At 39.8% G+C, this 72,089-nt stretch overlaps 1 protein-coding gene across 5 annotated transcripts; it reads right to left on the bottom strand.

Annotated features, from left to right (window-relative positions):
* Nucleotides 1-29,020: 29,020 nt before the first annotated feature.
* On the bottom strand, nt 29,021-49,014 carry ARL14EP (ARF like GTPase 14 effector protein). 5 transcript variants are annotated; one of them, XM_024764624.1, is made up of 6 exons: nt 48,904-48,974; nt 41,599-41,664; nt 38,676-38,780; nt 36,191-36,666; nt 34,271-34,398; nt 29,021-32,883 (listed from the first exon to the last, which is right to left on the bottom strand). In XM_024764624.1, the coding sequence occupies exons 4-6, from the start codon at nt 36,614-36,616 to the stop codon at nt 32,655-32,657; spliced, it is 783 nt and encodes a 260-aa protein (XP_024620392.1). In that variant the 5' UTR covers nt 36,617-36,666; nt 38,676-38,780; nt 41,599-41,664; nt 48,904-48,974; the 3' UTR covers nt 29,021-32,654. The 5 variants fall into 5 exon arrangements, with proteins under 5 accessions (XP_024620392.1, XP_024620389.1, XP_024620391.1 ...); XM_024764621.1 differs by having other exon boundaries at nt 41,633-41,664; nt 48,904-48,972; XM_024764623.1 differs by lacking the exon at nt 38,676-38,780 and having other exon boundaries at nt 41,633-41,664; nt 48,904-49,011.
* Between the last annotated feature and the right edge of the window lie 23,075 nt (nt 49,015-72,089).

Raw genomic sequence — 72,089 nt, 5'->3', positions numbered from 1 at the left:
AATATTTCACTTGTCCACCTCCATTTTTATTCTACTGTTTTAAAATCATTTGATTCTATTATATCAGAGAATTCCCACACTTATTTAGAATCAAGACTGCTGTCAAAGGAATTTCCTGGCAGTCCAGTGGGTAGGGCTCCACGCTCTCATTGCCGAGGGCCCAGGTTCAATCCCTGGTCAGGGAGCTAAGATCCCACAAGCCGTGCAGCAAGGCCAAAACAGAAAAAATGAAAAAGACTGCTGTCAATTCATTTGCTGTTGGGGACCCAAAGGGACAAGGTGAGGGCGCGGGGGCATATGGTTATCCTCCTTGACATGAATATCCAGTAATGGGAGGCAGGCCATTCTGTCTCATCTGCAGCCCAGCCAGAACTTATAATAATCTCACTGATCTCAATGCCTGGCCCAGAGGAGATAGTAGTGTTTGGTTCCTGTTAGGGGTGAGAGATTTTTAGCTCATCTTTGGCTACTGACAAGCCCAAGAAATCAGGAACCCTGAGCTAGATTTTTAACAAAAGTCAAAAGACATATAGTGATGGTGTGTCTTTGGGTCATAATTACATATAGAACCAGACACCAGAATAATTTTCAAGAAAAAGTAACCTTTGGTAAATTCTGTGAAGACCCCTGGGAGGCAGAGTGGTGTGGGTCAAGAACACCACCCTGCAAATGCAGAAGCCAGGGCTTTCCTTTGGTTTCTTCCACTAAGTTAACTTATTAACCAGCAGTGTGACCTTGGGCAAATTACTTAACCTCTCTGGGCCTCATATTACTCCATCTCAAATTAGATCTTGAATTGCCTCAACTTTCATACCTAGATTTTTACAAAACCTCAAAATGATTGCAGGAAATAAAGCACTTATTTTGTAATTACTGCTTATGGCCTATCAATGAGTTGGGCAGCAGCAGAGATCATTTACGTTTCTCCTTGAGATAGCATAGCAGATGCCCCACAGGCTCCTTTCTGACCTTCCAAATCAGCAAGTTCTTTTCAGCCTCAGGGCATTTGCACTTGCTACTACAAAATGTGTCCTTTGACCTGCAGCTGTTTCTCATTTCTCGCATCTCAGATAAAATCTCCCCAAAGAGGCCTTACCTGGCCACCCATCAGTCAGTCTCTATCCCATCATCATCATCCTATTTTAATTGCTTCAGAACACTTGAAACGATCAAACTTATAAATGTATTCATGTGCCTATTGTCTGTTTCCCTCCACAGAATTTAAGATCCAGAAAAGACAGATGAAGTGGCCTCATTCAAACTATACCTGGAACATGGAAGTGACCCAAGGCTGGAAATTAGAAAGGAGGCCCTGTGGTTGGAGCTTTTGGGGTGAGGAGAAAAGTGGTAAGCGTTGATGTCAGGGAGGTAGACAGGTGCTAGATCACATAGGTCTTATTGGCTATGGTGATAAATAAGAGCAAAGCTGTTTATAGGAAAACCATTGCATCTTCTCAACTATATATACTTCTAAAAAGTAAATCATTTGCAAACATCTACACTTTACCTATTAATAACCATTGACTTGAGACACACTTCACAATTGATCACTGCATCCTAGTATGTCACAGCTTTATAGCTTTATATGAAAACCTCAAAGGCAGGAGATCTCAACCTGGGCTCCAGGGAGGGGCTTCAGAGAGTTTGTGAGTCCTTGAACCAAAATGAAAATTTTTGCTTGTAAGGGCAAGCATACATGTGTGCTCCTTCTGTTCATACATGTGTGAAGAGAAGGTCCATTGGCTTCAGCATATTCTCAATGGGACTTTTATAACCCCAAATTTAAGAATCATTGATACCCACTCTTAGTTTTCTCTGAACACCTTGACTCTTACAGAACCTTGTCCTACCCTGGTGCATATGCTTGTTGTCTATTTAAATCACAACTTAAATTTGTGAAATATACTTTCTTCAATATGTGGAACCTAGAAAAATGGTACAGATGAACCGGTTTGCAGGGCAGAAATTGAGACACAGGTGTAGAGAACAAATGTATGGACACCAAGGGGGGAAATTGGCGGGGGGTGGTGGTGGTGGTGGTAGGATGAATTGGGAGATTGGGATTGACATGTATACACTAATATGGATAACTAATTAGAATCTGCTGTTTAAAAAAATAAATTAAATTAAATTAAATTAAAAAGCAGGTAGGGAAGTAAATATGGGAAACATTTGCTTTTTAAAGAGGTCGATTAGCAAATGACAACACATGATAAATTAGTGTCCATGTATTAAGTAACCTGAGTTACTTAACAAGGGCTGATTTCCCTCCCAGTGACAGTGGTTGAAATCTCCATATAAGATGATCCTTAAATATTTGACTGTTGCCTTAAAATAGCTACCCTGATTTTTAAAAAAGAACATAATTTAAAAACCCTTAGCTTATTTTTAATTTATAGCCTTAAAAAAAAAATAAGTGGCTGGCCCAATCATTTCTATGCCTGGGCAAAAGCAATACATCTATATAAAAGTACAGTGATATATTTCTGTTGCTGGTTTAAAATGCTGCTCCGCGCCCTGTATGTTCTGATTCATTGGAGAGTAGCAATCATGTCGACAGGCGCTGTTCTTCAGTTCCCATCAGCGACAACTAAAGGCCAATTCAAGGTTGTGCTGGGGTCATGAATCTAACACAGTCGCTGATAGAACAATTTCCCTTCTACACAGCATTGTCAGTGGGACACACAGGGAATAGCCAGGGAGGCTGTCTGTGTGTATCTCTATCTTCTTGCTTTTCCTTTTGTTTCTGAGCCAGTGTTTGCAGTGTGTACCAATCCAGTGCCATTGGGGAATAGAGGGCCAGTCCGTGGAAAATTGATAAGGGAGAAAATTTCTAAAGCCTCAAGAATTTGGAAAAAAAAAATCCGTCCCTCTGTGCAAACAAGTCATCTAACATCTAACATGGGGGTCGAGAGCAGAGAGAACAGAAGGAGCGGCAGAAATAAAGGTCTTCTGGTTGGAAACAAGAGAGGTCTCAGGGCTTTACAAAGAAAATGTTTACATTTCAGAGACTCTGAGGGTTCATTAAATAACCAAGTTCTCTGTTCTTTCATTTCCCAAATACCGTCTGAGTGAGGATGCTATCTCTGCATCTGCTTTATCTGTGCTCCTTACTCATTCTAGGCTGCAGCCCAAGGTTGACCAGAAAGCCAAGCCTTACCCCTATCAGTCCATAGAATGAAGGCAGGTTTAATTTAAGACAAAGTCTAAAGATACAGCATCTTGGATGAGGCTTTCAGAGGTTGTGTCATAACTTTTACAGGCTAAGCTTTAAGTTTTCTTGAGATTAAAGACATCTGGAAAGTGGTGTGACGGATGAGGATGAAAAACTAGGCTGGTTGTGGGTCAAATTTTCTCAAGTGCGTGGTCCCACATCATAGCATTCAAAGAGCATGGAGTCTGTCAGGCACTAACAGAATTTTTGTAGTGGTTTTAAATACAGGCTTGGGATACAGAGAGGGCACAGAGGGGTTAAGATCTCACTCAAGAACACACTGTTGAGTGTGGAGCTGGGATTTGAATCAAGACCTGTTGAAGTTCAGAGCTTACCCTCTTAGTCTCTGACCCCAGCTGTGCACATCCCCACTATGTGTCCCCAGACAGCAACTCCCTTGACAGTAGTTCTGGTTCTAAGAGTAGGAATTCTTTGATCTAATGGAACTAAATGTTTTTAAAACATCAGAAAACAAATTTAAGATGAGTGAGTAAAATGTGTTTGGTAGATATAAACTGGCAAAAATGGAGCTAGTTCCAGCTACCACAACATAACTAACCAAGCCTCTCTTCCTACAACGAAGATAGTTACCTAAAAGGAATAATTATAAGCACTAATTAAACACAGTTAATAAATCCATATTAGAGACAAAACCACCACAACAGGTCTGAAGTTCACTTTAGGGACAGTTGCTTTATTTACCTTTCTTTTTTTTCACAAGAGGAAAAAAAGCCTTATTTTTTAAATATTTTTTCCTGATTATAATAAAATGAATACACTGTTATTATAGCACATTCTGGATGTACTGAAAGATAAAATTAACCAGCCATAGTCCTACAGCACTATTAATATTTTAGTGTATTTCTGCTTCACCTCTTTTTTTTTCTTTCTTTTTTTTTTTTTTTTGCTGTACACGGGCCTCTCACTGTTGTGGCCTCTCCCGTTGCGGAGCACAGGCTCCGGACGCACAGGCTCAGCAGCCATGGCTCGGGCCCAGCCGCTCCGCGGCATGTGGGATCCTCCCGGACTGGGGCATGAACCCGCGTCCCCTGCATCGGCAGGCGGACTCTCAACCACTGCACCACCAGGGAAGCCCTGCTTCACCTCTTTTGTATGTGTAATTTTGGTCAGTTTTTAAAGAGTCATACACATAATTTTGAAACCTAATTTTTAAAAGTTATCATTTCTATGTAAACATTTTCCCATCCCTTTATAAATATTTAATAAATATCATTTTCATGGCCACTTAATGTCCCAACAAGTGGCTGTTCCAGAGTTTACTTAATGATTCCTTTATTACCAGACATTAGATGGTTTCCAATTTTTTGCTATTACAAATAATGTCATGATAAATATTTGAGGACATTTTCCACATTTCAGATTATTTCCTGAGGCCAGATTTATGGAAATAGGATTGCAGGGTCAAAAGGTATGAAAACATTCAGCACTCTTGAGAAATATCATCATGTATGTTTTATAAAAGTGTCGACGCTGTATTTTTACTGCTGCTAGCAACTAATCCAGAGAAACTGCAAAGTGACTTAAAAGCTGTTTATGGAGTTTGATCAGAGTTTCTCAACCTCAGCACAATTGACCTTTTGGGCTGGATAATTCTTTATGGGGGAGGCTTGTTATCCTGTGCACCGGGCTGTTTAGCAGCATCTCTGATATCTACCCACTAGATGCCAGTGGCAACCCCCAGTTGTGAGAGTGAAAAGTGTTTGCGGACATTGTAAAATTTCCCCTGGGACAGAGGGGCAAAATCACCCTCTGGTTGAGACCTACTGTGTTAGACACACTTCAGCTTGTACTTGAGCTCCACCTCACGCTAATACACCAGCATGGGCAGATCTCCTTAGCTCGTCATCTATTATTCATTGTAAACCTGGGATGATCACACTCAGCACGAGGGTTGGTTGATGCATGTATGGCATTTCACATAATGCTTTGTACATGGTAAGAGCTAGTAGCCATTTGCAATGAAGATCACGGTGTTAATGCTTCTAGTGCCCCATGAAAGGACCTGGCCTTTATATGTGAATGTAAAAGAGGTGGCTGTCTCTCTTGATAAATCGTTGACATTCATTCATGCGTTCATTCATCATTTATTCATTCAGCAGCTATTTATTGAGCCCTTACTACCTACCAGGCATTGTTCTAGGCACTGAGGACTCAACAGTGAATAGAAAACTGTGCTCTTGGAGCTTACATTCAAGTGGGGAGACGTATTAAATAAGAAAGAACAAGTGATTTATATGATATGTTAGGAAGGGGATAAGAATTGTTTGGGAAGTGGGGGAAGTTAAAATTTTAGGTAAGGTTTCTCAGGAATTCTCTATTGAGAAGGCAACATTTGAGTTAAGACTAGATTTCACCACGTGTACACTGTAGTTAGCGCGATCTGGACAGAGTGAACAGCAAGTGTGAAGGCACTGAAGCAGGAACATGCCTGGCGTGTTCAAGGATGAACACGTAGGCTAGTGTGCCTGGAGGAGGTTGGAGAAGGAATGAAGATGGTGGGTGAGTGGTTGGGTGGTGGCTTGATGATGAGAGCCTTGTAGAGATTTTGCTTTTACTCTTAGGGAGATCGGAAGCCATCAGATATAGTTGCTTTGTACTCTTTAAAATAATTTCTGCGAAGAAACAATGGAAGACAAAAAAAAGAAATCATGGAAGAAGGAATAGGTAATGTAAGCATGTCTATCCAGGGGATGGAGAAAGGGAAAAACTGGCTTCTTCTTGTTGACAGGGCTTATACAGCCAAGCTCCAAATCTTGCCAATTTGGGAATTACATCTTATTTCCACTGAAAGACCTAACTTGGCTGAAGGCAGAGGTTCAGGCTTAATAAAGAGAGCTGACTGCAGGAATCTGGCATCATCCTCCAAGGAGATGGGCTCATTTTATCCTCTTGTTTGTGTGTGTGACATGCACTGTCATGGATGCAATGCTCTGCTTAGAACATGGAGCTCAACTCTCTCTGCTCTCTCCATACCAGCAACGAGGATTTTAAAGCATTCATGGAAGGTATGTCCATTCCTCGTTCTCCTTGAAATGATTGGAAAATGAAGTACTAGAGTGAGAAAAGGAGACAATAACTAAAAGAACAAAGTGGTGTGAGGGGGGTTGAAGGCACTCAACCGTAGCTTGTTCTTATGGCTGCAGTGACGGGACAAATCATTGAAACAAATTTCCCTGTCTCGTGGGGGATTTGGAATTCTTGTCTCTTGGATTCTTGGTAAGACTGTACCAGTGGCATGCATTTTTCAATAGTCTTCTCTTCCAGTATTGTGACTCAGATTTAAGGTGTTCCTTTTAAGCATGTCAACAAGTATAAACACATGCTTGAATGGGTTTTTTTTCTCCCTTAGTCCAAGTTGATGTTAATAAGAATTCATTTCAGATAAAAATCTCAACATGCACTTGAACTCAAAGGTGAGAGTGCATTCCATTCTGTTCTCATTTCATGGAGCAACTGTCCTGACAGCTCTGCCTTAGCAACTTGACTCACCTGTAAAAGCTGGTTGTTAGGATTACCTACAGAGTGGGGAGTATCTCTGGCCACCCCCTGCCCCTGAAGGCAGGAAGCGTTGGCTGCTTGGTGTTTTGTAAAGTTTTCAGCATTTGAGGCAATTCTGTGGATTTCAAACTTTTAAAACATCTCTCTCTGTTTTGTAAAAATAAAACTGTTTAATCCAGTTCTGCCTCCTGCTATTCATGTCAGACTTAGCAGGATTTGCTAAAGGACCCAAGACAACTGTCAACTCCTTAAAAGGCAGTTTTCCTGTATAAACGTCACACAGGCAGATTGCTTAGGACTGCACTTATTCATTTCCCAACATTCATTATCATACTTCATCTTGGATTAATTTCTTGACAATGCCAGCTCATCACTTTGTGATCTCCATCCCCAAATGGGAACTCAGTCAATGCCTCTGGCCTAGTGGGCATCCTTCATCCACTTGGGGTGATGAAGATGTGTGGTCCCTTGACTAAGTCTCTTATTCCTTACTGTCCCTTCCGCGGAGGCATCTGAGCTGTTTGGAGCACTCGGCCAGCCTGTCTGATGACTTTTAAATCTTCCCTTGTCACCTAATGAACCTGCCTTTTCAAAATCTATAACCTTGAATGTGAAGAAAAACTGGCTGTTTGTGTAGCCATAAATGCCTCCTCACCATTGAACACTTCCCACCCTTGTGTTAGGATGGTATAAATTCCCACTGTTTGCTTCAGCTGTTATCACTTCACAAGCTGCTCTGTGAAGTGACACAGCAAATCTCCTCCCTGAGTTCTCCGACCACCGTGGATGATTTCAGTGGCTTCAGGAAGCATCCACAAGAGTAGTGGGATCATTCTTGGGTTTCACGGTGTAGGGCCTGGTTTGCAATCATCTGCAATGACAGACCAGACCTTAGCACCAGGAATAGGGTCATGGCAAGTGGCATGAAAGCACCCCTCCAACAGGAATAAACACATATGCCTTTGGCCAGATCCTGCTTCATGAGATATGTCTACCTTCTTGGGTGGAGAATATTAGACTCGAACTAACTGAAAACCCCAGATCAATCTATACTAATTTGATGAATCCTGAAAAGAGTGCAATTCAAATATCTTCTCCCACTGACACCATGACCCAAACCAATATCACTACCAAACCTACCCGTCTGCCAAACGTACACTCTTGGGAAGGGAGAGATGGTACAGAAATACTGAACCGTGAATAAGGACCAATGGATAAAAATAAAGGCCAAAGGATAAAAAAGAACATCAGATAATTCTGCACAGTGAACGTGAACTAAAGCAAGATGATATCAATCCTCCTTTTTCAATCAAAGGCTAAGCGTTCTCATGAATAACATGAAATGATATGGGGAATAATTCACTTTACTAGAAGTATGGTATTTCAACTTAAGAGTAACTTACGTATAATCAGCAAGTACCTGAGAGACAGAGGGTTTCAAAGCAGTCTTTTCAACTGTAATAAACCAAGCATTATAACGAGAGTAGTGTCTAAACAGCTTTCTCCTTCTGTGGGCCACATGAGAGAAGATGAATAGCCCAGCTCAGCTACAGAGAGGCAGGGAGGTGAAAGTGTCCTTCCTCTGGGAAGGTGCTAGGGACCAAGAAGGCTTGTAAACTTTGACAGATGTATTCTTTTCTGCTCCTCACAATTGAGAATCTGAAACATTCCAGCTGCCTCCAAAATTGGCGGCAAAAAGATTAACCAGCTGTAGAATAACAGAAAGGGGGTATCTGAAGGGCCAAACTCTTTCATGCCCTAGGGATTCTGTGGCCCCTTGTAAGAGGCTGTGTCCATCCCACACTCTCCTAGCCAGAGGGCAGGCTGATGCTATAGACAATGCTGGTGTTTAGAGATATGTCCATGGATGCTTCATGGCTTGTTTTCTGAACAGGTCCAATTTAGAGACAGATCAAGATCCAGCTCAAATAGAGGATTTTTAGGCACGGGGTGAAATTCAAATTTTCTGATTAGAGAAATGAGAGTTAAGGCGAGAGAGCGCTAATGAAAGATTCCAGGCAAAGACATTGGGGCCAGCTGCCAGCTCACAGGCTGAGCTTGGCAGACAGACAGTGGAGCTTTGACAGGGAGTTTCTCTGTGCATTTTAGACGAAGGCAGAATAGATCTAAATGCAGCCAACCTATTGATTTATTCTCTTTGTACTGGACATGGCTTTTTATTAAAGAAAGCAGATATTCAATACTGTTAACTAGTAATGGGAATTGACTTTTCACTAATTGCACAGACCTTGGCATTAATACACTTTAATGGAACCTGGTCCCTCAGATCAATCCTGAAGTTTTTCTCTAACTCTTTCTGGTCAAAGGACATGAACAGCATTGTTACTGAGGGAGACCTTTTTTAATCTTTTTTTTTTTTTAAATTCATGGAATGAATAGGCTGAAGAACTTTCTTTGATTCCAGAGGACGAGAGAGAGGAATAGTTTTGTGACCTGTAAAATACATAGAAACTCTGTGTTTAAATTCATGGAATGAATAGGCTGAAGAACTTTCTTTGATTCCAGAGGACGAGAGAGAGGAATAGTTTTGTGATCTGTAAAATACATAGAAACTCTATTCTGAACTGACTGCAGAGTTTGGTGTTGGCTGTTTAGAATTCAGTTATGAATGCTGGGAAACAGTTTGGCTTCCTCACGCACCTGGCTGGGTCCTGCCCTCTCTGAGGCAGAAGACTCATCACTTATTTATTGTTCATTTGTTAGATTTATTAAAAGTAAATAAGATCCCTGACAGCTGCTGGGCTCACATAACCTGGAACTAGGGCTCTGAGAATACATGCTGCTCTCATGAACATCTAGTAGAATCTGACCTCACCCAAAGGCAAAACAGCATGGAATACCAGATCCTGCCAGGAGGGAGGACATTCCTGAAGTTCCCAGGATGGCAAATGTCCCATCTCCTGTTCTCTAGGACTCATTACTAGATTCTTCCTCTGGCCATGCAAGGCAATGATGACCTTTGAAGACAAAGGGTCATCAATGACATCCAGTCATGAGATTGTGAGATTCTCAGAGAGGATGTTTGTATCTTATTCATCTTTGAATCTGACAATGCCTGGAGTCAGAGGGGCAAACCCCATTTAATTCATGACTTTACCTCTTTCTACATGAGTGGCATTAAGTAGGCCAAGCTCTTTGAGCTGTCTATTCCTGTCTGGAAAAAAAAAAGAGGACAATAGAAACACATACTTTGCACGGTTGTTGTGAGATTAAATGAGATATTGTATGTAAAGTCTTAGGCTCATTGAGGGCACATAGTAAATGTCAATGAATGGTCGTTTTGATTATCATCACCTTTGAATCCTTCGCACTTAGACATTGGGTATTTGGTAAATGTAACTCTCAGAGAGGATGTTTGTATCTTATTCATCTTTGAATCTGACAATGCCTGGAGTCAGAGGGGCAAACCCCATTTAATTCATGACTTTACCTCTTTCTACATGAGTGGCATTAAGTAGGCCAAGCTCTTTGAGCTGTCTATTCCTGTCTGGAAAAAAAAAAGAGGATAATAGAAACACATACTTTGCACGGTTGTTGTGAGATTAAATGAGATATTGTATGTAAAGTCTTAGGCTCATTGAGGGCACATAGTAAATGTCAAGAATGGTCGTTTTGATTATCATCACCTTTGAATCCTTTGCACTTAGACATTGGGTATTTGGTAAATGTAAGTTCAGTGAATGGGTTCATTCTGTGATTCAACTATTTCTGTGTCTACTATGTGATGTGTGCACAGACAGACACACCCCCTGACCTCATAGAGTTTACAGTTTGCTAGGGATATGGGCAGTAAACAAGTAAATGAATGAGTGAATGAGTAAGTTATCTGAAATGTAATTTAGGATAGTGCTATGAAAGAAATTAAGCAAGATAAGGGAATAGAAAATGACTGTCGTGTATGGGAGTGAGAGTGTGTGTGAAAGAGAGAGACAGACAGACAGAGCAGCGAAGGGATGTTGGGGGAGACAAGTGACTAAATAAATGGACAGAGATTTCTTCAGGTGTCTCTAATGCACCTCGCCCAGATTGTTTTAATTCCTCTGACCCTGTGTTAACTCAGTAACTTCTCTCTTGACCTGGTAAAGTTTTGTGCTAGAGTTTCTTTTTTTTTTTTTTGCATGCATTGTGTATTAACATAATTTATTAGAACACATCCTTGTTGTCTTTTTTATTCATTTTTATTTTTTTAACATCTTTATTGGGTATATTTGCTTTACAATGGTGTGTTAGCTTCTGCTTTATAACAAAGTGAATCAGCTATCCATATACACACGTCCCCGTATCTCCTCCCTCTTGCGTCTCTCTCCCACCCTCCCTATCCCACCCCTCTAAGTAGTCACAGAGCACCGAGCTAATCTCCCTGTGCTATGAAGCTTGTGCTAGAATTTCTTACTATATAGTGAGGGAACTCCCAATATGTAACTAAATAAACTAAACAATAACTCCCTTACCTCCTTATGCTTTGCATCTTTTTACCTCAAGTGCCCCCCACCCAAAACCAGGACTTCACCTCAAAAATGAACACTTTTGAATTTCATTTTCAGAAATGAAAATCTGAAAATGTTCCTACAACCTCTTCACTTGAGGGAGTCAGGAGAACGCCTCTCTTTTTGTATCTGACTTCTGTACCTCCAGCTTGCCTCCTGGAAGTGGACAGCTATGGATTCAAGATGTCTAGATGTTGAAGGGAGCCTTTGCTTTCTATTTGGCTCTGCAAAGTGTTACACAACTCGACTGCCATATTGAATTATTTTCAGCAGTAGAAATTCTTCAGTGCCCCATCTCAGGCCAGGCTTTAATTTGAAAGTAATAACATTCGGGCAAAGCTCAGATGCACTAAGTTGCTGCCGAGGGCTTGGTGGGTTTTGAGGTAATTGGTTTTACTCGGTTGCTGATGCTTCACTTGGACAAAGGAGAAATCAAGCTACAGCTCAGTTTGCAGAAAAGCCCGTGTCAGCAGTTTAGTCTGACTACTATTTCAGAGCTTGTTATGTTATTGGCAATAAAATGCAACTAATATACTGTTAATTAATATTGCATCCTACAGCTAATTTGTCACATTATTAATCAGAGTGATAAAGCCAAGGAAAACGTGGCTCACCTTTAGTGTCTTTTCATCTCTTTTCAACACATGTATTTATGCACAAATACATGTTTTGGTCCACACTGCCAAGTGTTTGGTTGTTCCTGGATGCGTGGATTCTATTTTCAAACAGTAACTTGCCCCTCAGGAATATTTTATTTAGCAAGACACGACTTAAAGTGAAAGGGTAACCATTTCTGATCGTAACCTTGGCTTTGTGCTTCTAGTAATTATCCTTTAATTGCATTACCCTATTTGAAATAGAGTTGTAATTGGAAAAAAACAATTTGACATTCCCTGATGCTTACTCTGACATGCACTATTTGCTTTTTATTCAAATGTAAATTTTCTCCATAATACTATCAAAGAAAGAAAAAAAATTAAGCAAAATTGAAATGTCAGTAGCAATTTCTGACAGGCAGGCAGTGTCATTCACTTGTGTGTCTGGAAGGCAAGACTTTTGGTTCAGATGCAAAAAAAAATAAAAAAATAAAAATCAAACTATGAAATTAGCATGCTCTGAGGACAGGGAGAGACGGATGGCAGCAGCACAGAGCTATCCCTCTGGGATATGTGTCCACTTTGCACAATGGCTTCAAAATACCAAACAAGCTGCCAGCTGTAATTTTTGGATGAATAATCCCTTTTGCTTTACAATGAAAAAATGTTTTTTCTTAAAAACAGAAGGATAATAAACTCAACTCTAGAGTTCTTTTGCCTCAGGTGTCTTGAAGGTGTAACTTTAATTTGGGGTATGTGATATTTGTTAGGCAGCCTCTACAATGGCTCCGATGATTTCAGTCTCCTGATAGTTGCACCCTTTTGTAATCACTCCCCTTCGAGTGTGGGCTGGACCTCTTGACTTTTTGCTAATGAATAAAACATGGCAAAAGTCATGGGATGTCAATTCCAAGGTTAGGTTATACAAAGTAGTGTGGCTTATGCCTTGAGCTTCTCTGTCTTGCTCGCTCCTGGGCTCACTTTGAGGGAAGCCAGCTGCCATGTTGTGACCTGCCCTATGGAGAGGCCATGTGGTAACTGAAGGTGGTCTCTGGCCAACAGCCAGCAAGGAACTGAGGCCTTCACCCACAGCCCATGAAGAACCAAATCCTGCCGACAGTTTGGAAGTGAATCATCCCTCACTTGAACTTTCAGATGAGCCTGCAGCCCCAGCTGGAACTTGACTGCAACCTCAGGGGAGACCTTAAGTCAGTCACCCAGTTGGGTGGGTGGTAATTGGATTCCCGACCCACAGAAGCTGTGAGATAATAAATGTTTGCTATTTTAAGCTGCTAAGTTTCAGGGTAATTTGTTATGTAGCAATAGATAACTAATACAGGGCAGGAGAGAATGGTTATTAAACAAATAATTTTAGATATGTATGCCTTCCCACATAGTTTGGTAAATGCGATTTTTAAATCTTTATCATAGGTATAAATTATTCACAAAATTTGTGTGAGTTGGAAATGAAATAATGGATACAGGAGTACTCAGAAAAGTTCTAAGTGTACATATATGAAATGACTAGACACTACCGAATGTAAAATAGATAGCTAGTGGGAAGCAGCCACATAGCACAGGGAGATTAGCTTGGTGTTTTGTGACCACCTAGAGGGGTGGGATAGGGAGGGTGGGAGGGAGACGCAGGAGGGAGGAGATATGGGGCTTATTCACTTTGTTATAAAGCAGAAACTAACACACCATTGTAAAGCAATTATACTCCAATAAAGATGTTAAAAAAAAAAAAGTTTCTTGTAGCTTGGACAATAACTCTCTCAGTCCAGTGTTTCAGGGTAGGATTCATGGTGTAGTGGATTGAACACTGTGTGTCAGTAGACCTGGATTCCAGTCCAGGCTTTTTCACTAACTGGCTGTAGACTTTGAGAAAGCCACTTAAGCTCCAGAGGATAAGTAAGTTTTGATCAATGAGAGCAGACGAAGACTATGGATATAGTATTGAGACTCTTTGGTCAAAAGTGACAGAAATCCAACTTGAAATGGATTATCTCTAAGATCTAATTTAGGCTTAAAAAGATTGATTTTTAGTATTTGTTTGGCTTTTACTAAGTTTCCAACAGAAAATGATTGTAATTTTCCTTCACCTAAGAGTCTACTTTTAAGGACATTTGTACATCAGGGTGAGTGGAAAAAAAAAAATCTTTCTTGAGAGCATTTAGCCAAGTGAATCAAGTATACATACAAGCACTGAGAAAAAGTATGAGGTCAACGATGTCTAGATGCCAGGCATGATAGGATCAACTACCAGTGCCTGTTCCTGGTCATCTGATTCTTTTTTTTTAATATTTATTTAATGTATTTGGCCGCACCGGGTCTTAGTTGCACATTGTGGGATGTGGGGTCTTTCGTTGTGGCATGCGAACTCTTAGTTCTGGCGTGTGGGATCTAATTCCCTGACTAGGGATTGAACCTAGGCCCTCTGCACTGGGAGCATGGAGTCTTAGCCACTGGACCACCAGGGAAGTCCCTGGTCATCTGATTCTTCCACCCAACCTACCTCCTATCACTTAGCCTAGGTGTTTTTATTTCAGGAGGTGTCTCACATACCCCTGGAGTCTGAATTTTGCAGCTATGACCTTAATGATGTTACAGGAGGGCAAGCCCTGGCATGACCCTGAGAGTAGGTTATCTCCTTAAATTGTTCCTCCTTGGCACCTGACTTGCCTCACCCTAGTCCTGGCCCTGTGTCATTTCCTTTGGTCCCATCAAAGAGAATCAACAGCACCACTGTCTTCCTTGTAGGCAGAACAGAAAGCTGCCTCACCAAAGCGTTATAAGAATATTATGAGGTCCCCTGGACCTCAGCATCTTCCTCACTGGCCTTCATCAATATCCCCAAGTCTAAGCATTGGATCACTTTCTAAGGCAAGAAGGTAGTGGGAAAAGTACAAAGCATTTGGAAGAAAAAAATACATGTTGAAATTTAGGTTTTGGCAGAAAATAACTGAGGGAACTAGGGAAAGTCAATGAATTGATCTGGGCCTAAATTTTCTCTTCTGTAAAATGAGGAAGAAAATAAAAGCCTTGTCTTTCTGCATGTGTTATGTGGATCAAGGGAAATACTGATTGAAAAATCATGTTGAAATCTGAAAAGCAGTATGTAAGTGCTGACTGATTATTAAGGGTTAATACACAGTAGAAACTAACACAACATTGTAAAACAATTATACCCCAATTTAAAAAAAAGGGTTAATACATAGTTCTCTTAGCAGTAATGATGTTGTCTGTCCAACCCTCAGGACACCGAAAAGAAGAGAAACAGGTTGAGCAGGCTTGCACTGACGAGCACAGGGTGAGAGCATGGATATATGAATCAGGACTCTGATCCAAAGTGAGAGAAATCTAACTCAAAATTGTTTAGGAAGAAGACAAAGGAACTTTCTGAGAGGACAACACACTTAACCTAGAGTAGAAGAAGGGTGGAGCTGATCCTCAGGGAAAATTTGAAAATGGACTCAAATTCAACCAGGACTTCATTTTTTCCTGGGAGAGAATCCTTCTCTACTATGTAGACTCTTCTTCCATATCCTGGGAACCTGACGGGTAGGTGCTCCCAGTATTCAAATCCTGTCGCTCCCACCAGAGGAGGCTGATCCTTTCCTTCGTTTCAGTTCTCAATACTCCAGGGAAGGATGCTGACTGTCTTGGCTGATGTCAGATGCCCACTCCTGGACCAACTGATGCCAGGGAGGCAAAATCCCCAGAGGACACATCGCAACTTCCTTTCCCAGATGGGTGGAAACACCTGGGAGTAGCTCTCCAAATGTCCTCTGCAATAAGGCCCTGACCAGGTGGCTGGGCTGCCACACAGAGCAGCTTAGGTTGTGTCGTAGCCCCAGCACCTGGGGAGAAAACCAAATGCCAGGCAGCTGCATGAGAGCGCTTCATTTCTGAAGGAAGTGTACCCCAAAATGTGACCGCAAAAGAAGTCTTGCAAAACGTTAGTCCTAATGAGAGGGGATAGGAAAAGTTTTTACTGGGAGAAAGGCTCTGCCTATGCCAGAGAAGCCCTTCTCAGCCCTTTGATCTGAGCTTATGAGGGCAAGGCCCTGGACTGAGATGGGTGACGATTCTATTCTCTCAAAGGTAAAAACCCCTCCTCCTTTCTTTCTTTCTTTTTTTTTTTTTTGCGGTACGCGGGCCTATCACTGTTGTGGCCTCTCCCGTTGCGGAGAACAGGCTCCGGACGCGCAGGCTCAGCGGCCATGGCTCACGGGCCCAGCCGCTCTGCGGCATGTGGGATCTTCCCGGACCGGGGCACGAACCCGCGTCCCCTGCATCGGCAGGCGGACTCCCAACTACTGCGCCACCAGGGAAGCCCATTCCTCCTTTCTTTTTGATGGAATGGAATGAGAAACTCAACTCGGCAACTCATGTGAATGGGAAAAATGCAAAAAATACAAACTAGGAGTTCTTTCTTCAGACTTTAAAGAAAATATCGTCCTTTCCAATGTTGTTGGTGGCATATTTCAAACTGGATTGTAAGTGTAGGACTCCAGTTCCCTCCATGACCTATTGCCTGGATGTGTAGCAGGCACTGAACCCACTCCATCCCTCCTGCCCAACGCTGCCGGGGTAATCTTCCTCAAACCCGCCTGCTCTAATCCCCTCCACTGCCTGCCTCTCTGCACCTGGGCACCCAAGACTCCCCACGCTATGGCCCCAACACCCTTTCAGGTTCATCTCCTACTTCCACTCCAGTCTGTAAACATAGACCTTGGTTGCTCCAACCGAGTCTCACCTCCAAGCCCAGGTATGGGCTGTTTCCTCTGCCTGGAATGCACTGCCTTTTGAAACCTTCCCTGTTTGTCCTTTATGAAGCCTTTCCCAGTAACCCCAAGTAGATATGACTTCTCTTCTCCAGAACTCATGGATTGTACCTCCTTACAGCACTCACCACACTCTGTCTCAAGTAACATTTGCCCTTGTTTTGTTCCATTTTCCCAGGTGAAAAGATCCTTCAAAGGAGGTATAAAAAAAAATGGTGGTAAACACATATATTTGTTTACTATGTGTGGATACCACTATGTATTTTATGTTATTTAAGCCTCATAATAACCCTTCTTACAGAGAGGTTTAGCAACTTGCCCAAGGTCACACAGCTAAGCCAGGATTCAAACCCAGGTAATGTGCCTCCCTGAGTCCATGCTCCTGACGACAATTACACCACTTCTCTGGAGGCAGAGGCACATTTACCGTGAAGCCAGCAAATCCCTTTCCAAGGCAATGTACTTAATTTATATTTATAATTTGGTATTCTTTTCCTTAAAGAGGCCCTGAAGATTGTATTAACTTCAGGTTCTATAAAACTGGATGGAAATACAATGTGTTATTCATCTTTGAATTCTCTTAAATCTTGTTTAGTAACGATGATCATCATATAATCATAGCGATGATGGGTCCAAGTCTTATAAAGAGCATTTACAAGCATTTTCAGCCATCTCACTGGGTAGTTATAACAACCTAAAATTTAGGCATGGCCAGTGCCACTTTTACAGATGACAAAACTGACCTCAGAGACACAAAGTGATTTTGCCTAAGGCCACCCAGCTAGTAAGTGATAGAGCCAGAGCTGAAGCTCAAGTCTTCTGATCCCATCTGTCATGCTTCCTTCATTTAGGCCTTTGCTGCCTGTGGGCTCTGAGAGCCTTTCCAGTGCTTAGTGGTGAGGCTCCTCCCCACGTCTGCCCATGCAGACCCATTTGAAAAGCACTCCATCACATGCAACAATTATCTAAATTGAAGTTGCCCATCCTGCCTTTTAAATTCTTCTCCAGATAATGAACCTTTTCAACCAACACAGGGTGCTTGATGTTAATCACAGAGAGAAAAGCAAATTCAATCTATTCACCTTAGAATAGACAGAGTCTAAAAGGTATAGGAATTGCATTTACCTTCCAAGCCCTAATCTTGATAATTTCTTCAGGGAAACTTCTTCGACTGCCTGTCTTCAAGAGACTTGCAAAGCTCTCAAGCAATTGCTAAATGATACTAGAAATACATTTGCTTGTATCTAGAGATTTTTGGTAAGTAGCCTATAATTTATCTCTCTGCATTACAGAAGGCCTGGAGAAAACCTTCTATATTATATAGAAGCCTTCAGCTTTCACAGCTGATATGTAAACATATTCTCAGACTAGAGGAGCCCTGGATCATTAGCAACGTCTAAACACTGACCCTGGAGGAATCACTCTACCTCCATTCCCAAGGACGTGCCAGCTCTAAATGCCATACAGGGAAGTACCTCCACCAGCAGGCCCTTGTCTTCTTCCCCAGACTTAAGCAGTCAATGAAAAAGAGATAAGCAAAGGCAGAAATTGAGAACTCAGTCTCTGCAGTGAGGCCAGCCGGGGTGTGACCCCAGCTCTGCCCCTTACCAGCTGGGTGGCTTATGCAAATTTATTAACTTCATTCATTGAGTCAACAAATACTTGCTGAGCACTTATTAAATGCCAGCCAGTGTTCTAGGTACTGAGACAAAGGAGTGAACAAAACTGTCTCATGGAGTTGGAGTTTCCCTTTGTCTGCAAAATGGAAACAACTGAAGCACCTAGCTCACAAGCTTCTTTAAGGATGACAACTCAGCATGGGACTGGCTCAGGCTTACACTATAAAAAAAAAATAAAACATTTTTAACCTTGATCCTAGATATTTAAAACATTCGGGGTTGTTTGTTTATATTTTGAACACTCCAAACCCTGCATTTCAGAAAATTCTTGAGGGATTTCCCTTAATGGGGAACGTAGAGAAATAGTTTCTAGAGCTTTGGGCCAGGAATTCCCTGGCAGTCCAGTGGTTAGGACTCTGCACTTTCACTGTCCAGGGCCCAGGGTTCGTTCCCTGGTCAGGGAACTAAGATCCCACAAACTGCAGGGTGCAGCCAAAAAAAAAAGTTAGAGCTTTGGGCCATATGGTTGGAAACTGTGAGGGCAACATGAGGGCTAAGTACACTTGGTAAACCCAGCCATGGTCAGAACTTGCTCAGGTGGCCGTTGCATAGATATTCACAGGGGCTCTTCATTTCCAGTTTTATTCTGAAGGGATTCTCCTAATGTTATTTTTGCTTCTGGAGTTTCTGTCTGCCTAGAACACAATTTAAAAGTTTCAAATGAAACATTTACCTAAATCCCTGACACTGTGGCTCCATTTCCTTTCCTCGTGCCCTGCACGTCTCAGTGGCAAGGGTTGAGTTGGATGGCCCAACCAAGAGATCCTCACTCCTACCCAGATCTGGTAACTGTGCTCTTCTTTGGGCCTCTCTGTGATGTACCAGAACCCAAAGACCATGTGCTGGCCCATCCCTCCTTGGTGCAGACACAGGCTCAGAATCACTCTGTCCCTGACAGTCAAGTGGGCTGTCCTTTTCTCCCAATACCAAAGAATCACACTTTCCTTCCTTTGTCTTTTTATCATTGGGAATCCATTTGCCAGTAGGGTCTGGGGTCCATTTCCTTGCTCCAAATTTTTGAGATGGGGTGAAACAAGAAGCAAAGTCAAATCTTATGAGATAGTCAATATCAACTATTTTTTTGCCTAAAGGAAGGCAGCAAGAAAAGAGGAGAGGAAGGGAGAAGAAAAGAAAGAAGGAAGGAAAGGAGGGAGTCAAGGAGGGAGGGAGGGAGGGAGGGAGGAAAGAAGCAAGGAAGGAAGGAAGGGAGGGAGGGAGGAAAGAAGGAAGGAAAGCTTAAAGAAGCTAGGGCTAGAATTAGGTAACTACTCATCTATTCTACTTCCTAATAATAATTATTATAGTTGATGGAACTTCCTCTTTACCAAGGACTGGGTTAAGCTAAGCAAAGTTTTACATACATCATCTCACTCAATCATCACAGCAACTGCACAAAGTCACCCCTACCCCATTCAATTATTTCCATTTTAAGGATGCCAAAACTGAGGGTCAGAGTTGTCAAGAGACTTGCCCAAAGTCCTTCAACTTTGACCATAAAAGCCATGAGCTAGATGCTATATCTTCTATGTAACAAGGATGGGTTACAAATCATTAGCCTCAACGACTCCCACTACCTTTTTGTAAGAGTAGTAGTGTTTAATATAGGAAATCTGAAAATTGTACAACATATGATAGAAAAAATTTTAAAATGACATAAATCAAAGATAAGTTCTATTAACATTTTGGAGTCTCTTTCATTCTGTTTTTCTGCTTTTTAACAAATTTGAAATTGTACTGTTTATTTTGTTTTGTATCCTGCCTTAAAAAATAATAATTAACACTATGTTATGAGTATTGCCCCAAATCATTAAAAATTCTGCAAAAAAGTTATTTGGTTGCATTACATTGATACATAAATATTATACCATTAGTTGTTCAACTGTTTCCTCCTTATTGGAAAATTAGTTCACAAATTTTACTGTTATGTGCCAAGGATCCTTGTACAAAATCTCTATTTTTAGGCCCCAGTGGCAGCCATGTTTGTCATTTAGAGGTGATTTACCTCTGACAAGTGTCATCATTTACATTTTCTGGTTGTTTAGTCATGATGCCCTCCGTAGGTCAATGGAGCTGATACATCGTACCTCCTGGGTGCTGGGGTGTGAGGGCCCAGACCAAAGGCCAAGAACAGGCAAAGTGGCTGGACCTACAACTACTCCCCTTTGGTGCTGCTCTTGTCTCAGCCTGGTGCGGATTTCCCAGGGGAAGCAGGGAGGAGCAGAGTGGAAAGAGCAGGGAGAGCACACCTGGGGTTGCTGTCCTGTCCCTCTGAGAGCTCACTACAGGCTGCCACAGAGCCAGCTCACCTTGGCCCTGCCTTGGCACCCACGGACATCACCCGGTGGGGTCCAGGCTCTGGACACGGCACTTCCTGCAACCCCTAGGCCTTTGCCTTCCTTCTTCTGCAGCAGACTTCCTACCCATTAAAGAGAAAACAGAGGACAGTGAATAAAACACTTCCTTTTCTTTCTTTTTCCCTTCCTTCATTCCCCAAACCTATTCTTAAGTGGCCAAACTCACTTCCTCAGTCAGAGAAGAAAGGAGGGAGCTGACTTCTTTCACTGGGGGCAGGGAGAAGAAAAGGAAGGGAAGAAGGTAGAAACACAGCTCTTAGACTACATTACCAGTTTTACCTCTGGCTTTGTGATTTCTTTCCTAAAGTCTAACTTTTTTATATTTTAAATTATTTTACTCAACAAGATTTATTGAATGTGTAGTATGTGCCTATATTTAATGCAATGGAGAATAGAAATGACCAAGGCCCATCTTAAAAAAAATTCATGTAACTTTGCTCAGATTGGCTACTTATTCAAAAATTTAGAATATTGCCTATATTAATTTTCCTAGATACTAGAAATGTCAAGTGACTTACTAATAGAGTTCTAAAAGTCTTGGACAAAAGTCTCTAGCCATTTTTATTTTACGTTTTTCCCTTTGTGCCAGAGTTTCCTGTTTCGGATTGCCAAATTTAACAAATAAGAACATAGTACACTCAGTTAAATTTGAATTTCAGATAAACAGATACCTTTAGCATATTTTATGCAGTAGCTGTAAGTATGTTCCAAATATTGCATGAGGCATAACACACAAAAAATTATTTGTTGCTTATCTAAAACTCAAATTACTGGGGCCTCTTGCATTTTATCAGGCACTTCTATTTTTATTGAATAAGAAATTGCCATTTATTATGCATCTGTATTAACCTGCAACATTTAATCCTCACAATATCTCTATCAGGTACTTACCACTATTCACATTTCACATGTAAGGAAATTGAGGCCTCTAGAAACCAAATAATCTGTTTGAAGTCACAAAGCCAGGAAGTAGTAGAGACAGCATTCAAACAAGTTTGTCTGACGCCAGAGCCCATGTTCTTTTCTCTGGATTATAAATACTTATAATTTAAATATTGTCTAGGTCTGGAATGTTCCACTGCAATCCGTATTTCAATAGAATGTTTGATTTCCAGTTGAAAGAACAATTTATATAAAGATGAGGTGGAAATTTTTCTCCTCTCCACGTAATATTTAGAAGAAACATTTTTTCTCCCAAACCACTTAAGCAAATGGCACTTCAACTCTACTTTAAGAAATTGTTTCTAAATGTAGACCTTATCCAAAGCAAGTGGACATTTCACTGTAAGTTTGTAGTAAAACATCGCCCTCTTCTGGACATACGGGCATCATATAACGGAGATGGATACAAAGGGTTTTTAAAAGTTGGAACAAAGTACAATTCAGTTATGTGCCCAACTACACAATGAAAAGCTGTTGTTATCACTTATCAGGTGTATATCTTACTCTTCAAAGTGACTCCTCAGAATTGAAGCAGAAAGACATTTTGGGACTGACCAGGCAATAATTTTCTATCCATTTTTTATGGAGGCGGCTGAGTGCTGGGGATAGAAGTAGGTAAAATCTTTAATTTCAGTATACACCTTAAATAACCTATAATAATACCTAACTACAATAATAACTATAATAATACTTAAACTAGCAGAATCAAATAGCTCCAATGCATCCTGAATAGGAAGAACTTCACATACATAAGATGAAAGGAGAAAGAATATAGTGAATATAGGTTGGCATTCGCACTTTGGTGTCAAATAGACTGCATTTGATACCCTCTCTTCCATTTATAAGCTATGTGACTTTAGGCAAGTTATTAAATTCTTTAAGCCTGTTTCTTCATCTGTTAAATCATAATTATAAAAGTAGCAGCTTAACTAAAATAAGCCAGATAGAGAAAAACAAATACTGCATGGTATCACTTAAATGTGGAATTAAAAAAAAAAAAAAAGTCAAACAGAAAGTGGAAAAGTGGTTGCCAGGGGCTGGGGGGCAGTGGGGAAGGAAATAGGGAGAGGTTGGTAAAAGGGTTCAGACTTTCAGCTATAAAATGAGTAAGTTCTGAGGATCTAATGTAAAACACGGTGACTATTGTTAATAACACTGTATTGTATAGTTGAAAAAAAAAGCAGTTAAGTAGGCCTGGTGGAAAGATGAAATAATACCTAACAGAGGTAGCTCAGTGCTAAGAATTAGACTCTTACGTATAAACTCATATTTTATGATTAGGTCTGCCCCAGTTATTAATTGTATAGAATCAGCTATTTTAAGTTTTGAAGCACAAAAGCCAACAATGTGGAAGTATAAAACCAGTTTCTTCTTTTGAAGTGTCTTTATTTTTACCAAAGCTTTGGCTAACAGCAAAGATTTAACAAACCAAATATTTCTCTAAATTATCCAAATTTTAGAGCTGTATACTTTTTCAAGGAAATCAAGGATATCCATACAAAGATGTTTTGGAACAGAAACCTCAGAAATATGTGAAACTATGAAATTCATGGCAAAGATAATCTATACTTTGTTTTATCTAATTTCAAAACTAAAAAAAAAGTAAAAAATACATCAAAATAGTAGAATGTAAAAAAAGAGGAAAGCATCTAAATATTCCTACCATAAATAAGAATATCCAGCTATCTAAAATACTATCAAATATCAGAAAGTCACTATACAGTTAATTTTATGGCACTATTATCATTGGAAGTGACATATAGATGATGTTAAACTATACTGAGTTAGTTCTCTTTTTTTTTTTTTTTTTTTTGCGGTACGCGGGCCTATCACTGTTGTGGCCTCTCCCTTTGCGGAACACAGGCTCTGGACGCACAGGCTCAGCGGCCATGGCTCACGGGCCCAGCCGCTCCGCGGCATGTGGGATCTTCCCGGACCGGGGCACGAACCCGCGTCCTCTGCATCGGCAGGCGGACTCTCAACCACTGCGCCACCAGGGAAGCCCGAGTTAGTTCTCTTTTGTCTGGTGGAACCACTGCCTCACATTCTGCCTTCAACCACGGAGAATTAAATGGCCTGTAAGGGCAGAAGGGAAGAAGAACTGGAGCTGTTAATACTTAAATCTCACTTTGCTAGCAGTGTACTATAAATCACAAATTTGAGGCAATGATCTACCTTTAATTTCCTGAAAAGTTAATTAATTCAGACCCAGCTATTAAAAATTTTTGATCATTTAACTTAGGACTGAGCTCCAACTATGGAACACAGGATTACAGAGAGAATGCTTCAGTGTAATTTTCAAACACTCTAAGTGCCTTAAAAGCAAGTAATACCAACAAAAATACCAAACACTGATATCTTAGTTATAGGTCTCTTATTTTTATTATAGAATTTCAGAACCTAGTGGCAAATTACCACAGTCTATGCTACATTTGTCTTTTAAAGGAGGTTGAGTCCATAAGAACTATAGAGTGAGAAGATTCTGCAAGAACTTGGAGTAGAAATAAAGATGTGGCTGCAGGTCACAGCTGCTTGCTCTCCTTCCTTGAAATATATACACATTGGGCTTCCCTGGTGGCGCAGTGGTTGAGAGTCCGCCTGCCGATGCAGGGGATGCGGGTTCGTGCCCCGGTCCAGGAGGATCCCACATGCCGCGGAGCGGCTGGGCCTGAGCCAAGGCTGCTGAGCCTGCGCGTCCGGAGCCTGTGCTCTGCAACGGGAGAGGCCACAACAGTGAGAGGCCCGCATACTGCAAAAAAAAAAAAAAAAATATATATATATACACATGTTCCAAGGGCATGAATTTTAAACAGGCCATTTTACCCTTGAGCTCTGGTGGTCTTTATCCTCAGATGAAAAGAGCTAACTCTCCATCTGGTCACCACCTTGTATTCACTTAATGTCCAGTCATAGGAAAAAAGACAAAATGATTGCCCCGTGTAATCGAAAATTCCTGGGTTGACTTCCGACATAACTGGATCCAGGGACTCAAATCCTGTCTGTGTGTTTTGATCTTTGGTTTCTGCTTTTACCCATGTTGTTTTCATTCTAAGGCAGATTCTTCTTAGGTGGTATCCCAATTAACCACCATAGGTCCAGCCTTAAATCTACAAGCTGAGCAGCCCTCATAGAAAAACCCTTTTTTTCTAGTCCCAGCAAAGCTGATGTTTATTGGCTTTGACTGGCCTTGCTAACCACATATCCACCCTTAAAACACTAAGTCTACAGAGATGCTGCACTCTCAAAGGCCGGAGCTGGTGATGTACCCACTCCTGGAACCAGAAGGTGAGGTCTATTCCACCTGAACTACATGGGCTGAGTATAAGGGTGATGCCTCAAAGGCAAATTTGTCTAACACCGAAAGGGATTGGAATTGATATTGGGCATGCAAAACACCTGAGTTTTAACGGGAGTGGCAGAGACAAAATAAAAATGAAGAAAAAACCCAAAGCAGATTCAAGAATGTTCCGAGGGGGAACCAAATGGATTTAATAATATGAACAGAAGAAAGGAGTCAAAAATGACTGAGCTATATATTCGCTGACTCTTCTAAGGAGAGATAGAGAAAAAAAAAAAAATTAGTGAAAGGTTTATACTCTTTGATTCAGAGCCAGGACCTTTCTGGGTACCAATTTGGAATGGAGACTAATTAGGCTATTGTATTAGTCAGGGGCCAGGGTTCTCCAGAGATACGGAAGCAAGAGGACATGCATATACATACACAGAGAGAAAGATGTATTTTAAGGAACTGGCTCGGGACTTCCCTGGTGGCACACTGGTTAAGAATCCACCTGCCAATGCAGGGGACATGGGTTAGATCCCTGGTCTGGGAATATCCCACATGCTGCAGAGCAACTAAGCCTGTGTGCCACAACTACTGAGCCTGTGCTCTAGAGCCTGCGTGCCTCAACTACTGTGAAATACCTGCACAACAACAGCTAGAGTATATTTGACCAAAAACTGGATACCATCGCCTAGCCAAGTTGACACATAACATCAGCCTACTTGAATTCTGAGTGATTCTCACACTGAGCCAGAAGGGTTGGACTCCCAATGCTCAGGCCAAACTCAGACCAATTAAATCAAATATCTGCAGGTGAGGCCGAGGTAAAAGTCTTTTTTGATAGAGCAGTCATTCTTCAAGCATGGTTTCCAGACTAGCGACTTCAGCCTCACCTGCAAACTTGCTAGAAATGCATTCTCTGCCCCTACTCCAGACCTACTCAATCAGAAACCGAGTTTAACCCTGGCCCTGTAGTCTGTGGTTTAACAAGCCCTCCAAGTGATTCTGATGCATGTTCAAATTTGAGCACCACTGGTCTAGAGTTCTCCAACGATACAACGCTAACACAGGCAGGAGTATAACATTACACCTCCACTCTCTCTTAACTAGAAGGGCAGACGTAATTAGTAAGACTCTTTGGGTGAAAGAGCTATCTCCTCATTAAGGATTTCTTAAGTAGTGGTGTTTGTTGCAAGGATACATATGAAAATAAGAGGGGTCTTGACTGTGTGTGGCCAAGCTGCACTGAGATTGGGTATTTTCGAGATACAACAGATGTACTAATCTGACAGCAGCTCTGGTGACTCAGTGACAGCTTCACCAGTTGTTGAAGGTATAGTGTGTAAGTATAGAACCCTTGGGTTCCATTATAGTGTCTTAGCTATTCTGTCATTTCACCTCTCCTTATACAAACTGAATTTTTCTCCTTTATCTTTTGTTTAAACTCCTGAGAGAATGATTGGCTCAGTTAATCACTTTCACCATTTTGGCAGTGTTTCCTTAACATTTGCCCAAAAGCTCTGCTGTCCAATATGAAGACTGGCTTTCCTTGGGTCAGGTCTCTCTCCAAGCCCAATAGTTGGGAGCAGGGGAAAACAAAATGCAGGATGTTAAGAAACTCCTAAGGCCATTTCCCTTAAAAGGTCTGAGCCCCCTAACATGGGTTGTGGGTATGTCACACAGTGGGAGGCTTGGTCTGTTAGGGCTGTTTAGTTGGGCTCTGACCCTAAAATCTATGTGTAGTTCTTTGACACAAAAAGATATCAAAGAGAAATTAAACATTTGTTCAGCTATACATTTTGAGGATGAGTTGGAAACTTTAACTGAAAAACTTTGGAAATGTTTCCCTTTCAATATTTCCTATAGGAGTCTTCTTGAGGCCTAATTTAGGAATGCCATGAGCCATAATATTTTGGAAAAAATGAATCTTATTTGCATGCACCAGATTGTAAGGTCTGTATCTTATGCAGAAATTCTCTTTCCATAGTCTCATTCCCTAAGCCATAAGTGATTAGAAGCTTATCGGTATTTTAAAAAAATCTCATGTAACAAAAAAAAAAAAAAAAAAAAGCTCATGTGATAGTTTTCTCCAGATCACTTCAGATTGGCCCTCTATGACAATCTATTTTTTCTGTGTGTGCAAGGGAATTCTGAATTGTGGGCAATAGGAAAAAAGACATTAAAACAACAAATAATTTGTGATTGAATTACTATGAATTATAAAAATTTAAAATTCCCTTGCATGGTGTGGGGTGACTTTTTAATTGAACTACAGTTGACTTACAATATTGTATTAGTTTCAGGTGTACAGCGAAGTGATTCATTTATACATATATATTCTTTCAGATTCTTTTCCATTATAGGTTATTACAAGATATTGAATATAGTTCCCAGTGTTATTCTTGTTTGCCTATTTTATACATAGTGCTGTGTATCTGTTAATCCCATACTGCAAATTTACCCCTCCCCCACTTCGGTAACCATAAGTTTGTTTTCTGTGTTTGCAGATTCTCTTTTTTTTTTTTTCTGTATGCGGGCCTCTCACTGTTGTGGCCTCTCCTGTTGCGGAGCAACAGGCTCCGGACGCGCAGGCTCAGCGGCCATGGCTCACGGGCTTAGCCGCTCCGCGGTATGTGGGATCTTCCCGGACCGGGGCACGAACCCGCGTCCCCTGCATCGGCAGGCGGACTCTCAACCACTGCGCCACCAGGGAAGCCCTGCAGACTCTCTTTTAATAACTGATCTGATCTCACTATACTAAGCTGAGCTGAAAAACAAGTAAAGTCCAATCCAAATCAAAAGGCTAAATAACCTTTGGGGAAGGCATGAGATTGTTATTTAAAAACCTTAAGGATACCACAATTCACTGAACATCCCTGAATCATTTTACCTCTCTTAATGCCAAAATTAAATTTGTACTTTACCCAGAACCTTGTAGAACCCACTTACATGGTACCAGTACTGCCACTATTTGTAATTTTATCTTATGCCACCAAATAACAAATTTAATTTTTAAAGTAACTGCAATACTACCCTGAAGCCCAAATCATACATTTGGGCTACTAGAATATAAGATAACTGAAACCAAAATTTAATTTGTATTTATCAAATTGGTCAATATAACTGATTGGATGTTGATAACTAAGGGATAATTACAGAGCTAGTATTTACATTATGAATTGTTTCAGGTCTCCTTTTAAAGGCCAAACTCTTCAATCTTGGTTTTAGATAAGTTCTCTCGATAAGGCAAACATCCCATAACTCTGAGCCAAGGCCTGGTTTTACTTTCTTTAAAGTAAAATGTGCCCTTACCTCAAAACGTGCCTCTGAAAAGAACTGAGTAAAGAAAGTATCATCCAGCCTGTTTACAATGAAAATCATGAGCCCAAAACTTCGTGTTTTCATGTATATGTTAGCTGTTAGAAATTGGGAGTACTGGAAGGTTTTGGCCATTTCAGCAATGTTTGCAAACATTTTATTTTTAATAAGTCCACTTATTTTAAAACCATAGTCTAGGAAGATTACAGCAACTTTTTAATAAAACATCTGTTTGCTTGTAGTGATAAAAAATAGGAAAACTGAAGTTTCTAATCATTATTTCACAAAGAAATTATTCCCTCATTTCAAGGGGAAAAAATAAATTTTAATCGTGCCACTTAATAGGGCTGTAATTAAATACTTTCAAATTGTATTTAAAGATGGAGAATTACTAACACAACTGACTTAATAATCTGTTTTATTTGATAAATCTCCCTTATCTTCTGGTAAGATCAGTCAATCCTCTTAACTATGCTGTTACAGATAATCTACAAATTGGGGTATATACTCTACAGAAGTCTATTATACTTTTTAAACTAAGTGTTCAATGAAGTATTTGATGATTTTTAAAAAACAGGTAAAAGCATTATTTTTCACAGTCTCTCCAACTTTATAAAAATAAAAATAAACCCAGAAGTGTCCATGTATATTTTCATATCCTCACTCATATTCTTAAAAATTTGTTGACCGCTGCTGGGCAAGACCTAAGAATGCTAAAAAGAGAAGCCATTCTACTTTGAGAATTTTAAAAAATATCCCACTTCAATGTAACTACCAGTGTTCATAGTTTAATTTATAAGCAAAGAGATTAACCATTAAGTAGCAGCAACAGAGTTTATTTTCATGAAAATACCAGCAGATGTCAGCAAAAACTAAAGCAGTGTCGCATGAATTTGTACAAGGATGCTAAGCTATTTCTAACAGCATAACCATAATGCAAGAAAATCTCTAATTACAAAAGCTCAGTCCATGTAAGACACCTCAGTTTTCTGCATTGCTACTTGACATGTAATTACCTTTTTGGAGGTGGGAGCGGTGGGCCACGGTGGGATTTAGCCTTTTCAGGGTAGCAAGAGCTCTTTTAACGAACTGAACCGTTCTGATTTCGCTTAACAAAACCCACCTACAACATTACATAAAAAACCAAACTACACTTTAGACAGCCATCCTCACTTAAAAAGAAACATCAAATGGTTTACAGAAAATGCCTATTACCCAGGTACTTCAATACGTGTTCAGGGGTTCTGAACGTGGAATATTTATGAGTACTCAAATGCATTTTTCTGGGGAGTTCATAGTTTTCATCAGCTTCTCACAGGGGTCTTTGACCTCCATAAAGTTAAGAACCATGCTGGAACTTACTATAAGTTATATTCTCTGAATAAATCACTCTCTATATGTATATATATGTATGCATGTTTCAAAATACATCTGTTAAAAATTACTTAGTTGAATCCACGCCAGGAAAACAGTTTTAGAATAGACTGTCAGGTTGTAGAGCAGCTTGCTATCTAGAAATAGACATAATATTTTTAAAAATAGAAGAGTCTCATATATAATATTCCAAAGATAAGTAGCTATTTTCTTATACTTGTAAAAGACAAATGGGAAAAAGATCACTGGGATGCCACTCATTTTATTCAAATATATACGTGCATTTTTCACTCTAACATTTGTGACCAACACTGTGGAAGACCAACGTTTGTGGTCTTATGTTAACTTTTCAACCAGGACCCACCTATAGCCAAAGCTACGCGTTTCATACAACTTTTATTTTTGCTTTCAGATTAACAGCATTTTAAAATAATTTAGCCACTTTGAATCATACTTACGCAAAGTACAAAAAGGACCTAGACAATTTCATTGTATTCTATATTACTGTAATTTTATATTAACATAAGTGGACTTGTGATGTAGTTTTTCTGAAACACAGCTTTCATTACAGCCTACTCCAAATCAGATATACCTTTCTCTGTAAACATTTTGCATGCTCACTAAAAGTTTGGTCTCCTAAATAGGCATAATGAACAAATATTTGCAAAATTGTTCAAGAAAGTTTCCCTTAAAAAATTTATCATCTTTGAAAAATAAGAGAAATGTTCTTCTACTAAGGAATGTTGAAATATAACAATTTGAATTTTAAAGTCATTTATTTTGTTGAAAATATGTTCCTGTTTTAAACAAACAAAAAAGCTACGATTTTAACTTGTTCCTACGAAGAGCTTAAGCAATATACTAAGTCATATTTAGAAGCAAAAAAATGATGGCAGTAACTCAACTAAGAAGGTCTAATAACCTAGAAGTTCAGATAAAATTAGGAGCCTGTGTTCGTCTCTTCTGTGATAAAATATTTCCTTAATTCAGGAAAAAAAAGAATCTAGCATCTGATTTAAGTATAGAAAGCCAAAATATTCTTTTTGTCAGTGCTCTGTTGAAACATGTCAGTCAAGGAACTGATAAACTGTATTTCAATAATTGGGTCGGTAAACACTTCTAACTTAAAAATGACATTTTAATTCCATGGTTGAAAATGGCACTCCATCAAAGTAAAACCAGTCATTTTAAACAGATACCAAAAGTATACAGGAGTAAAAATAAACCTCTTTTGGTCAATTAATCAAATTGGCTGTATAAATCTATTTTCAACAGCTAAAAGTATTTCAAGTTGCTAAAAGCTCATTTGATTGAAGTACTATACTTAAGGAAAATAAAAAGCTAGTTTAGAGGCCGTGTCCTAGACAATAAAAAATTTTAGACAGACTGACGGATAGCTGTCTTGAAAAAAAGAGCAGAGAGAAGTTACCACCCACCCCCACCCTCCAAAGGGTACCCATACACATTCCAACTCAAGATTCAATCAATTTCCAAATAATTTATACTCTGTCTCAACCAGTGTTTCTCTACCTTGTTTCATTATTACTCCATTAAGGAGCTGTTTTTAGCCCTTTTAATCCTAGTCAACACCCTATTAAATTGAAATACCACAGATATAATGCATATCTGCTTATATATTGTATGTATATCCATGTTTTATACATAGATTTTTGCCACCAAGCACAAATTTTCACCAAGAACACAGTCTAAGCAATGAAAGGTTTACAGTATTAAAACTTTTTTTAAAAGAATAAGTGGAGAGAAGAAATGATGTATTATAGTACTTAGTTATGTAGATTATTTCCAAAATAGTTCAACTACTTAGCTGTCTCAAAATTAACTTTTCCTGAAGTAGGTACTATTCTCACCTATAGGTAGTCCTTGCCTTGCATGGGCGGTAGTGTGGGACCATAAAAATGGCAATCAAAGTAATCTTAATAATTAATGGGGAAAATTATTATTGTTCTGTGACCTTGAAAAAAATTTGTCAAAATATTAAAAAGTGTCAGTTATAAACATAAAAAAAATGAAAAAATTGTAAAAAAGTATACTTAGTACATTGTAATTTATATTAGAAGCACTGAAAATTAAAGTGTTATTTCATTGTAAAAAACTAATCAGGAGTACTTGCCTTTTTGTCAAGTAATTTATGGTACTGGGTAAGCATCTTTTCTATACCACTGCAAGTTGTCAGACTCCTTTAAGTTTAGATTAGCTTCCACCATTTTATCGTTTGTGCTTTCAATGTTGTGAAATACCTCTGTAATTTCCTTTAATGTGAAGTTTGTTACCATCACTTCCTCTAGGACGTGTTCCTCCTTTTCTCATTTATGATGATAAGTTTGCCTTCACTGAGTTCCTCTAGCTGCATATCTAGAGGCTCTGGAATAGCAGCAGTGTCAATATTCCCATGATCAGTGATTTCTTCTACAACTCTATGTATGTTCAATTCAAGTCACACTTCTAGCATTATCATTTTCATTTCTTCTCTGCACTTTCATCTTTGTTGGCCAATTCTGATTATCCACTTTGTAAAATGTCACATGGGTGGCAGGAGTCAACACAACTCTGTGCTTTGCTGTCTGAGCAAACTGAGTAACAGATGTGCAGTGACCAATCACTTGCAGAATTTGAGAGAAGTAACGTGATTGATCACTGATCTTGAAGCACATCTGTTACTTGCATAGTGATTTGCGGACTTAAGAGCTAGCAAGGAAGTTTGTACTTCATGTAAATACTCACAATTAATATACCATGGTGACTGAAATTTGTGCTGTTAGGCAACTGGCTTATTTAACTAAATCACTGTCATGGAAATTTGTGAACCTGGGAATTGTGCAAATTGAGGACTGCCTATACACTGCTTGTTTACATTGACCCAGACAGGCTTGAAGCTGACTGCTGAGTAATAAATAGTCCATCAAACTTTACATCAAATAATTTACTTTAAAGCACCCTAAAAGCAACATTAGTGCACACTGAGTGCATGTTTGTCACTTGGCAATCAACTTTAAAAGGTACCTTAGAATTTTAGAAATAGAGAAAGGAACTTTAAAGATCCCGTAATTTGATACCACAAATTATCCAGCATGTTTGTTATGAATTATTTCTCCTCCTTCGATTTCAATTTGCTCATATAGCCACTTGCGATCACAGCGGCATTCGGCACCACATTTGGTAGAACCGCAGGCAGGACAAGCATAGAAACATCCTAAGCAGTCTTCATCGAGGCAGTCACACAGGTCCATTCCACTGAAAATCAGGAGACCCTGGCTATCATAGACCTTACTCTTCGCTGGGATCACCTGTCTGTAATACAAAACACAAGGTGTGTTACACCCCACAAATATATTATTTCTGAATATTTAGTTGAAAACAGTTAATGACAAAAACTTAAGGAGATAAAATGTTTTGAATTAGGGATGAAACCCCGCCAAATTGATACATGGCTTACCTAACTCAAAGCTACTCTACAATTGATAGCTAATGAGCTCCTTGTGAGAAGAAGAGACCTCACTGTAAAGTGTTGAAACATATCCAAAGGAATGGACAAGAACTGTGTCTAAAAACAATAATATAATTGTTAAAACTATTTACCCTTTCCTTACCAAAAAACAAAAAAGACTAGGTAATAGTGGTACATTTTATTAGCAGCCAATCTATCTACTGCTTTGTGAACACAGATTTTTATCACAGTATACTATCCAATTGTTTTTTATATTGAAGTTAATCTGTTTCTTGTTCTTTAATGGACTCTAGCAAATCTGGCCTAAAAACACTTACATGATTCAATGGAAAACCTTCACAAATGGAATAAATGGCCTATGTGGAAAATAATTCTGAATGATTACACTAATGTTTCTTTGTTAATTTGCATTTTAGAAATGTTCAGTTTAAAAAGTCATATTCTAAACAATTTAGTTTTCTTGTTCATTCTATTGACTGTACTGTAACTTTCTATTTTAGACATGTAAAAAATAAAAAGTAACCTATATTCTCATAAAATTTATTTTTTAGCTGCCACCTATAAAGCAGAGACATACTGATTATATATCAGTGCTTTCAAACAAGTGAATTATTTTAGCTATAAGAAGTATAGGGTTTCCCTGGTGGGGCAGTGGTTAAGAATCCGCCTGCCAGTGCAAGGGACACGGGTTCGAGCCCTGGTCCCAGAAGATCTCACATGCCACGGAGCAACTAAGCCCATGCGCCACAACTACTGAGCCTGTGCTCTAGAGTCCGCGAGCCACAACTACTGAGTCTGCATGCCACAACTATGGAAGCCCATTCGCCTAGAGCCCTTGCTCTGCAACGAGAAGCCACTGCAATGAGAAACCCGCACACCATAACGAAGAGTAGACCCCGCTCGCCGCAACTAGAGAAAGCCCGCGCACTGCAAAGAAGACCCAACGCAGCCAAAAACAAAACAAAAAGAGAAGTATAATAAGTTTAAAATATTTTAATTATTGTGTCAAAAATGTTATCTTGTTCACTTCATTGATACTTTCTTAGAAATAAATTTTTAGAGTGGAAGGGGATGCCTTAATTTTCTATGAGGCCCTTGGAGGTTCTTACTAATTCCAGATTATCGAATTTAAAATATCTAACCAGAAACATTCAAAACTTAAGAGAAAGATAGGAAAACAATACAGATGTGAAGCAAGTTAACATATACCTTAAATAACACATAGCCTACCTGTCTGAACCAGCAGCTGCACTTTTTGTAAGCCTTCTTTTTTCTCTTTTACCAGTTTCTGGAGCAAATTCAGTTTGCTTTCCTGGGTTTGCAAATTGTAATGACCTCAGAGCTTTAGCAGTTCTTCCCTGAATAAAGGTAAACAAATTATCAACTCAAATCTTAATATCCGACCATACATAAATATTTCACTTAATCTTAATCTAGATTATTCCTTAGCCTGGAAAACAGTCTGGAACTCACAAAAAAGAAAAAAAAAAGGGTTTTAGTGCCCAAGTGCAACAAAATTTATGTTGCAAAATTATGTTGCAAAATTTATGGCCCATGGTCCGGGACCATATTCAAAGTTTACTGGTTAACTTATTTATGATATTTTCATTATCTAATTTTAGTCTCTGGCATATTAGAAGGAGAGGAGGACAGGCACAGTGAAAATGGCAATGGCTGCTGCCAACATGGGAGAGAAGGCAGCAAAACTGCTGTATAACCCACAGCACACAGCACAGGCTCCTAGTAATGATCCTGAGTCCTTAGGAAAAGGTTCGATTACATACATTTTTTGTTTTGTTTTGTTTTTTTTGTTTTTTTGTTTTTTTTTTCGATTACATACATTTTTAAAGCTGAGAAGTAATAAAGTTTCAAGTTCTGTAACAGTATTATAATCCTTTTAAAAAAATTGGTAAAACAAAATTTTGACGGTTAAGAGTTTAACTTCATTATCTGGGGGGAAGAAAGGTTTATGTGATACATTCCACATGAACAATAGATAAATGAAGTGGAGAAGACATCTAAAGTGACAGCAGCAAGTACCTAGTATAAACTGCAAGATAACATTGGGTCCTGTAGATATGTCTTTGAGGGGATAACGAAGGAAAAGCACTACAGGTAATTTAAAATTTTAATTTGGTTTATTAATATAATGAAAAGGAGAAAACTGAGAAAAATATGCCAGCAGAAAGAATTATAAATTGCTTATAAATAGAAAATTTGAGAAGTGCTCCTTTGATGTACCAGTCCTTGTTCTGCACCAGAGACAGCTTTATGAAATCTTAAGTTATTCTGATACGGTTAAATAATTTAAAGGTAACATGTGACTAAGGAAGAGAGTTATAAAATAATTAATGCTTACAATGTAAAAATGTATGCTTTTTGACAGTAGGGAGTCCTAAAATTAGTCTTGACCATACCAAGTAAGAATTGAGAGCTAGAAGCAAAGGAAATTCACAAGCATCTTAAAATCCCAAACAAGAATGGGATAGTGCCAAAGCAGAAAGAAAGGCTGAAATAAGAAACAATTATTTCAAGTCACTTCTTGAAAGTTCCTTTTAAAGCAGCAGTTTTCAAGTCCTTCAGAAAAAAAGGGGACTTCATCCTGCTACATTTCAGGCCCTTGCTGGCTGGCATATCCTACTGAGTTACTTTGGTATCAGAAAAGGAGCTAGGATGGTTAAGTCCTGGCTGTGCCAGAATGTCTTAGCACTAGGAGCTATGGCTTGAAAGTCTTGGGAATATTATGTTATTCTTTTCCTAAGCCAACTTTCTTTACCAAACAATCTGGGTTTACACAAATATTTAGAAACACCATTTATTTTCACCTCCCCAACTTTATATTCACTGCCTGCTAGTTAGTGTACGGTCTTCCCTTGGTATCTGAGGGGGACTGGTTCCAAGATCCGCTGTGGATACCAAAATGCTAGGATGTTCAAGTCCCACAGTTGGCCCTCTGCAACTTTGGATTCAACCAACCACAGATTGTATAGTACTGTATTGACTGAAAAAAATCCACATATAAGTGGACCTGCACAGTTCAAATCTGTGTTGTTCAAGGCTCAACTGTAATAAATAGTGATATAAATGTGATTTCCTTATAATTATAACCCTACATTGTAGAAGTAATGGAGAAAAAATGACTATACATACATCTGAATCAGGTTTTCTTCTCTGCCGGTCTTCAGAATCAACATCCACACTTCCATTGATTATCTGTGTACATTTTGGACAAAGTTTCCAACCAGGTACAAGCTGTCTTCCAAATTTTGCACTCAGAAAAGTGGCATCATCTAAATCAATTACATGTAAATTTTTTTTGGCTAGTTTTTTGTGTATGTTAAATGGGTCACAACATGACTTCTGCAAATCCTCAAATCTGTCGATGTAAATTTTTGCATGATGGAAGCAAATTGTATTGTTTCCAGAAAGTGTCATTCCAGTTCTAAGTTGAAGTAAAAGCATGTCATTTGATGACAATTCTTGCAAAGTCTTGAAACCTGTATGACGAGTATAGTAGGTTTTATGGCACTCATTTGTGGAACGAAGCTGGACTCCAACTGAACATGGATCCATCATTTTTGATTCTAGCAAATTTCCTCTTTTTGATTTTTGTCTAGCAGATCACCCTAGAGAAAACATTAAAGAGTCAGATTTGTGCTGCAAAATTTTTATCTGGGAAACTGAAAAAGCATTTGATAAAATCCAATATCTACATAATAGAAAGAAAACTCTTAGCAAGCAAGGAATAGAAAGACATTTACCAAGATCCTACAAAAACATTATTTTATTTAATTATAAAACATTAGAAGCATTCTCTGTAAAGTTAGAACTACACAAGAATACTTATATCACAGTTTCCATTTAACACCATATTAAAAGGTATTCAATATAAAGATTGAAGAGGAAGAAATAAATATTACTCAAAGATATGACTATCTAAATGGAAAATACAAGAGGTTCAATGGACAAACTATTAGAACCAGTAAGATAATTCAGCAAGCATGCTGGAAACAAAAACATTACAAAGATATCTTATAAGATATATAAATCTTACAAAAGATATGTAAGACACGCGGGCCTCTCACTGTTGTGGCCTCTCCCGTTGCGGAGCAACAGGCTCCGGACGCGCAGGCTCAGTGGCCATGGCTCACGGGCCCAGCCGCTCCGCGGCATGTGGGATCCTCCCACACCGGGGCACGAACCCGTGTCCCCTGCATCGGCAGGCGGACTCTCAACCACTGCGCCACCAGGGAAGCCCGATATGTAAGACTTTTATGGAGAAGGCGATCAAACAGAAAGACAAATGAAACCTTAAATAAATGTAGAAATTAATCATGCCAAGTGTGACTACAGTAAAGATGTCAATTTTCTAGGAATTTATCTATAAATTCAATATGATTCCAATCAAAATTTCACCAGGTATTCCACAACTCCCCCACCCCCTGGGATTTAGCAAGCTGGTCTATATGGAAGAGTAAAGGTTCAAGAAAGCCAAGATAATCTTGAAGGAAAAGAAAACAAAAAAATTATTTACTATAAAGCTATTATAATTAAAAGTGTGTGGTATCAGTATACTATAGACACACAGATCCATGAAAAGATGAGGGCTTGGTGTATGACATGTGGTATTATAAATCAATACCATATGACCCAGCAATCCCACTACTGGGCATATACCCTGAGAAAACCATAATTCAAAAAGAGTCATGTACCAAAATGTTCATTGCAGCTCTATTTACAATAGCCCAGAGATGGAAACAACCTAAGTGTCCATCATCGGATGAATGGATAAAGAAGATGTGGCACATATTAGATAGCTAGTGGGAAGCAGCAGCATAGCACAGGGAGATCAGCTCGGTGCTTTGTGACCGCCTGGAGGGGTGGGAGGGAGGGAGACGCAAGAGGGAAGAGATATGGGAACATATGTGTATGTATAACTGATTCACTTTGTTATAAAGCAGAAACTAACACACCATTGTAAAGCAATTATACTCCAATAAAGATGTAAATAAATAAATGGTTGATAGAATTCAAAAAAAAATAGGTATAACACATTAATGGGAGAAAGATTTAATTAAAGATGCTTGGACAACCAGCTAACCATATGGAAAAAGACAGACTAAAATCTTTTTCTCACAAACATAAGTCAATTCCAGATGTTATTATAAAATAAAACTTGAAAAGAAAAATTGTAAAAATGTTTATAAGAAAACAGAAGACTTTGTGACACTGGGGTAGAGAAGAAATTCTCAAACAAGAAAGGACATATCAAAGAAAAAGATGGACACGTTTGATTTTATGTCCAAATTAAACATTTCTATATAACTCTAAGGAAGGGAAAAGAAGTCACACTGGATAGGTGTTGCTGGGATTATTATTCCAAATATACAAAAAAAACCCTGACTTCTACAAATCAATTAGAAAATGACCACCCATTAGTAAATGAAACAAATATACACAGGCAATTCACAGAGGAAGAGAACAAAACAGCCAACAAATGCAGGTCTTTAACCTCATAGTTATCAGGAGAATGCAAATGAAATACCACTTCTCAAACATTTGTTTGGCAAGATTTTAAGAATCTGGTAACATAGTGAAGGCAAAAGTGTGGCCAATTCTTACATGCTCCTTATACCTTGTAGGAATGTAAACTGCTGCAACTGCTTTAGAGTTTTTGGTAATTTCTTGCAAAACGGAAGAAGTCCACATCCCAGGGCCTTGCATTTTCAGCTCCACGCGTCTGTGCCAGAGAAATGTATGTCCCATGTGAGCATAAGGACTTTGCGCATGATACATACAAAGTCTTTCAGCATCGCTTTTGACAGTGAAAAATTGGAAATAACCCAACGGTAAAGAGTGAGAAATTGTAGGTTACTCAACAGGGACTGCTACAGGACAGTTAAAAATAAACTGCATGGGGGCTTCCCTGGTGGCGCAGTGGTTCAGAGTCCACCTGCCGATGCAGGGGACGCGGGTTCGTGCCCGGGGACGCGGGTTCGTGCCCCGGTCCGGGAAGATCCCACATGCCGCGGAGCGGCTGGGCCCGTGGGCAGCTAGGCCCGTGAGCTGAGCCTGCGCATCCGGAGCCTGTGCTCCGCAACGAGAGAGGCCACAACAGTGAGAGGCCCGCGCACCGCAAAAAAAAACAAAAAAAACCAAAAAAAACCCTGCATGAATTAAATGAGTCAATTTGAATAAATTTCAAAGATAATCACAAGTGAAAAAGCTGCAAAAGAACATATAGTATATCACGTAAAATTTTACATATACAATAGTATGTGTTGTTCCTGGATAAGAACTTGAATACATGCTAAAATATACATTAAGAATAATAGATACCAAGTCTGTGGTATATATACTTCTAAAGAGGAAGGACTTTTTTTTTTTTTTAAGAGAGATTTATAGAAGAAAAGGGTATCTACACAAGTTTTTCATTATTTTCTGTGCTCTGTTTGAAATTTTTCATAACTAAATATTTTTCAAAGCAAATACAAAAATTTAGTTGAATTCGTAAGACAAGTTTTAACAAATACAAGTCACTAGGAAAAAACTGTTGTTGAAAATAGATGTGAACCACTGAAATCTGGGCAGTGGCGAGGTACTGAAAAAGTAAAGGATCCAGAAATCTTGCAAGTGTTTTTATAAGCTTTGCTCCACATTAAAAAAAGGGTTAGAAAGCTTAGATACTTTCTGATATGTTTTCTGCAGAGAGAAACAGTAATCAGTAAAGCCATATACAAAGAAAAGAGTAGTCTCATGTAATAAAAAATGGTGAGTAAATATACATTTCTATGTCTTAAGTTAAAATACAAAATTTAAAAAATTAAAAAACAGAATTTATGGGGGATGAGTAGAGGTCAAGAGTGGGCTGAGCCTGGGAGAAGACACTGGCGTGCCCCTGAAGGCGGGCACCCACCCAGATTTGCACTATAGGTGCCTCTCTTGCCTCACCCTGGTCTGGCCCTGGTTGGGAAATGCAGTGTTACCTGAAGTACCTGGACATGAGGGCTGGCCAGACACGGTCCCCACTGCCACCCCTCCCAAAAAACCCCAGAATTTAAAGTGTTTGAACGTTTTAACTTAAAAAATTTTAAAGTTGATTAAAACGGAGTATATTTTAAATTATATTTTAACCAACTTTTAAAATTTAATTACCAAGTATAGGTCCCAATCACATCAGATGAAAATGCTTGTATAAATCTAATTATTTGTTTTCTTTTAACAGATAAGTGGGTTAAGATAAATTAAGGAATGGAAAAGAAGAAGCCAGAGATACGGTTATAAAACACCACCACCAAACTATGTTGTATTAAACTTCAGCAGATAGTGTCACAAATCTGGCTCTGACCTTCCTTAACAGTCGACTAACAGGAAGGAAATTTGATCAACTATCCCCACAGCACAGTATGGAGACTGCTAATGTCTTATTAATGCCACAGATTCTTTATCTTTGTAGGTAACTGTCACCGATTTGTAGACACTAATGTATAATATGATTTTTTGAATGTAAAACTATTTCTTAGCATTCAAGAAGTTATACCCTGATCATATTTGATAGGAAAAGCATCTTGTGACTTGGAAATGTTATTTTAGAAATTCTATCTGTCCATGGCAATAAAACATTTTTACCCGTTAGGGAGTTTTTTTTTTTCTTTGCTACTAGGGGCTTCTATTCCTTTATTTTCCTTTAATCTTGGCTAAATTACGATGTCATTCACAAGAGTTTATCAGTAGACTCAAGTTATACCGGTGAGGTTGAATCCTTATTTCTAAGTGATCTGATGCTCTTGGAAATTGGGAAGTATGATTAATTCCTACTAAATTAATTTTTCTGGTAAGTATTTGCTTGGACATCTTCCACAATTGCATAAATTCTTTTATTAACCATAAACCACTATGAATCTAGACTCTTAGTTGGAAAGCATAGAGCGGAATTTGTTTTTCCTTCAAGTTAGCCATGACCCTATCAGTCTTTGAAAACATCCCCTTCTGGGTAAACAATGGCTTCTAACCATTTTGAACTCTTGGCGTACTTTTAAGTACATAATGGAGGAACACTTGAATTAAATTGCTGCACAATTATGCTATTTTCTAAGAAGCCATCTCTCAGGTATCACTGTTAGGGTAGAATTATTTACTATTGGAGTTGCCAGATAAAATACAGGATGCTCAGTTAAATTTGAGTTTTTGATAATGCATAAATAATTTTAATTATATCCCAAATATTGCTAAAAAGTAATTTGTTGTTTGTCTGAAATTCAAATTTAGTTGGGCGTCCTGTATTTTTATTTGCTAAATCTGGTGGCCTCATTTACCATGCCTTTTTTTTTTTTTTTTTGCATATTCCAGTAAATAGAGATCTCTTTGGTGCCAGCTTCACATTATCTTCCACCTCTTATTTGCTGCTAAAAGAAAACTGAACTACTTATGAACAAATTACAGGACCTGCTCAGTTAAAAATTAAAGTGCCCCATCTGACAGAAGACAAATCACTAGTTGCAGTACGAAATATATTTTACACATTGCTTAAAGCTCAATGGCATATTGATACCACTAACCTGAGTGAAACCGTCACGGTAAAAGTGTACACACCTGTGTCAAAGCAGTTTTACGTTCAAGCATTGCTTTAAAAAAAAAAAAAAGTCAGGTTAGCTAAAGGAACACAAAATTTCAGGCAGTGATCGTCAGTGGTTACTGCCTGCCTTCTAAAACTTACACCCCTCTGGTTGCTCCTCCCCTGTTGTATCTCCCAGTGTCCCCATTTCTGTTCTCTTCTCTGAAGCTAAAGTTCTGCTATAGAGTTTTTTTTTTTTTTTTTTTTGCGATACGTGGGCCTCTCACTGTTGTGGCCTCTCCTGCCGCGGAGGACTGGCTCCGGACGCACAGGCTCAGCAGCCATGGCTCACGGGTCCAGCCGCTCCGCGGCATGTGGGATCTTCCCGGACCGGGGCACGAACCCGTGTCCCCTGCATCGGCAGGTGTACTCTCAACCACTGCGCCACCAGGGAAGCCCTGCTATAGAGTTTTTTGGATCTGTTTCCGAGCAACTGTTTCTTTTGCTCATTTTGGCCTGTGCTCTGGCAATGTGGCCCATAATTAGTATTTTTTTCCTTCAAGTGATAGTCTAGTAGCTTCATGTTGCTCCCTTCACCTGCAGTACGGTGCCATATTCTCCAGTAATGATTATCTAATATCTTCCTCAATTAATAGTCAGAAATACATTACTATTTACTGTCCATGAACTATTGAATAGTACTAGCATCAGCTGGGAACTTATTATTAAATAGAAAAGAGAAATCTCAGGAAGGCCCCACACTCACTGAATCAGAATTGCATTTAAAAAGGAAATACCCAGGTGATATGTAAGCACAGTACAGTTTGAGATGCACTGCTTTAGATAATTCAATTAAAAACATTAACCAAGCATCTTCTATATTTATAGAGTATATCAAAAAAGAATAAGAAACACACACACACAGACATGTACTTGCCTTCCAGGAAGTCCGACACTTAGGGGAGATTATTTGAGGGGGGGAGGGGGAGTTGTAAATTTCATAAACTAGGTATAGAAAGAAATACCTGCTTCAGTGGAAAACTGCACTGTTAAAGAGTACAACCTTCAGGGTTTTCACATTCCCATTACATGAGAGCTCTGAGTCTTTCATTGCCTTTGAGCTATTTTACAGCTGACAACTGTACAAAACTAACAGCAATGCAAAACAACTCTTGTCTATATTCTTGTAAATTCTGTCTGGTAGAGGTACAATTGATGCCCCTGGCCCACTGTGGAAGAAGACAGTTTTGCCTCTATTTGCTCATTTATTTCAATATTCCTGATCAGTAAATGTGTCAGTTCTTTTGATTGTCATTTGAACTGATTATATAACATCTTACCAGTCCCCTCATTAATAAGGTAAACAAAAACCACGTGTTGCTAATTTTATATCTGTGTGACAGTCATGATTTTACTTCCTTCTCCCTTTTTTGTGGAAAATTATATTTTAAACATAGGAAAAAATTAATTTGCTCCAGCCAAGTCACTTTGATGGAATGAAAAAAAAATCCAGCTTCGTATAGGTTAAGATGAAAACCATGTAACAAACAAAAAGCCCCAAATGTGTTCATTTAGACCTGAGTAATTTAGATTTGTTTTCCACTCCCCCTACCGCCTTAGGAAAATTTCAGATAAAAATGAGACTGGTCTTTAAGTGCTTTCAAACTACACATAGTGATGGAGGATTTTTTAATTCCTGAATGTCAATGAGTATCCTAAGGCCCTCCTGGATAAATGTTTCAATGAATTTTATTTGTACACTTAATTATTTTCCACTTCAAATAGTAAAATGCCTTTTTAACAAGTCAAATTTTACCTGAGACCTGTGCTCCTGGTTCTTGAATAGCCACGAAACGCTCCTACTCCTCTCCATATGGCTTCCATAAGACTTAAGAACATCCCCTTGTTTATCTATGACCAGGACAAAGGACCTCCAAATTCCCATTGTCTCATTTATAAATTTATGAATAATGAGCTGAACTGCTTTTTGAAAATAATCAATTGGAACAAAATGCTTGTTAAACATATTTTAAGTTTCTCTCCTTCCCCTAGGTCCCTGAACTTTGGCCTACCCTCAGCCAGAGCCAGCAAAGGACCCCTCCAGAGAATAGGCTGGCCTCAAGGCAAAACAATCTGGGATCTTCAATCAGACCAAGCAGTTCTGTTTTGGCTTTGTTTACTCATCCCTTGAGAAGCTGGTAAAACTTTTGGTCAGAGAATTCTCTCCACTGCTATAATCCCTTTTCCCCTCTTGCAATAACCCTTTCAATAAAGTCTCTCCTTACTAACTCTGGATTTTATTATTTGACACTTGCTTTTAAAAGTTCTGCATTTTCAATTTTCTCTTGCCTTAGAATCGCCAATACTTTCCTTCAGTACCTAAATAGAGTATGTTTTGTGATTCTAAGATTAACTTCCAATATTTTTATAGCACTCCCAGAAGAGTCGAGAGAGAATGAAATAAATATAGATTTATTAGACCCCTTCTTCTATACCTTAGGTAGTAAACACAGGCATTTGCTCCTCATATATCTGAACACTGACAAGTTAGGGAATAAGCTTTTTTAAAAAACTGAGGTATTACCTGACATAACATTATATTAGTTTCAGGTATACAATGTAATGATATAATATTTGTATATATTGCAAAATGATCACCACAATAAGTCTAGTTAACAACTGTCACCACAGTTACAAATGTTTCTTTTCTGTGATGTGAACTTTTAAGATTTACTCCCTCAGCAACTTTCAAATATGCAGTACAGTATTATTAACTAGTTATCATGTTGGATGTTACATCCCCATTACTTATTTACAACTGGAAGTTTGTACCTTTTGACCCCCTTTTCACCCATTTTGCCCACCCTAACCCCCGACAATGGCAATTACCAATCCGTTCTCTTTATCTATGAGTTCATTTTTTAAACATTATATTTTAAAATTATTTGTTTTTTATAGATTCCATGGAATACCTTTTAAACACTATCTCTTGCTATTCATTACCCAACTCTATGGTACGTAGGCTGGATGCACTGAAGAAGCTGAGTGACCTCATACAAGGCCACGACAGTAGCAAGTTTCCCTAATAACACAAGTTCTAGGACATGATCACAGGCCTCCTATAGGAGTTAGTCAAAGCAGAACCACAACCATCACTTCCACTAACAAAACAAAAGCAGAGGGAGATAGTGGTGCTTGGTTATCACTCTTCAAGTTAGTGGGAAAAAGAGCATTAAGAGGAAATTTAACGAAAAAAAAAATCACTGAATTTTTAGGTCAATTTTTAAGAGTCTTTCCCTTTCAGGAAAAACGTCTTGTTTTTTCGGTATAGGGGTCTTACAATTTGTAAGGTATTTCCCCATTTACCTTTTATTTAATTAAAAAAAAATAACTTCACCCCTATTTTGCAAATCAGCAGTTTCAGTCCTAAGCATGCGCACGCACGCACGCACGCGCGCGCACACACACACACACACACAAATCATGCCTCTGGCAACTGGAAACTTTTTGTGCCCATTATCTTCAAATACTAACTACCTACAGGACACTTGAATGGGTACTAACAGAAGGGTTAAATGGCCAAGTGGGATAGTCTTAAACCTCAAGAAGACCCAGGCCCCATAAGAAAGATAAAGTGAACTTAAAACAAAAATATGGTCCATAGTATTATTTAAAATAAAACATTTGGGAGGTTCCAGTCAAAGATGGTAGTGTAGGAAGACCCTGAACTCATCTCTTCCCACAGATGCGCTGAATTTGTACCTACATACAGATCCATTCCTGCCAAAGAAGAACTGAGGGCTGCAGAACAAGTGATAAGTGATAGAGGGACAAAACAGGGGATGGATAAAAGAGATGGAGGCATGGTATCGATGGGAACCCCAACCCTGACGAGGACCTTCAGTAGGGAGGGATATCACTGAGGGACCTGTACGCAGACTTGCCCACATTAGAGCAGGGCAAAGAAGCAACTGTTTAAAGGACACCTACGCTCTAGATGAAGGAAATCCATTTACTAACCCTCAAGTGTCTGCCAAATGGGCAGAGAACTGCTGAAACTGTCTCTGGGGTCCAAGGTGCCAGAAAGTGCCATTTTTTGTGTGTTCCCCATACACCTTAATAGTGCGGACAGAATCATGGTCCAGGTACTCATGCTGCCCCAGCTACCCCACCCCCCAGCTCCACTTGTCCTGCCAAGGTGGTCTGAGCATGGCAAGCCCTGGGACCGCATCCCTCCCCTGCTCCACTCATGCCTGCTCCAGCTCCAGTCACCCCACTAGGGTGGTCCCAATGTGAACGTGCTCCAGGACACACTGGCCCACACCTGCTCCAGGTCCAACCAGCCTGACAAAGCTGCCTGGCACACACGGTCCATAAAGAGGACACTCCTACCTACACAAAGCCATGTCTTCCAGACTTGGAGAGGTAGATGTTTCACCTAATTAATAGGAAAACAGAGTTAAACAAAAGGAGGAGACAGAGAAATGTGTTCCAAAAAAAAAAGAACAAGATAAAAGTCCAGGAAAAAACCCTAAGGAAATAGAGATAAGTAATTTACCTGATAAAGAGTTCAAAGTAATGGTCATAAAGATGCTTAACAAACTTGGGAGAAAAATGGAGGAACACACTGAGAACTTAAGAGTTAGGATATAAAAGAACCAAACAGAGATGAAGAATACAATAACTGAAATGAAAAATATACTGGGTCAACAATCTAGAAGACAGAATAGTGGAAGTCATCCAAGCAGAAAAGCAAAAAGCAAAAAATTTAAAAGAGCTTAAGGGACCTCAGAGACAACATCAAGCACACTAACATTTGCACTATAGGAGAAGAAGAGAAATAGAAAACATATATGAAGAAGTAACGGCTGAAAACTTCCCTAACCTGGGGAAAGAAACAGATATCCAGGTTCAAGAAGCACAGAGAGTTCCAAACAACATAAACCTAAAGACACACCAAGACAAGCTATAATTGAATCAGCAAAAGTCAAAGATACAGAGTTTCAAAGACAGAAAGAGAAAAACAACTAATCACATACAAAAGAACCCTCACAAAAGAACTCTTGAAAGACTATCAGCCGGTTTTTTAGCAGTAACTTTGCATGATATATTTAAAGTGCAGAAAGGAAAAAACCTGCAACCAAGATTACTCTACCTGGCAAAGACATCATTTAGAATTGAAGGAGAGATTCCCAGACAAGCAAAAACTAAAGAAGGTCATCATCACTAAACCAGTCTTACAAGAAATGTTAAAGATCTTCCTTGAGTAGAAGAGGCCATAACCAGAAATAAGGAAATATATGAAAAAAAAACTGCACTGGTGCAGGCAAATTTATAGTCAAGGCAGTGCATCAGCTGCTTAAAAACAGGTATGAAAGTTAAAAAACAAAGGTAGTAAAATCAACTACAACTACAATTAAGTATTTAAGAGATACACAAAATAAAAAGATGTAAAATATGACATCAAAAACAAAACATGGGGGGAAGAGTAAAATGTGCTTTTAGAGCATTCAAACTTACGCCAAGAATGTTTAAAATAAACTGATATATATATATATATATGTCAATATACATGAATCTCATGGTAACCACAAACCTATAATAGATACACAAAAAACAAAGAGTAAGGAAGCAAACATAACACTGAAAAAAAATCATCAAAACATGAGGGGAGAGACCAAGAGAAGCAAAGAACAGAGAAGAACCACAAAAACAACCAGGAATGAGCAACAAAATGGCAATAAGTACATACCTATCAATAATCACTTTAAATGTAAATAGACTAAATGCTCCAATCAAAAGACATAGGCTGGATGAATGGATTAAAACAATGAGACCCATCTATATACTGCCTACTGCTCACATTTGGCACAATTCAGCAAACCCTTCAGGTCTCCAAACTCCATTTGTGATTTCTCTCTATTCCTATGGTCCTAAACCGTCAAAGAGAACAGAATCCCTTGATTTCAACAACTGAAAGACTGTTTCCAGACTAAGATGAATGAGCAAAGCTCTCTTTATTCTACCTGAATTCTGGATGTGGTCAACACTGTCGAACAGTACTTAATACTAAAACTGTCAAACAGTTGGGTAAATGATTGTGACACTGAACTGTAAGCTATTCTGTTGAAAACACTTCCACCTCTTCCTAGAAAACAAAGTCTGGACTCTTTAGCATGGCATTACTTGTTCAAACGTCACACACTCCAGGTCAAAATAGTCTACTAGCAAAGTTCTTTTATATTTTATGTCTTCATATTGTCTCTTTGCTTGGAAAGCCAGGCAATGCTAACTAATCCTTCAAGACAGTGCCAGCGTCTTCACCTTTCTGCTGTGCCTTACCCAAATACTATTGTTATAGGACCTTCTTCCTCTGTGTTTGAAACTTTTACTCTATTACTTTTCAGCTGTTGGAAGACAGGAGCTATATGGTGTTATTTTCTCTATCACTCAAGGCAAAAGAGTAAATAACTTCAGGGACTTCCCTTTTCATAGCACTCATCACAGGCTTTCTTCTTTGTTAGTTTTTCCCATTATGTATTAAGCTCCGTGAGGGCAAGGAATCACCAGGGTCCTGTTACAGCTGTAACTTCTCTAACTAGCACAATATTGGCACTTAGTAGATAACATCTTTCGAATGAATACATGTTCCTAAACTGCCAGAATCTCACACAAAGAAGGCTGAATCTGCCCAAATCAATGTGACTAGGTGCTCAGGATCCTGCAATTATCCCCACCTCAACCCTGTGCTCATATGCATAACGCCCCTACTTCACGTATGTATCAGAATATTGCAAGCCACCAGATACATCATATGAGCCTCTACCATGTTCACGGTACAGGAATGGAAGAAAGAAGACTATTTATTCGGCATCCGGCCTCAACCAAACAGCTAGGGCTGCGAGGGCTCCGATTTAAAAAATAAAAACCAAATAGCAGAGATATAAGCTGTGGATGGGGCTCTAGGCCGCAAAGCTCTCCTCTAAATAAGACAAGCCTAAATCAAAATTAGCAGGGCTCCAGGTCTCCCTAAGGGTGGCGACGACCCGCGGGGTCAACAGATGCGGTGGTAGAAACCGTACTGGGCCTTGACACAAGGGGCCGCAGATGAACCGGAGGAAACGGGGAACGCTGCAGAGTGGCAGGCTGGCGGAGGCCACAGCTAGCAGCTGAAAATCCCCCTCACGTGTCCGACCTGCTCCCCCTCCTCTCCTGGGGCCCTCCATCACCTGGCCCGGGCCCTCCTCCCACCCAGAGATCGGTCTCCACGCCCCCGACCCACCCCAAAGCCTCCCCCAGCCCTTCCCACCTTTAGCGGGAGCTCTCAATCGCCGGGGTCCGGGCCGCACCCGCAACGTCTCAGCTGGGCCTCGGCAGCCGGCTTCTCAGCTCCGCCCGGCGCTACCAGCGAGAGGGCGGCGAGCCAGGCTAGAGAGTCTCAGCGCTACCATAAAGAGAGGTCTGGGAGAAGCCTAGAGGGGAACGGAGCTTGGCCCACCGCCTCCGGGGCGGACAGGGCGGGGCGGCGTGAATTGGCGAATGAATCCAGGTGAGGCAATGGTTGCTTCAGAGGCTGTCTGGATTTTTTTTTTTTCTTCTGTTGGACGTTAGGGAATTGGGCGGTGTCTGGGGCCACCTTTTACAAGATGCAAATTTGGCTAACTTGGGTTGTGTTCGCGAATCTCTACGCCTGTGCGTGATGCCACATTCTTGCACCCCAACCCTCCTAATCCCTGAAGAAGTGAATGAGTTAAAAAGACCTTCAGAAGAGACCCTTTATTTAGGGTCTCACATTTTGATTTCTTTCACTCAAGCGAAATATATTCCAAAATGCATCTCCTTTATTATAAATTATAAGAACAGCTATGTTTATTACTTTGAGTAGAGTGTAGGCACCAGGAAGATGCTTGCAAATTTTCAGAAGGGAAACACGCACACACACACACAGTATCTTTCTTGTAACCCTATTGTCTGGGCCAATTTAGGAGCTGATTAATTTCTAAAACAGATTTTATTCACCTACAATCTTTGAGGGCCCTAAATCCCTTAGACTGAAGCGTCTGAGCTGGCAGCCATTTTCAGGTGGGGGTAGGAGGACCCCTTCCCCCACCCCGCCCCACTGTTGTTTTAACTAGCCAGGTGAAAAGTGTGAGACAGGGAAATAAGATCCACCAAAGCCCAAGCTTGCTAGCAATACTATACACACCTACTGTAAGTTGTTTTTTGCAGGGAACCTCTCTAATGGTCCTTCCTAACACCTCCATGCTGCTTTGAACCTAGTCAGGGTTTTTGCCGCTCCCTAATTTACACCCATCTTAGAAATGGGAGAAAGGCAAGAACAATGGGTAATCTCCTCAACTGTGTCCACAGGAGGTGACATTCAGTAGTTCTTTTAGTAGTTACTTTGTGATTGGCACTTTGCTAAGTTATCATGAGAGAAGAAGAATGAAATTTATACCTGCTTTCAGAGAGCTCAGACTAATGACAGAGAGGAATAAATAGTTAATCACAGTGTGGTGTGATAAATGCCATCAGAAATGCAAGGATATGGACAGGATAAAATGAGAGGTGCTAAGGCAGGGAAATTCTGGGAGGAGATTTAATGCCTGAATTGAATTGTCTGTGGAAAACTGCTTGATGCAATGGTGGCCTCCAAGTAAACTGTTAGGCAATCTATCCTAGAGGTAGTGAAACAGAAGGCTTTCAGGACAAATTAAGATGCTTGAATAACATGGTTTACTGAATCAATTTAAATATCTAGTGAAAAGTAAGGGGAAAGAGTTGGGGCAAGCTGACACACTTAGGCTAGGGTGCAAACAAGTGGAAGGGCAACATCAGCTGAGTCATGGGTTATGCAGTGTTCATGTGCTGTTGCCACGTCAGCCTTTCCCACTGATCTTATGCTTATGAAGACTAGCGTTGAGGTTACAGCAAGGAGGCCCACAGGTGGAAAGTGCTTTGGGCCAATGGCACACACCTGCTCTGTTGAATAGATGCAGGGAAACGTGTTTGGTCACAACCAGAGCTTACTAATTAGCCTGATGAACAGACACGGGTTTTACTTGTATTTCTTGGGTAGAGCATGTAAGAGACTATACTAGGTGTCACCTATGGATGGCTGATTTAGGGGTGACATAGTTGTCATCCCAGAGATGGCATAATTATTCATATCTTAGTTTTTCCATTCCTTTTTGACTCTAAATGATGCTCTGTTCCATCATATTTTTGATTTATTTTCACTTTGATATGCCTTATAGTTTACTAACTTACTATGTATATTTAACACAGTTCTGTCTGTGTTTCACAAAGTACATGCTTACTCATTTTCTATATATAAAACATCCGAGGAGTTTTGCATTTATCTTCTGAGCTGCTAGTGTACTTAACACTTCTGACTAACACTTCTGACTTTCATCCATCCTTCAGGGAACTACAAGGAATTCAGTATAGCTGGGGTAGGAAGCTGGAGAGGTAAGTAGAGGAAAGATAATATCTTTTTTTTTTTTTTCTTTTTGGCCATATTAGAGATACTAGATTTTATCCTGGAGAAAACTGTAAAACTGTGTGGAGTGTGAAGAATAGGGAAGAGGTACAGTCCTGCCCAGGAGGGCCAGGTAGAATCTCTTGCCCTAGTGCAGGTGATTAATAATGAGGTCTTCGATCAACTAAGACAGTGGCTCTGTGGAGTGAGATGTGATTCCCTTGCCCTCAAGACATTTGGTAATGTCTGGAGACATTTTTGGTTATTCCAACTAGAGGGTGCTACTGATAATCTAGTGGGGTGAGGACAGGGAAACTGCTAAACATCCTACAGTGTACAAGAGAACCCCTCACAACAAAGAACTTACCTGGTTCAAAATTGCAGTAGTGCCAAGATCGAGAAACCCTGAACTAAGGGAATTAAGAAAGCAAGAGAGGATAGAGCTTAAGCAAGCGGATTTAGTTGGATTTCGTAACTGATTAGATATGTATGTGAGGAAGAAGGTGATTGCACAAGAACCACAAACTAGGCAAAACATGAAGTATTAACGTGAAACGGGTCCCAAGTTTCAGATGAGATGGCCTGGCGCTCCGAAAGGGGTTATGGGAAATGAACGAGGATGGATTCTTAGTAATTGCTTTCCTCCTCCCCCTCTTCTTTTTTTGTAAGCTTTCATATTGAATTTTAATATGTCACACAGAAGTACACAAGTCATAGCTTGATGAATTTTTATATCCACATAACCACTACCCAGGTCAAGAAATTCCACTATCCCAGAAGATTCTTTTAAGTTGCCCTCCCTGCCCCCAGTTATTGTCACCTGTCGACAAAGGTAACCACCGTTCTAACTACTTTTACCATAGACTATTTTTGCCTGTTTTTGGAATTTGGAATTGTACTGAATACACTCTTTCGTGTCTGGCTTTCATGACACAACATTATATTCACCCCTGTTGGGTGTAGCAGTAGTTTTTTGTCATGACTGAATCGTATTTCTATTACATGAAGGTGAGAACCTGTTATTTTATCCATTTCACTGTTGATAGACATTGGGTTGATTTCATTTGTGGCTTTTACAAATAATGATGCTGTGCACATTCTGTCTTTTAGTGCATGTGTATTCCACGCTTTGTGTGAACGTATGTAGTGGATACTTAGTGAATAGTGGAATTGTTAGATAATAGGCAGTGTGTATGTTCAGTGTGCGTAGATACTGCCAAAGAGTTTTCCAAAGTGATTGCATCAATTTACACTACATTCAGCTCCAACTTATACTCCTAAACATGTTCACCAGCACTTGGGTTTATCAGCTGTTATTGTTGGTTTTTCATTTTAGTTACTCTGGAGGTTGCATAAGTAATTGTTTTCTAACACTAAGTTACTTCACTGCACCACTTGGGGCACAAAACAACTCTAAGTGGGAATTATATGCCTGGTTCAAATCCTGGATCAGCCACTTATGCTGGCATAACCTATGGAAGTTACTTTAATAACTTAAGCTTCAACTCCTCATCTGTAAGATAGGGATAATATCATCTGCCTTATAGGGTTATTGTGGGGAATAAATATATGCATGTATGTGTGTGTGTGTGTATGTATGTAACAAGCATATATACATATACATGTTTGTGTGTATATGTATAATACTAATATATTAAAGTAACCAGTTTTGGCCCAAGATGGAATCGCTCATGCTAAGTAAGTCCCTTGTCAGCAAACCAAAACTTAACAAAGTTTCTATTCTTGGCTCTCCCAAAATAAGGAAGGCCAAGGTAGACCAATCAGTGCTTGCCTGCTCAGCACAAGTTACCTAACCAGGCTCCTAGACTTCCCTTTGCTCCATATAAGGAAAATACCCTCACTTTAATCAGTCAGCAAATGCCTAGTATGACTTCTCTGTTCTTGTGCCCTTTTACCTGTGAAAGCCTTTCATTCTGTACAGTTCCTCAAAACTTCTCTCAATCTGCTAATCCGTACATGAATCGCTGAATAAAGACAATACAATCTTTATTTATTTTTTGGCCGCACTGTGCAGCTTGCGGGATCTTAGTTCCCTGACTAGGGATTGAACCTGGGCCCCCAGCAGTGGAAGCACAGAGTCCTAACCAGTGGACCACCAGGGAATTCCCAACAATAAAATCTCTAAAGTGGACTCGGTTGAATTTTGTTCTTTGACAAGTATATATACTAGCAAGAATTATTATAGCTTCCAGTCATTGAGAGTTTAGCTATATGCTAGTCAAATAAAATTCAACCTGGTAAATTTGAAGATCTAGTTGGCTTTATTCAAGGGTTTATGAATTGGGCAACATGTCTTCTAACAACTAGAAGGGCATCCCAAGGAGTGGTACAAAATGGAAGATTGTTGTAGGAAGGGTGGGGCAAGGGAGCTATTAGCAAAATAAAAGAAAGGGACGTCTTTTGGGGAGTGGGGGGAGGGAGGGAAAGGAATGGCAGAGGTTTTATTATGCAGATTGCCTCCTCTTCCGGGATGGGGGTAGGGGGATGGAGAGGGCCCATTTGACAGATAACCTCAAAGGTGCTGACCAGAAAATTGCAAACTGGTTGATTAAGATTACATTTCCGCAGAATGTTCAGCTGCCGTTAGATTAGGTATTAAATCTAGGTTTGACATTATGGACTTTACCTCAAGTGATGTCATTTTGGGCCTGTAGTTTTATTTGTAACAGTATATATAGTTGTCCCTTTTTTATTCATGGCTCTGCATCCATGGAGTCAATGAACCTTGGAGTCCTGTAGTATTTACTATTGAAAAAAAATCCGTTGTTAAGTGGACCCACAGTTCAAACCTCTGTGTATACACATATACCTCTGTGGTATTATCTATGTATGTATATACTTCTATGGTATTGTTGAAACAAATAGACTGCCAGATATTTCTCCAGCAAAGATGGGTTTCTTTGGGATCAGCAGAGAATTGCAATTCAGGCTCTGCAACCATGAGAGCCACGTGCAAGTCTCTGCACAGCAAGGGGAGGCAATGATTTTATAGAGAGGAAAGGAGGTTGGGAGGGCTGTAGTAAACAAAGAGTCCGTGGCTTTTCATTGGCTGAGTTTGTCTTCTTCCTATTGGGGGGGCTGTGCTACCATCTCAGGGTGTGAGAGCGCCCCCTTCTGGTCTCCCAACTCCATTCAATTGAGGTTTCTTTTTATTAATCTTTTACAGTTTATATATATACACACATACCACACCTCCTCCTGTGTGTTTTTCTTTATACTATATACTCCTTTACTTCTGACACCAGATGTGTGGATTTTCCACACACCAAACAATTCCACGACACCAGCTGGTTGTCCTACAATTTAACTCAATTCTTACACTGTCTCCCTGGGGATAGTGTGAGATCCCACAGGTTAAGGGTTCAGTCCCACAAGACTGCCCCCTCCCTACTTCAGACACCAATCATAATTCCAGGTTGTTACCTGTGCTTCTGACCCCCTGGCTATAAATCTGAGGTTTCCATGATCCCCTGCTTCCATTAATTTGCCAGAGCAACTCACAGAACTCAGGAAAATATTTTACTTACTAGATTACTGCTTCATTTGAAAAGTATATAACTCAGGAATAGCCAGGTGGTGATACATAAGACAAGGCAGGTGAGAATAGGTACAGAGCCTTTTATGCCCTTTGTGGGGCACACCACTCTCCCAGAAGCTTACCTGCGTTCACCAACCTGGGAAGCTCTCTCAACCTAGTCCTTTTGGGGTTTTTTTGGAGGCTTCATTAAGCATAACTGATTAAATCATTAACCAGTGGTGATTCAACTCAACCTCCAGCCCCATTCCTCTCCCAGAGGTGGGTTGAGGCCTATAGTTCCAACCCTCTACTCACTTAGTTGGTTCCCCTGGCAACCAGCCACTAGCCTTTGGGGCTTTCCCTTAGTCCCCTCATTAACAAAACTCTGGTGTAGTTGTTAGGAGCTTGTTTACTACTCTTATCAATTAGGGAGTTCTAAGGATTTTGGGAGCTCTGTGCCAGGAAAAGGGACCGAATCCACATAAAAATTTCTTATTGCAGATCACAATATCACAACTATATATATATATATATGTGATCTCCTTAAGTATGTAATGTATATATATACATATGTACCTGCCACAATTAAGCTCTCAATAACTGGTAGCTAAAGTTATGTTTACTACCAATTATACATGGAAGCACTGGCATGAACAGCTCACACATGTGCTCTCGTTCATGACATGTTGTATTTTAGTCTTGAAAGGTGGATATTAAACTGAGAAGTGGAGCTGTTTGAAACTGTACCTCCTGACTTCCCTCTCACCACTTTGTACCCTCCTTCTTTGCAACAATATCGAAGAGTCAGTTGATATAAAGAAATGTGGTATAGGGAATTTAACTAATGACTGGACGGTAGAACAGATTGAAAGTACATTTTTAGCTGTTTCTCATTTTTCCCGTTTGAAACAAAGGTTTCAGTTGTCAGGGTGGCGTGGGCAAGGAGATACAGATCTGTTCACAGCTGCTGTTCAGAATTCTAGGCGTATAAGCAGGAGAGAATTCGGCCCGAAGTAAAGCCCCGGGGCTCTTCATTGCCATCAGAACCATTGATTTGTCAATCAACATTCATCTGGGTGTCCACAGTGTGTTTGGCACTGCATGCAGGAAAGAAGCTGATGATGACAGGAAAGGTTTCAACCATTTTGCTTATGTCTGAGAATGACTCAAATGGTGTCAAGAAAAAGCAGAAACCATTAAAATTTTGTAATTTAACAGCACTTAAAATCAGAAAATATTAGAACAAGAAAAGGATCCAACAGTTCTGTTGCCTAGCATCTTCATTTAGCGGTTGATGAAACTCAGTTCCAAAAACGGTAACATTATGCGACCAATATAAAAGTGACAAGTAGGAAAGGTTACACAACCAGTAGATAATTGGGAAAGCTCAAGAATCATACCCCGGTCTTCTAACTCAAAATGCAGGTTTTTCCCACTCTATCAGGTTGCATCTTGATCTATGAGTAAGGATCATATTCTTAGAAAACCAGAAAATATAATATTACGTATATCTCTGTTCTTTTGAATTACTCTCTTGAAAAAGTAGGTGTCAAGCCATTAGTCTACTTATTTTGTCTTTTCTGTATCAGCCATTATTTTTTGTTTGTTTTTATAATTTCATTTTATTTTTTTTGAAGTGTAGTTGATTTACAATGTTGTGTTAGTTTCAGGTATACAGCAAAGTGATTCTGTTATACACACATATATATATCTATTTTTTTTCAGATTATTAGCCGTTATTAATTATAGGGAGAAAAGATACTGATGGCTTTGGGGGAATGTTTTGGCTTGAAGGGGGCTTATTTAGATGAATAATGTGAACAATTCTAAATATTTGGGGGCTTCCATGAGAGAGCCCTCATCTGGGCCTTTGGGCAGGCCTTAGAAGAGCAGTACTACCTAGGAGCCAGCAGAGGGCGAGCAGAACATTGTTTTGCCAATTTTCACCAAGATTCTTCTCACTCTGTTTTACCTTCTGTTCATTTTTTGTACATATTTGATAAATGCCTTGACAGTGGTGAGCTACTCTTTCCTGTACTTTTAAGGAGAACAGAGAATTCCTCTGTCAATGAATTGGCATTTTTATTTAACTTTACCGGCTGTCACATGAGCTGGGATTGGAAAGTTCTTAAGCATAGTAGGAGTTTTTTGGTGCTTTTCTTCAGAATATTGGATTAATTAAGTGATTTTAAATATACATAATCAAATCCATTATATAGATTCTCTCACTTCTAATAATTACTTCAGAAAAGATAATTAATAAGGTTTGGAATTATTAGTCACTGGAGTTTGCTGTGTAAGAGGATACAGGTGTAGTGACTTCAGAGAAAGTGTGAAATGATGACTTTTTATAGCTAGAGTTTCAGAAATAAAATTCATGTGTCAGTTCGAGTAATCACCTACTCATTTTCCAGAAATATTTAATAAATTTACACATTCATTTTTGCTTTGCTTTTGTATCCTCAGAGTTGGAAGAATCAAACTGAATATGATACACACTTGTCCTCAAGGAGTTCATGAGAGATTGACACAGAAGCAGATCATTGAATATTTTAACGGCAGTATTAGACAATTAGGCATACATATGGGGCAGTAAGGGTGCATAGAATATAGACACTCAACCCAATAAAGGGGGTCTGGAGTGTCCCTGGAGGAGGACCACCTGAGCTGTCGTAAAGGATGAGTAGGAATGTACTCTACTCATTGTGTTCCTTAATCTGTTCTGTTCTCTCTCCTCAGCTTTTCTAGGTGCTTTCCTCCCGCATCCACGTGGTTATGGCAAGAACAGCCATTTGGTTCACTGTTACATTGTGTCCCTAGCCCACAAGTTTTTGTCCATGAATGGACACCTGAAATGTGCTGGGCCAATCAGTGTCCCTCCCTAGAATTTTTCAACACGGGCTCCAACGAAGCTTGAGAACTGTCAATTGCCTTGTTTTCTGCCTTGTGGTAGAGGAAAAACAACAACAATCTGAGTTACGTTGACAACTCACAGGGAGAAGCAGAGACAAGCTGTGGAGAGAATGCATGCTCCCAGCATACAAGCTTCTGGTTCTGTTGTTACCTACAATAGCTGTGCAGCCTCTTCCCTGTCCTGTTTCATGAGACACCCCAGTATTCTTACAATGAATTTCTCTTTTTTTCTCAAGCTAGTTTGAGTTGGCTTGCTTTCCTTTTCTTCTTTCCATAAGAATCCCAGCATGTATAAAGAGTTACCAAAGCAGAGAGAGGGTGAAGGATGTTTCAGGGGCCTTGGGAGCAAAGGTATAAAAACATAAAAAAAATGGCATGTATACAGAAATATAAATAGTTCAGTATTGTTGAAACATATCTTAGCACTCTTTCTCTCTCTCATTTTAAGAGATGAGGTAGGTTATCTGTCGTTTTAAGGAGTCTAACTTTACCTTGAAGGCAATGAAGAACCATAGAAAGGTTTACACGGTGGGTGACATAGTCAGATTTGTGGTCTAGGTAGATCGCTCTGGCAGGAGTTTCTTCAGCAGTTCTCTCATCTCTGGGCTTGTCATGTGTTTCCTCACCCAGGACCCTAGGAAAAGGGCATGGGACCTGGAGAATGTACTCTCACTAACCAGAACAAACCCTAGGGTCATGACTTTTTATGACTTCATGTAATAGCTGTGTAACAGTCTGTCCTCTCCTCCATTTTGGAAGTACCACTAAAGCAGGGGCAATGTCTACTTTGTTCATCATGAATTCCCAAGGCCTAACTTAGTTCGTGGAACATGTGACTGTTCAATAAGAATTTGCTAATAAATGAGTGAATGAGTAAATAGTGAGGAGGTAATAGTGAGGAGATAACTTCAAGATATGTTTTGGAAGTAGATAGGGCTTGATGGGTTTGATAAAACTAGCTACATTTATTGAGCATTTATTATGTATGAAGCAAGAGGCTGAGTGCTTTGCATGCATTACCTTCTTTAATCTTCATGCCGATCCTCTTTGTAATGTGTACCATACCTTTTCCATTTTTGCAGATGGGGGAAAATAAGCTTAAAGAGACTAAGTACTAGGTTGAACTTATGAAATTGCCATCTAATAACTTGCCGAGTATAGTTAATAAATCAGGAGCAAGGACCTGTTCAGTGCTAATCTCTGGGTCACCATGCTATACTACTGCACATAGATGTGAAGGGTAAGGAAGACGGGGGAGTCAAGAATGATTCCCAGGTTTCTATGATAGGTGAATGATGGTGTCTCCAATTGAAGAAGAGAACATAGAGCAGAAGTACTTCTACCAAAGGAGATGACAAATTTGATTTGGGACGTAGAGAGGATGAGGCCTGTGGGATGACCACAAGACTCTGACTGTCCAGAAGTTAATGTGTATGGATGTGAAAATGCCTTTGCTGAAGCACTGGATTCATTGGTTATTAAGTTGTCAATACAATCAAGATGTTAAGTGAGGTCTAGCAAGGAAAGTACGTTGCGTCAGATGCATACTGGGTGAAGGAGAGCACCTTGCGAAATATTACACAGGACCACAGAAGTGATTGGCAGAGAGTTCTGTGCCATGGGAGAAAAAGGAAATAGGGAATTTGGGAAGGAGGAAATAGGGAGGAGGAATGATCAATGGTGTCATGTGCAGTGGAGAGGTCCTGTAAAATATATATTGAAAGCTGTCCATTAGGTTTGCCAACCAGGAATTTATTGATGACCTAAATAAGAACAATATCAATAAAGTGGTTGGGCAGAAGCCAGATTACATGTGGTAGAAAAATGATTGGAAAATACAGCCAAGAAGAATAAATAATCTTTCAAGTGTTTTCAGTGAGGAGAAGAAGGAGGCCAGACATTAGGTGAGGATTCTGGGAGAAAAGACCCTATTTTTATTTATTTCTTTTTATTTTAGTCTTTTAGGGAGAGAGAGAGAGACAATTGAGTATGCTTGTCAGGTGTGAGAAAGAAACCAGTTGAGAGATTGAAGATACAGGAGAGAATATTGGAGAAAAGGTCTCACAAAAGAGGGAGGAAATGAGAGAGAGCTCAGAGATGGAGGAGTGTACTTCGGATAGGAGTTGGGACACCAAACTTCTGAGCTTAAAGGAAAGTAGGTGGTGATGTATGTGGATGTCTGCCTGGAAGCAGAATACCGAGAGACATCCTGCTTGATGGGTCTGAGTCTATTGACGTAACAGGAGGCCAGATTATCTGCTTTGAGTAGGAGCTTTAGAAGAAAGTACAGTACTTCCTCAGTGGGGGATTGGTCCCAGGACCCCCACAGATACCAAAATCCGCAGATGCTCAAGTCCCTTATATGAAATGGTGTAGTACAGTCAGCCCTCCCTACTGCGGGTTCCACATCCTCGGATACAAGCAACTGAGGACGCGGAACCCTCAGATATGGAGGGCCCATTATAAGATATTCATTGCGCAGTTTGGGGGAGCAAGCTGATCAGAGATGAGTACAGTTGAAACTCTGAATGAGGGTTCAGCCAAGGTGAGAGATCATATTTGGTAAGGGTAACAATTAGTATGGTTTTGAGATATTTTTCTCAGTGCTCAGCTTTCTAGTTGACTGAGGAGTGAGTGCAAGACCATCACATTGATACAAAGCTTGGTTTTTACTGGATCAGATGTAGTTGAAGGATAGTTGTACAAAGGATGCTGTTGACTGCATATAGCCCCTAGGAGCTAGAGGCTGTAGGGCAGAAGGCAGTCTTTGACTTGTGTGAGGCAGAAAGTTATAACTTAGGTCCCTGCATAAAGGTAGGACCTTGGGATTGCTGTCTCAATGAAAGGGGAATTAGAAAAGCTAAACACTAAAACGAAAAAGTAAAGAAAATTAACCTGAGAAATGAAAGCTCTAAGCTTTTTCCATATGTAGATGTTAAGCCTCATTTGACCGTCTTCCTAGGATTTTAATATGAACACTAATCTTTCATACCAATGAAATCCTAGAGTGTCCAGCAAAAGCAAAACTCTCTGTAGCAACACTTCTAGCAGTCCAGGGCAGTAAAGAACTCCCATGAAGAGTTAGTGATTACAATGTATAAATCATAGAGAAAAATAATTCATGAGAGAGAATAATTAGACATGATGAAGAGGAATATTAGGACTTTAAGAACTTGATAAAATACAACAATCTGAAACATACTGTAGAGTAACTCTGCTTGATATTATTAAAGTGATCAAAGGAGTAAAAACCAAAAGGAAAGAGTAAGATGTTGTGATATTAGAATAGAATATATGAATTTGAAAAGCAGTTGAAAAAACTCTTAAAAATGAAATCATTGAAATTAAAAACTCAGTAGAAGGGTTAAACAGTAGATATGTCACAGGAAAAATGAGAATTACTGAATTGGAAGAAAGAGTTGAGAAAATTAATCAAAATGCAGCAAAGATAAGTAAAGACATGAAAAATAGGAAAAAAGGTGAAGACAGAGGATAGACTGAACGGGTGAGCATATGTCTAATATGATGAGAGTTCTAGAGAAGAAGAAGAGAGCGTGAAGGAGAGGCAGTATATAAAGAAATTTCCATAATTCAATGTGTGGTGGTTTTTTTCAGTCTGACAATCTTTGTTTTTCTATTGCAGTATATATTGTTTCTGTAATTAATATAATTACTGATATAATTGGATATGTATTAACCATTATACTGTGTCTTTCCTTTTTGTCTTGTTTGTTCTATGATCCTTTTTCCCTTCTTTGTTGGATTAATCAAATGTTTTTTTATTTTCTCTTCCCTTTATCAGCTGAAAAGTATGCATTCTATTTAAAGCTGTGCTGCCCCATACAGGGGTCATTAGGTACTTGTGGCTGTTTAAATTCAAATAAGAGTGTAAATTATTTAAAATAAAATAAGTTCAGTTTTCATGTCAGGTACTCAACAGTCACATACGTGCAGCCACTACTGTATTGGATGTCACACATATGGAACATTTCCATCATTGCAGAAAGTTCTGTTGGACAGCAGTGATCTAGATAATCTGGTCTCTTTATATCATCTGGGTTTTTTCTTTTCTTATTTCTTGGTATGCCTTGTCATATTTCATTAAATGATGGACATTGTATATGAAAAAATTGCATCAGTTCCTGATTTTATCTTCCCTCAGAAAGGGCTTACCCTGTTCTCTGGCAGGAAGCTAGGGTTGGGGGGAGGGTGGGTCAGATCACTTTAATGTGATCAACAACTGAGTTGCCATGAATCATCTGTGTTGTAATTTTTATTAAGACAAATATCCAACTGATTTGCCCCCAGTCTTGTGGACATAACCCTCCAAGGGTCTTAACTGAGAGGCTGTGGGTGTTCATTAGGACCCCTTCTTTTTGCTGGGTCATATGCTCTTACTTTTATTTCCTTGACACTGTTAGGCCATTGTAAACTCCCCTATGCTTTCATTGGCATTTTCCTTAGATTCTTACCCTCTTGCTTTGTGTATCTTAAAAAGTCGACTCTGTGTCATGCTTGCCTCTCCCCCTATCTCTGTTGTCTTTGGACTCCACTTTTTGTCTTTTCTGTCCAGAAACTCTTTCAGCTGCTTTGCCTCTTAAGAACACACTCTGCTCAGATTCTTAGCCTTTTAGCTAGCACTAAGAATTAAGAAATTCCCCAATGGGAAACTTACAGGCTTACCTCTCTCTTCACTTTTCTTTAGGATCTTGGCCCTTCAGTCCTGGTTGCCTCAGCAATTCTCAATACTTTCAAACAGTGATTTTTTTTTTTTTAAATCTTGTTCCTTCTAGTTTTTCTTGATGCAAGAATTCACTGGTTTGCTACAAGTTACGCTATTAGAGTTGGAAATAGAATCCCTTCCCTTTCACTTGCATTCACGGTTAATCCTCATGCAACTCTATTTATATTGACAGGAGAGTCGCTTTATTATAAGCATTATTTTGTATAGTTATGTGTCTTTCTGTGGTATCAATATAACTGCTACTGTGCTTGTATCTGTAAGCCCTTAACGAAATATTGGGGATATACTGGAAAAACTCATGATTTAATGAGGATTTTATTTTTTGACAAACTTCGGAGAGCTATAATAACAAGTACCATTTATCAACCACTTGTCAGATGTCTTGTGTATTAGATATATGTTGCTTCTAATTATTTTTTCAAATTTATTTTTGGTTGCTCCGGGTCTTAGTTGCGGCAGGTGGGCTCCTTAGTTGTGGCTCACTGGCTCCTTAGTTGTGGCTTATGGGCTCCTTAGTTGTGGCATGCAAACTCAGTTGCAGCATGCATCTGAGATCTAGTTCCCTGACCAGAGATCAAACCTGCGTCCCCTGCACTGGAAGGTGGATTCTTAACCACTGCACCACCCGGGAAGTCCCTGTTACTTCTAATTATTAACAGTAATTCTGCAACATATATATTATTGTCCAACTTTACTGATAAGAAAACCAGGGCTCAGAATGGTTAAATAACTTCCCCTTGGCAAATCCAGGTCTAACTGACTTTAAATTCCTCAGTGTTATTTCCCACTTGAGAATGTAGCAAAAGCTTAAGAAGGCTCTGTTCTTCACATCCCCTCACACTTAGCTGTAGTCACTTGCTGTAATCCAATCCAGCCTTTCTAGGTGATATCCCAAATAAATAAAAATAGAAATAGTGGCAACAGGCCATGCTTATTGTTCTGAGAGCCTCCAAAATCTTTTTTTTTTTTTGCAGTACACGGGCCTCTCACTGTTGTGGCCTCTCCCGTTGCGGAGCACAGGTTCTGGACGCGCAGGCTCAGTGGCCATGGCTCACGGGCCCAGCCGCTCCGCGGCATGTGGGATCTTCCCGGACCAGGGCACGAACCCGTGTCCCCTGCATCGGCAGGCAGACTCTCAACCACTGCGCCACCAGGGAAGCCCCAAAATCATTTTAATGAGCTAAACCTACGAGTATAAGTAATAGTCTAGTAACCACCAGCATGTTCTCTGCTTCAGGCAGTTTAACAGGTGGATATAGATGGGAAAATCACAGATGAGGACTCTTTCTTTAAATAAATTAGCAATGCTATGGCATTCATTATCTATAGTAGCTATTTTAAGCTTAGAGTACCAAGCAGAGCCAAGTAGGAGGTGCTGGGCATTGTCTTTTATTTTACCTGCTGGGTTGGAAGAAAATTCTATGACCCCAGCACTGAAAAGCAGACAGGACTTGAAAACTTTTCTTCCTAGCTCCTTGCTTATGTGCAGATTCTAAACTCCCCATTGCTTGTAGATTACTCCCCAGCCTCCTTCTACAGTACTCTGCATATTAATCCCATTCTTTGCGATGTTTTACTCTAATCTGAAATAGAATGTTGGAAATTAAATTATGGTTGTGGATACCTTGTAGTTCCTAAGTCAGATGTTAGCAAAGTGATAGTTGAGGAATGATTCTGTCTTATTGAGAACCAGAGGGTTTGTTTTAGACTGTAACTCTGTCTAAAAACATTTGGAAATGGGTGAGTCCAGGTATTACAAGAAAGAATCTGATTTTATGAATGGCTTATTACAAACATATTCATAGTTCAGAGAATGATATAGAACATTTTCCTGTTGCCATTGGGTTACCTTTCAGTCCAAACAGAGCAATCATCAGATGGGTGCCAAGAAATACCCTCTTTTTCATTCTGTTGCCCTCTGTCCTTTTATTGACTCCGTCCCCTCCCTTTTCCCAACCCCCTGCTGGGTTCTGGTAAATTTTGCTGCCCCAGAACACCTATTTCAGGCTCCAATTTTTTTTTTTTTTTGCGGTACGCGGGCCTCTCACTGTTGTGGCCTCTCCCGTTGCAGAGCACAGGCTCCGGACGCGCAGGCCCAGCGGCCATGGCTCATGGGCCTAGCCGCTCCGCGGCAATGGCTCATGGGCCTAGCCGCTCCGCGGCAATGTGGGATCTTCCCATTCCGGGGCACGAACCCGTGTCCCCTGCATCGGCAGGTGGACTCTCAACCGCTGCGCCACTAGGGAAGCCCTCAGTTGCTTTTTTTTTTTTATTTTTGGCCACACCGTGCGGCATGTGGGATCTTAGTTCCCCGACCAGGGATCGAACCCGCACCCCCTGCATTGGAAGGCGGAGTCTCAACCACTGGAACGCTGGAGAAGTCCCATCATAATTGCGTTTTTATGGGAGAAGTTCCTCTGTGCATCAGAGATGAGAGTAGAAAGTGATGGGGTAAAGGAAACAGAGGCCCCCGTGCTGTAGGATTATTAATAAAGATAGTAGGGTGGGGGCTTCCCTTAGGGTGGCATGACTAATGAGAGAAGTGCTAAGATATTCAGCTTTTAGCAAACTGATTTTGTTGTTTTCATTATAGTTGCTCTTTGACCAGCAGCTGTGTGGCCTCTTAGAATTCAGCCAAGACTTGGGACCCTGATGCAGATTTCTGGCATTTTCTCTGTTTAGTTCCCTTTTCTCTGGTATTCTGCCTCAGAAATCTCAGCTGCTTAGCCTCCCAAACTCTAATCTCTGTCCCCCTGGCTCTGTAGATGCGCCTTCTCTGCATGGCTTATACCTCCCTGCTTTGCAGCCTGGGCAGTTCCTCTGGGCAGAAATTGGGTAAACATAATGGATCACAGTCCTGCACCACCTGTTGTCTAAAGTCCGAAAACAGTTCTTTCATAAAGTTTGTCCAGTTTTCTATTTGTTCATGGTGAAATGTCTAGCATCATTTAGTTACTCCATCGGGAGCAGAAGAGGATGACCATGCTTTCCCAGAAGTTTATAGCAGTCCTCTCCTAAGCCAGAATTAGATTTTCATACTCATTCCTGAACCAGTCACTAGCAAGGGGTCTATGATTATCACCTTTGATGCAATCTATTGAGAGTCCACTCATGGAATTGAGGTTGGCAAACTTTCTTAAGGCTGCATTTTCAAAAAGAGTACATATCAAAGGAATAAGAGAGAATTTGGTGGGGGCAAGTTAAATGTTTTATATCTTCATAGTAATGATCAACTTTATGCCTTCAAAACTCGTCAAATTGTAAACCTAAAATTGGTGAATTTCACTGCAGTTAAATTAACCTCTATAAAATCAATTTAAAAGTGATTATTGCTTGCTTTTGTTGCAATATGCAGAAAACTATATTTTAAAAAGTACAAATATCAACAGAAAAAGGAGCCTGAGCCCCAGTCTCTCAACCTCACAGGGAGCATTGTACAAGGTAATATTTTAACTATAGGATTACTAACAGCCAAAGATAGAGAATCTTCCTGGGTCAGAATCCTTGAGAGCTTTTTTTCCTGCATTCTTCCTTTTATTTTTTTTTCTGGTCACCATCATCTCTCAGGTAGCCCGTTTCTTTCTCCACACCCCACTTGAAGAGAAAGTGCTTTCCTCTCTCTTTAATGGAATGGCCTCTTTTTCCTTATAAGAACCCATCCTCTTTGGCCTTCCTTAATAGCCTGCAGACTAAAACAACACAGAGCAGTGTCTCTGTTTATCTTCCCAGAGAAATCATCTCTTCCTTAGTACCAGAAGTGTCTTATCCTTATTTTATTTGGGACCATTGGTGAAAGAAGTCGTCAACTTTGGAGTTGCTGCCCTGAGGCAGATCCTAGTGGTTGTCTACGGAGCAGCCATCTGTCTTTCTCCTACTTAGAACTCTGAATCTGTTCCAGTATCCACCACATTCTCATGGAGCCCACGTGACTCAGAGGAAGTTGATCTCATCCTCTTTCCATGTAGCATGAGCTCAATAAATCTTTGTTGAATGAATTGCATTGATTAAACTTTTTCTCATTTGGTCTCCTGTGTCCCCTAGTAGACTTAGGGTTGTTTCATTTACTAGGTAGTGCTGGCACGGTGTCTAAGGACTGTATGCAGGGTCTCTGAAAATGGAAGAGAACTGAAAAAAAACAAAAAACCAACATGGGGCTTTGTATTAGTAAGCATTGGTTAGGTTATGCTACAACAACAATTATTTCCCAAGTCCTTAGTGGCTCAATACAAAAAGCTTTATTTCTAGCTTATGTTACATGTTCATTTCAGGTTAATGGTGAAGGAAGGGGCATTCTGGGCTCTACAGAGTCACTCAAGAACCCAGGCTGATAGAACCTCCACTGTCTTTTAGCTGCCCCATCTAGAAAACCCAGACTTCCTGATTGCCGAGGCAGAGATAGGGAGTCTGAATAATCGAGGCTTTTCTCTGCCCATCACTTCCCTTTCATTGGGCAGGACTAATCACATGGCTTTGCTCAACTGTAGGGACTGAGAAGTACAGCTTTCTATTTGCCCAGAGGTAAGGAGGGTCAGGTATTGGTGAATATTATTATCATGTCTCCCCAAATTCCAAAATGTGAAAATAAAACTGAAAATCCAAATTCATAAATTTAAATTAATAAAAAAGTCCAAAGTTTAAAAATGAAGAAAATCTGAATTAATAATTAAATATTGACTTCATTATTTAGTTGGGTATTCATAAATATTTCATTGCTTTTGAAAAGTTTATTTCTTAATTTTGAAGTTCTCGATAAGCATAATTTCTATAAAATCATAACAATTCATGAATTATATGTGCTATTTGTATCTCATGATGCCACACAAAAAATTGTAAGACTGCTTTCATAACTTTTACTGGTACATTTAAAATGCTCGATATGATGTATGATATGGTCTCCAAAATTAAGAAATCCCAAGACAGTCTTTTAATGGCCCTTAGTAGACAGAAATTCCATGAGGGCATGGTCTTTCTTGCTTGTCATTTTATCCCTGGGGTCCTGACATAGTGGAGGACCTTGTAAATATTGATACTTGTTAAACTACAGAACAAATAGATAAAATAATTGTTTCCACATTTGAGGAAGTTATAATCTTAGTGAAGAAACTGACAAGTAAAAATGTTCAATACATTTCTGTAAATGTTGTCAGTCAGAGTCCCAGTTGGAAAGAGTTGGAACACACAAAAATTGAATGATTAGAGGACAATTTAATGGAGATGTGGATAGGTCTAAGGGAAAGGGGAAGAAGCAGTAGCTGGAGAGAGGGACACCTACAGCAAAGGTGACTTTAGGTCAAGGGAGTCAGCTAGCCTGCAGCAACATTTTCTGGGTCAGATAGAGAAAGTGAGGTGGAAAAGTCCGAGCCAGGCAGAGGGAATAATATTTAGCAAGACACGGGAGTGTGAATAGGCCTCAAGTGTTGAAGCAGTGGTGAGAAGCACAGCATGTTGAGAGAAGGCTGGGCAGGAAGGGTCTGGAGTGGAGGGTGATGGAGCTAGAGAAGCTGATGGGAGCTGTACTGTGAAGGGCCCATGGAAACGGGATGTTCCTCTGTTGACATAATACATAGGAGACCAAGCCCTCTGAAGCATTCCTTGAGTCCCTGCACCCAACATCCTGGGCCTAGAGACGCAGTTTCTCACATGCTCCCAGTAACTTGCCAGAGCTGCCTTGGCACAGCAGTGCTTTGGCTGCTTTAAGGCTCTGACTCATCCACTGTGCTTTGTCAGGATGTGCTTCCCAGGAATTGCTGCCGATTGGCTGTGGCAGCCACTCCAGCCAGGTACAGACAGTTATCAGTGCCATCAACAGGTGCAAGAGCAGTGGTAGGGAGTTTGAGTTTGCTCCCCAGGATCCATCCAAAAGATAGGAAGCCAAATGCAGGCATCCTACACGTGTGTGGGTCATGGGAGGGTAGCTGCGCAGATGAAGCTACAGATGCCCCTTTTAGTGCCTGCAGACTTTAGCTGCTGACCTCTAGTCTTGAATTCCTGGACTGTCCACGTGCCCAGATATCTCATTCGGAACCTTTCTAGTTCTCCCATACTCCTGCTGGTCCGCTTCATGGTTGATTTCCAGCTCATTTTCTCTTTAGCTCCTAATATGATTGCCACCTGGGAAGTCTTCTCCAGTTCAATTAAACTACCGTAGGCCATACTTGCACTAAGCTTTATTTAGAAGGATAGAGGTCAGGAAAAATAGCATGCCAGCAGGGCAGGCGAATGTTTCTCTACAGCGGGAGTAGTCTTTGCAGCAATCCCCAGTCATCCAGGAGCCAGTCCTTTTTTGCACCCCGACCAAAGTTTTAGTTCAGGTGTGAAAAGAGGTTGTCCAGCTGGGTAAGTACAATATGCACCCTGGCTTAGGAACCCTGCTTCCCCAGTATGTTCCTGCAAGGGACGTGTTTAGTTACAAGAATTGTCACTTTCACGGATTCCAAAGCTATAGATTCCAACGGAGAATTTGTAGTTCACATATATAACTTTCAATCCAGATGCTACTTATCAATCCAGGGTTGTTTTTACCACAAGCACTGTTGCTTAGTGACACAACTGCTCTTCTACCTTTATCAGATTTTTAGGGAAACAGTGCTAAAATATTAACCCAAGGGCATATTTGTAGGAAAAGGGAAAGGGTGTTGTTAACCCTTTACCCAGGGGAAGTTTCATTGGGAGGATATGATTTGAGCAAAGACTTGAAGGAATCTTCTCCATAGCTCTGATCACTATCTGATATATTGTGTACTTGTTTATTGTCTGTTTCCTCATTAGCATGTTAGTTCCTCAATGGCAAGTACTTTTTCGTCTTGTTCACTCTTATACCCCCAGTGCGTGACAAATACTAGGCACATACTTATTTTTTGAATGAATAAATGGCATGTTTAATAGTGGCCAGTTGAATTTCAACTAACCTATTTTTTTTTTCCCCTCCTGATATAGTGTTGTTTTTGTTGTTTGCTTTGGGTGCAAGCCTGTTTTTTTTTTTCCCCATGCATGTCTTCTCAATTATGGAAAATTCCAACCATATAAAAGCAAAGAGTGTAATTAAGCCCTGTATAGCTATCATCCGTCTTCAGTGAATATGAGCTCATGATCAATCTTATCTATTTCCCCATCCTTATCACCACCCTGGTCCACAAATTATTTTGAAGCAAATCCAAGACATCGTATCATTTCGGTATGTATCTTTAAGAGACTCTTAAAATACAGAGTTACAATGTCATTATCATGCTGCAAAAAAATGAGCTGTTAACTCCATAATGTCAGCACAGAAAAAAAAAAGGAATATTTCCATAATGTCCACAGATATCCAGTCACTGTTTAAGCTTTCCCAATTGACTCACATTTATTTAACAGTTTGTTCAAATCAGAATACAAAGAAGATCTTTATATTGCAATTTGGGGAATGTATCATTTATCTATTGTTCAGTATTGCTTTTAGCAAAACATACATTACTTTGCAGGACAAACAAACAAGAATTTATGGCTAATGTATCTGGGATCAGCTTGCAGGTTCTGGGCTATTATCTGGGCTATTTGTGTATCTGGGTTTGGCCGGCTGTTGGCTATGTGGTGTCTTGGATGATTTGACCTAGATCCACATGCCTGTCATCCAGTAGGCTATCCCAAGCATGTTCTCATAGGGATGGCAAAGGAGTGAGAGAGCAAAGAAGTAACAGGCAAGTTTCTTGAGGTTTTGGCTTAAACGTGGCACACCATTACTTCACATTCTTTTGGCCAAAGCAAGTGATATTGCCAAGTCAGTGTCAGATTGGAAAGCACTACAGAGTTATATTGCATAGGATGGGGTGAAGAATGGGATAATTTTTGTAAACTACTACTGTGGATATATCATCTAAGTCTCTTTTAATCTATTGGTGGTCCCTCCTTTATCTCTATCTTTCTTGTTGCAATTTATTTATTGAAGAAAATGCTGGTTTGTTTGTTTTTTGCCCTGAGGAGTCTGATTTTTCTGATTTTTATTCTTATAATGTTATTAAACATGTGTCTCTACCTCTATATTTCCCATAGACTGTAGTTAAATCTGAAGAGGTGATCAGATTCAGGTCTGATCATTTTTTCTTTTTTGCCAAAAATATGTTGTAGAGTGTATTGTATACTGCTAATAGGAAACACATGCTATTTAATTGTCTCTCTGTGATCTTTGCCTCATTCCATTATTTCATTAAGAGGAGCAGAATGGTGATATTATAATCCTATCATTGCTTATTCTTTTTTTAACTGGAATACCCTATAAAGAAAACGCTTTCCCCTCAACAATTATTAGATTTCTCTGAGATACAAATGAGGTAGGAAAGGCAGGGCAAATGAGTCAAGGGTGTGGACAGAGGGGAGGAAGTTGTCTAGTGAAACTCACACTGTTATTGGAAGGGAAAGAGATGTCAGATAAGTTAAAATAGCAGATGTCCACTCTACCAGGAGAGGGAATTATTTGGTTCAAAGACAACCTGTGTGGCTATTATAACAGGGATGTTCATTAAATATGCCATTGAAAATATGAATCTTGTAGCAAGCACATTTAAAAATAATTCCATTTGTGTCAATCAACTATATGATGGTTTGGTTTTCTATATTAATCTGCGTCCTGAATTTTCAGTTATAATTGTCTTACAAATGAACTTCTTTTGAGTTCATTTGAATCTTTTGAATGTGATTAGTGAGAACCAGCCTTCTCAAGTCAAATCTGCTCCCAGAGTTTAATATCAGCCAGAGTAAGGATTAGATTCTGAACTATGGTAAATTCTTCAAAGTAATACCACCCTGGGAGGGCTCATTTTACTATTACCTCCTTTCCATTTGGCTCCTTCAACCGGCAATGGTGTTAGAATGGTGTATTTCCTAATACAAATGGATACACTGGCTTTTTGATTAACAAATCAGATTCTATCAGTAAATTTGTAACTTTCAGGGTGAGTTGGTTCTCTAGAACCTAAACATTTCTGTGTGAACTGATAAAATAGAGGCCATCAAAACTGAGGACCTTATTCCATTCACCAACATATTATTATCAGAACTTCATGAGTGGTTAGCCAGCTCCTCTCCTTAGAATCTAAAAATAAAAACAAAACAAACAAAAAATGTATAATTTTTTCTGCTTACAGGATATGTATAAGCAAGAAATACAAAATGTAATAAAATTTAGTGAAACTTTCTGGAGCATCACCCAAGAACTCATGGTTGCGAGATTCAGTGGTCAGTCTTCGTAGCTCTTAGTGGCTTCCGTACACGTGATCTCTTTCTTGAAAGACTTCATGTGGCTTCCAGGGTACTCTACTCTCATAGTTTTCCTTCTACTTGGAAGACTGTTGGCTTTCATTTGCTTTTGTGGGATTGTCCTCATCTTCTTGACCTCTAAATGTTGCGGTTCCTCAGGGTCAGTCCTCATACCTCTTTTATTCTGTCTATGCTCATTCCTTTGGTGACTTAATTTAGTCCCTTAGTTGAAATACCACCCGTATGAGTTTCAAATTCACATTTCCAGTGCTGATCCGTTTTCTGAACTCCAGGCTTTTATATGAAACCGTTGACATCTCTACTTGGATATCTAATAGAGTTCTTAACTCTAACGTGTCTTAAACCAAATTCTTTTTTGTTGTTGTTGTTGTTTTTTTTTTGTTTTTTGTTTTTGCGGTATGCGGGCCTCTCACTGTTGTGGCCTCTCCCATTGCGGAGCACAGGCTCCAGACGCGCAGGCTCAGCGGCCATGGCTCACGGGCCCAGCCGCTCCACGGCATGTGGGATTTTCCCGGACCGGGGCATGAACCCGTGTCCCCTGCATCAGCAGGCGGACTCTCAACCACT

The sequence above is a fragment of the Neophocaena asiaeorientalis genome, unplaced genomic scaffold (assembly GCF_003031525.2).
Source record: "Neophocaena asiaeorientalis asiaeorientalis breed wild unplaced genomic scaffold, Neophocaena_asiaeorientalis_V1.1 scaffold230, whole genome shotgun sequence".
Lineage (NCBI taxonomy): Eukaryota > Metazoa > Chordata > Mammalia > Artiodactyla > Phocoenidae > Neophocaena > Neophocaena asiaeorientalis.
The sequence above is the reverse complement of the archived record's forward strand: the minus strand, read 5'-3'. Positions and strand labels throughout refer to the sequence as shown.

Excerpts from the sequence above, each read along its gene's own strand:
- ARL14EP (XM_024764622.1), bottom strand. The coding sequence starts at position 36,616 with ATGATGGATCCATGTTCAGTTGGAGTCCAGCTTCGTTCCACAAATGAG. Across the intron at positions 34,399-36,190 it reads GAAGAAAACCTGATTCAGAT|GGAAGAACTGCTAAAGCTCT; the intron begins GTATGTATAGTC and ends ACCTTTATTCAG. Across the intron at positions 32,884-34,270 it reads GCAGCTGCTGGTTCAGACAG|ACAGGTGATCCCAGCGAAGA; the intron begins GTAGGCTATGTG and ends TTTGTATTACAG.